The sequence below is a fragment of the Euleptes europaea genome, chromosome 18, assembly GCF_029931775.1.
Source record: "Euleptes europaea isolate rEulEur1 chromosome 18, rEulEur1.hap1, whole genome shotgun sequence".
Classification (NCBI taxonomy): Eukaryota; Metazoa; Chordata; class Lepidosauria; order Squamata; family Sphaerodactylidae; genus Euleptes; species Euleptes europaea.
The window spans coordinates 9,208,392-9,277,327 of NC_079329.1; the positions used below are offsets into that span (position 1 = coordinate 9,208,392).

Consider the following 68,936-nt stretch of genomic DNA (forward strand, 5'->3'; position numbering starts at 1 on the left):
GGTTGCGAGCTCCGGGTTGGGAAATACTTGGAGATTTTGGAGCGGAGCCTAAGGAGGGAGGGGTTTGGGGGTGGGAGTTCAATGCCACAGAGTCCAATTGCCAAAGCGGCCATTTTCTCTATCAGCTGGAGATCAGTTGTAATAGTGGGAGATCTACAGCTACTACCTGGAGGTTGGCCACCCTACACCCCATGGCCTGCCAAATGAGGTGTGTAGAGCAATCTGTCCAGCAAGGTTTAGAAAGCTGCTGTTCTCCAAAGAGCTTTCGGGATCTTATTGAGGCTTGGCTGATTTTGTTGGTGGTTACGTGCTTATGCAGTGACTGGACTTTGAAGGTTTGTGATGTTTGTTCTTGGCCAGTTTTTTAGTTTTATTTTATTTAAACGTTTTGTTATAGCTGGTTTCAATCTATGTAATATTGCATTGGATTACGTTTGGAAGCTGTGTCGTCAAAAGCAGAATGAAGTACGGTAGATTTCTTCTGCCCCCTTCTTTCTAGCACCCGTGCCTCTAACTACTTGGCAGGCGACAGTTCAACAGGTAAAGAGCATATGCCAGTTAAAGGCACAAAAGCCCTGCCAGGAAAAAAAGGAGGGTACCTTCACTGAAAGAAGCAAGATTTCCACAGTGAAATAAACATAACTTATCGCCCTGTTTTGTTCTCCTCACAGCTGTTTTGTTCTCCTTGCATCTCGATTCCCCTGCTGTAAGCAATGCCCAAGGAACAAGGGAAAGATCTCAAGCCGGAAGGACGCCCGGAGCTGGGTGAAGTGGACGGGATTCTCCTGCCAAAAACTACCTGCAGCGAATGGAGCAAGATCCAGAGCTTCCAAGCGAGGCCAGATGATTTGCTCATTTGCACCTATCCCAAAGCAGGTAAGAGGAGTGAAGCTACATCTGATTTGGAGGCATTTTGCTGGCTAGTGTTTGCAAAGCAGATCTCTGTAGGCTGGATTCTGCTGATTACTCTATGCAGTCCTTTTTAATGTTATGTTTCTTTGGGTGGCAATTAGGGCATGTAACAGTGTTCATTCTTTTGTACACGAAATATGAGGCTGAGAATCTTGTTTTGCTTAAATCAAGTTTCTTGTCCCTCCGAGTTGCAAAGATAAGCATGAAGCCTAAGAGATCTCAGAAAGCAGCAAGAGGCTAAGTAGGATTTGCAGGGCTACGTGTGTAGCACTCTCAGAGGGATGTTTGACCCTATTTGCCTTTTATGGCTAGTGGAAGCATCTTAAATTATACAAAATAAGAACCTCTTTGTTCAATGTGCATAACCTATTCAGGTTGCAGAATTTAGCTCTTTTTGGGAAGCTCTTTTGGAGCTCTCAACAGCACTCAACGTATAAGACTTATTTCCCCCCCCTTCTCTTCCCTGATAAAAGGTACTACATGGATACAAGAGATAGTGGACATGATCCAACAGGAAGGTGACCTGGAGAAATGTCAGCGGGCCCCCGTGCACCACCGACACCCGTTCATCGAGTGGGCCCGGCCACCCCAGCCCTCAGGTGAGATTGTTGGCATTCCTGGCCCTAACCTGCCCTGGCTTTCCTCAAGGAAACCTGGCCTTTGGGGCAAAGCTAGGGAACGATCGCTGCAGCACTTCAAAACTAACATTCCCAAGCTTTCCTGGGGGATAAGTCATGTCAGTTAATCCTGATTAAAAATTGACTCCTTTTCACAGTCCCTTGCCCTCGGAAATGGGGCGGACTGCTCTCCCATCCCGCAGTAATTGTTTTACCACAGTGCCTTCTTTCTTGGGGCAGGGGTGGAGCAGGCGGATGCAATGCCTTCTCCCCGGACTCTGAAAACCCATCTCCCTGTGCAGCTCCTCCCACGATCCTTTTGGGAACAGAAGTGCAAGGTAAGGATGTGGAAAGGGGCCTAGGCGGCTCTGAGGCAACCGTTTGCCACACGGGGAGCTCCTCGTCTGGAGATTTGGCCGTGTGGTAGAACGATAAGTCCAGTTTTCTGATTGTTTGTGGGAATGTTGTGGTGAATATGGTGGTTAATTGTGGCTAATTTTGTAGAAACCCCAAATGAGTGGGTTTTTGCGTTAAGCGCACAAACCCTGTAAACCACCAGTTCTTGATGGAGATGGATCTCTGTATCAAGGACTGGCCAAAGGCTGTTTCTCACAGCTTTTCTATGGGTGCACAGTCCTGGTACATGGCTAACGCTACACCAGTCTTTCAGGGCCATCTTAGGCAGAGTCACACTCTTCCAAGTACACTGACGTCAAGGGGATTAGAAAAGTGTAACTCTGTTTAGGATTGCACTGTCTATCTGGTTATGGTCTGGATGTGAGGCTGTCTCCAAACAAGCGCTCTGCATTTCCTGGAGAAAAAGCTGGACATAAATTAGTCAGATAAATACACACTTTGACTGACTGGCTGGGGGTAAAGGGAAGATGACTGGGGAAGGCACCGGCAAACCACCCCATAAACAAAGTCTGCCTCGTAAATGTCACGATGTGATGTCACCCCATGGGTCAGGAATGACCCGGTGCTTGCACAGGGGACCTTCACCTTTTACTTTTTTTGACTGACTGGGTGTCAGAATAGGATATGGCAGACTCAAGTTCGAGCCCCCTCTCTGCCATGGAAGCTTGCTAGGTGACCTTGGGCTAGTCACACTCTCTCAGCCCGGCCTACCTCGCAGGGTGGCGTGGCAAGAATAAAAAAAGAGGAGGGGTCAATGATGGTGTAAACCGCTTTGAGTCCCCATTGGGGAGGAAAGCAGAGTATAGGTACCTAAATAAATAAAATGCTTGTTCTGTTTCTCGGACCGCATCAGTTCCTGTATGTGGCAAGGAATGCCAAGGACTGCATGGTGTCCTACTTCCACTTCCAAAGGATGAGCAAGGTGATCCCTCACCCTGGAACCTGGCCGGAATATTTTGAGACTTTCATGGCAGGCAAAGGTAATAGAACCAACCCCCAGCATTTTTTGAAATGTTATGATGCTCATAATGGTTTAACCGCATACAGTAAAGGAAATCTGTAAAGCAGGACCTCCAGGAAGACTCCTTTCAATAATTGTGCTCCCTTTTAAAGTGGTGCTGATGTGTAATTTAGCTTTTAGTTCGGAGTGTCTGATATTCTTTCAAAAAAGGAATGACAGTCCTCGTGGTTGTAGAAAACAGGTTGAAATGTGGGGAGAGTTAGGGTTGCCAATCTCCAGGTACTAGCTGGAGATCTCCTGCTATTACAACTGCTCTCCAGCCGATCTCCCTCCCCAAACCCCACCCTTCTCAGGCTCCACCCCAAAAAAACCACCGCGGGTTGCGAAGAGGGACCTGGCAACCCTAGGGAGGGTATATGTGGGGCTAAAAGGTTCAGTAAGAAAAGAGTGAGGGGGAGATCACTGTGGATAAAGACTTCTTGTAATCAGGAAGTGGGGCTGCTATCCTATGCTGAGTTACTCCTTTCTCCATTAAGTCCGTGGGTTTAGCCCGGTTTAACTCTGCATAGGATTGCATTGTAAATACGTTCCCCTGGGCAGACAGTCAGTCCCTTTTGCACTCTGCATTTGCAACAAAAGAAAAGAAAAGAGGGCCAGGCCTAACCCGGGTCTTGTGTACCTTTGTCTACTTGAGAAGAACCCTCCTTTTCAGGGAAGCGTGCAGATTGCACAAGTATATAATTTGCCGTTTATTCTTATCGCAAATGTCTAAGACTAAAGCTAGTGATGCCTAAATCTCATTGACAATAAGGGGAGGTGTCATTAGTTGCGACTTGATTTCTTCCACTGGTTTCAACAGGTCACAAATACTTGTGGCTGGATAGGTGTGGTTCTCTCCCTGACGACGTTGGGATTTTTCAAAAGGTTTTTGAGAGTGCCCCCTGCTGGGGAACTGGGCTTTATGCACCTCCCCAGCCGCTTGACCCATTCTGTATCTTCCAGTGGGCTGGGGGCCGTGGTACGATCACGTGAAAGGTTGGTGGAAGGCAAAGGACAGTCACCGCATGCTCTTCCTCTTCTATGAAGACATCAAGGAGGTGAGCAGTCCCGGAAGGAGCTTGCAGGATGCAACGGGGCTCTGGAATACCAAATCTTGCATTCACCTGCATTCAGTTTTCAAAGGTTGGGGACATGAGGCAAAGACTCACTTTTAATCTTAAGAGGAGGTGAATACAAGGTCCTCCTGGATTTCCCAGAACCCTCTTCCCTTTCCCATTAGCTTCTGCTTCCCTGCAATGCAAAGGCCTGGAACGCGTTGCTGAAATGACAGACTGCCTTGGTGTTTTGGGCCAAATGTCCTGAACTCCTGCTCTGACAAAGCACAGCAAAAAGGATTTCCTGTCATGTGTGTTCCCTACAGTGGGGCACTCCACTTCACACCTGGATGATAAGAGAGGGAGGGAAGTGAGAGCAATCGCGGTCACTCTCACTCCTCTGTTTGATCTGTTACGCCCAGAATAAATTGCAGCCGAGAACCGACAGCTGCCAAGCACCCCAACCTCTGGAAACCCTTGCTAAAGGAAGAGGCTAGTGGTCAACAGGTCGAGGGCGCCACTCTGTCTGTCTCCATGCAGACATGTCCCTGCCTCCAATCCCTGCTCCTGTTTCCTGCCTTGATGCTCTCAGACCGGCTCCTGCTTTGCTTCCTGCCTGGACTTAACCCTACAAATGCACTTTTACATTAGGGGGCCTCAGATGGAAGGGAGCACACAGCCCATGAGACCAGATCCTATGGAGGAAAGAATGCGAGAACAGAAGGCGGTGTAAATTGATTTATGTCGCTTCATAGAATCATAGAGTTGGAAGGGACTACCAGGGTCATCTAGTCCCAACCCCCTGCACAATGCAGGACATTCACAGCTACCTCCCCCCACATCCCCAGTGACCCCTACTCCATGCCCAGAAGATGCCCCCCCCCCCGAAAAAAACACCTTCAGGATCCCTGGCCTGGAGGAAAATTGCTTCTTGGCCCCAAAGTGGCTATCAGCACTACCCTGGCCATGCAAGAAAGGGTATGAGAGCCAAACACTGATGCAAACCTTCCTGCCCTCCCTCTTATGATTCAGATGCTCCTATGTGCAAGTTCTCCATTCAGGGTAGGTTTATAAGTTTTTAAAATCTAGGTAGCTATCTATACCAGGGTGCCTAACCTCTCTGAGCCTCCATGTCAGGACACTGTGCCCAGCCAGGTGAGGTCTTCTGGTACAGAGCTCTCTGCCCGGTGCCTTTTTAAACATTCTTGTTGATGCTGCTTCATTCTCTCTAGAACCCGAAGCGTGAAATCCAGAAAGTGATGCAATTTGTTGGGAAGCAGCTAGATGAGGCGACCATAGACAAGATTGTCCACCATACCTCATTTGACGTCATGAAGGACAACCCAATGGCCAACCGGGCCGGCGTACCCCTCTCGGTCATGGACCAGTCTATCTCCCCCTTCATGCGGAAAGGTAAAAATGCCACTTATTTCAGGTAAAGCCAGCCATACCCAGACTGGCAGCCGGCTGTTCATTTAAACTCATATGTTATGTCCTCTTCACGTCCCACGCATTCCACGAAATCTGAATCATGGATGGTGAGTTGGCCTTTTCTCCATATTTGGATTATATAGGACCATCCCAGAATATATACCTGCATAATCTCCCATTTGTGAATTCCCCAAACCACCCCTTGCAGCATTCAGTTTTGAAAATGAAAAAGAAACTCATTAGCTTTGCCCCAACTACCTGCAGCAGCTGTTTCTGAGGCTAAACAGAGAACATCACCTAAAACTCTTTCCTACTCCGTTTTTTAAAGGCTTTCTCTGTATGTCTTATAGGGACAGTTGGTGACTGGAAGAACCACTTCACTGTGGCTCAGAACGAGCAATTTGATGAAGACTACCGGAGGAAGATGGCTGACACCACTCTGACTTTCTCTGTGGAGTTCTGAGGGTCCAAATGACCACTGCTGGAAATCTTTACGAGGATCTCCTTTGTAGACAGGGATTCATCTCATCCAGCATCCTCAGTTGCTTTGCCCATTCCAGATGTCGCCATGAATCTGTGCACCCCTATCATGACCAATCAGATGCTTTTATCATGCCAAATAAAAATAATAATTGATCGTCTTGGAAGTCCTGTGCTTTGCATACTTATGTCGCCATAGACAGTGTGCCTCCGATGTAATTGCGCTTGTTTCTGCAAACAGTTTGGTTTCTGATGCAAAAAGTAGCCTAAACTCTTGGCCTCTTGAATATTCTAGTTGTGGCTGGGGACAGGAAAATAATCTAGACTCTCCTCCACCGGAGCTGCAGAAAAGATCTTAAAATGATGAGAAGGGCTCATCTTTGCTGATTGAGCTTAGACTTTGTGCCCAGGTACGCATGATCTGGGAGCTCGATGAACAGAGCTTCCAGTAGTTTTTAAAAATTCATTTATTAGGCATGCATCTTGACCTTTTGACTAAAATCAAGTGTAGTGTGTGTATGCATACAGGAGCTTAACTCAGACTGGGACTTCTGTGTGTATGTGTGTGTGTGTGGGGGGGGGGGTAAGCTTCCCCTCTGGACCATTTTTCTGGTTAGCCAGGAAAGTGAGCCCCAGTAAGTCAGATGTAGAGATAGTCGGGGTGACAGGAGGAGAGTAGGCAGGACTTCCATTGACCAGTGAAGAATGTTTTAGCAGTTCACTGTTCCACCCTATGTGTCCGACTCGTCCCCAACCGGGTGCCAGCCAACATCTCCTGAATCCACCATTCCTTGGCTATTGAAATTGGAGGAGCAAGGAGCTATGCGGAAACCAAGCCTCATATCTTTGGGCTGCCCCCAAATCCTGCTTAGCCCCATTTGGGATTCTGAGTTGTCACCAGGCCTGTTTTTAGTTTCAGAGCTGTACCTTTGAAGGCCAGGAGCTCGGTCAAAATAAAGGAGACCTGGTGAAGCCTGAGCTTCTCTAGCCTGTTACCAAATCCTGTGCTTCTTTGGCAGGACTGCAGGGGGCAGGAGAGACCCGTTTCCAGACAAGGTTGAGCACTTAAGACTGCTGGCCCAGGCTAGCCCAATCTCCTGAGATTTTGCAAGGTAAGCAGGGTCAGCTCTGGTTACCACTTTGATGGGAGACCACCAAGGAAGCGCAGGGTTGCTACGCAGAGGCAGGCAATAGCAAACCACCTCTGAACATCTCTTGCCTTGGAAACCCTACAGGATTGACATGTCAGCTGCAGCATGATGGCAAAACAAACAAAAATAGAACAAGCTAAAGGAGCAGCAAGGAAGAGCAGGTGGGAATACTTTATTACATTCTCAGCACACATGGGGCATAGTTCCATGTTTACTTATCATCTGAGCATCTTTGTGGAGATACCCTTTCGCCAGCGTCCCAGGAACCTGCTTTCCTTTGCTCCCGCCTGCCACACGCTAAGGGCTGGATCTGGGTCAATTGGAGTCACTTTTGCCGGCTGCTGCATCTTGGACGAGAGCCCAGCATATCCTCCCTCTTCCGGTTCTTTTTCTCCCTCGCCCACTTATGCAGCACTGCTTGCAACCAGTTGACGTGGTTAGCTACGGTCGACTTCAGGTCGGCGCTGCCTTTTGTGTCGAACGTGTTGGCCGTTGCCTTGTTCCCAGACCGCCGGAGAAGATGGTTGCTCTTCTCCCGCTCCCCCTCACTGGCAGTCTTTAAGAAGAGGCTGGACAAGCACTTGTCAGGGATGCTCTAGGCTGATCGATCCTGCATGAAGCAGGGGATTGGACTAGATGGCCTGTATGGCTCCTTCCAACTCTATGATTCTGATATCCTGGCTCTTTCCCCAGCCTCTTTGCAAGGCTCTGGGTGGAATCTCTCGGAGGCATCCGAGCCCTTGTGTCTGCGGATGGCTTCAGAGCAGAAGGATGTGGTGGTAGCTTCGACTGCAAAGAGAAGGGCTTTTTAAGACACTGGTAACATGTCAGTGAAGAGCCTCGTGGCGCAGAGTGGTAAAGCTGCAGTACTGCAGTCCAAACTCTGCTCACGACCTGAGTTCGATCCCGACAGAAGTCGGTTTCAGGTAGCCGGCTCAAGGTTGACTCAGCCTTCCATCCTTCCAAGGTCGGTCAAATGAGTACCCAGCTTGCTGGGGGTAAAAGGAAGATGACTGGGGAAGGCCCTGGCAAACCATTCAGTAAACAAAGTCTGCCTAGAAAACATAGGGATGTGACATCACCCCATGGGTCAGGAATGACCCGGTACTTGCACAGGGGACCTTTACCTTTATAGCATGTCAGTGACCAATGTCTTTAAAAGCCCTTCCCTGCTGCTGCTTGGGGTGGGAGGGAGATGACAGCTGCAACGGATGGAAGGAAGGTAAAGCGGCACACCTTCCCATCCACATCCCGCACAAAGGCACTTTGACTGCCATCTTTCCCAAAAGATTGTACCAAACCCAATAAGGGAAACATGGCAGCGAAGCAGGGGAAAACCCAGAAAGTGGAGGACGTCCCCTTGGATGCTCCAACCCCCCCCCCCCTCCGGCTCTAGTTTACACGTGAAACCGGGGCGAAACCTTTGTGCGGAAGCAGCCTTGATCTCTCTGCGTGGTTGCAACTGCTAAAGGCAGGGAGCCTCTACATTTTAAAAAAGTGGCAACCTTTATATTTACTGATTGGAAGGATCGAGGTCTGGCAGTTCGCCTGCTTTGATTACTAACGGAAAGCGTGATCCTGTTTGGCTGGCTCGTGGATTTTTTTGCAAAGAGTGAATCGACCTTTTTGTCTGGGCCGCTGGCCTATTTTCTAGGGTTGCCATGCCAACGCGCGCCCCCCCCTCCCCATTCACAACTGCCAGGAAGGGCCTCAGAACTGGACTGAGCTGGTTTGGAGGACAGGGAAGCCCTGTTCAGCGGAATAAACCATTCCACAAATGTAGAAAAGGGGGGGTGAAATCGGGGCTTAGTTTGTTAATCTTTTGCAAACGCTACGGCTGCTGTTATTAATAATAACCAACATAAATCGTTATTTTTGGTCTGAGAGTTTGGTGTGTTTCCATAACGATGATTTCAGCATGATATCTGTTTAGAGAGGTGGAGGTGGAAAGTGAAATTTTCCCGTCTTTTTATTTTTGGCCTGTGTGAATTCTTTCCCTCTTGGTTCAGAAATTAAATCGGATGCCTTTTGTAGGAAGGGATTTTGCACGAACACCTTAAAAGATTGTTTCACCTCTATCGTTTTTTGCAATACTGGGGGCCAGGAGAGAGAAAGGCCATCTCCATGCCCGTCCAAAGAACTATACACCCTTGTTAGGTGTTTTCCTTGTGTAATCAGTGCAGTTCACCTGGAGAAAATGGCCGCTTTGGCAATTGGACTCTATGGCATTGAAGTCCCTCCCCTCCTCAAACCCCACCCTCCTCAGGCTCCACCCCCAAAATCTCCAGGTATTTCCCAACCCGGAAGTGGCAACCCTACTCCATTTACAGCACATTCCTGGAATGCGCCGGCAGCCTGACCCAAAGGCCTTAGGAGGCCGACGAAGGCCTCCGCCGGCGCAAGGGCCCACACCACCAGCGACCAGAAGGCGCACGCCGGCAGCTGCTTAGCATGCAGAAGGTCCCAGGTTCAATCCCTGGCATCTCCAGTTAAAGGGACTAGGCAAGTAGGTGGTGTGAAAGACCTCTGCCTGAAACCCTGGAGAGCTGCTGCCGGTCTGGGGAGACAGTACTGACTTTGATGGACCAAGGGTCTGATTCAGTATAAGGCAGCTTCATGTGTTCATGTGTTAATGGCCCTAGCGCTGGCATGCAGGCCCAGCCGCCGGTCCCCGGCCGCTGCCACAGCAGTGCTGTGCCCGGCCGCTGCCGCAGCCTCCCACCAGCATCCAGCCGCCGGCACAGGCTGCGGTGGCGCCCCGGGAGGCGTTCCCGGAGTGTTCCGGCGCCGGCTGGGGGACGGGGCCGACATTAGTTGGCCTCCTGAGCCGTTTCGGCTCAGAAATGCCCGCACGGGTTTTCGGCGCCGGACGGAGGTTTCAGCACTGCCGAAACCACCTTAGGAGGCAACACCGCTGGGTTGCCTCCTAAGCCTGGTGCAGGCATTCCTTCCAGGAATGCTCTGTTAGTCATTTTAGCTTCTAGAGCAGGGGTGTCAAACTCATTTGTTACATAAATATCACTTTGTTGGTCTGGGACATGTGTACCATAAAATTTAATACCAGGTCCCGGAGATACAAACTTTATAGAAGACACAGGCAGAGCCAATTAAATATATTATTTTTACTTTATTTTTCACTTAAAATACAAACATGCTTAACACAAAAACACTCATACAGTATTTTCTTTTATTGAACAGTCTTTGATCGTTGACACCTCAGGACGGGGTAGGTGGCATAGGGTTGCCAACCTCCAGGTATTAGCTGGAGATCTCCTGCTATTACAACTGATCTCCAGCCGATAAAGATCAGTTCCCCTGGAGAAAATGGCTGCTTTGGCAATTGGATTCTATGGCATTGAAGTTCCTTCCCGCCCTCCACAGACTCTGCCCCCAAAACCTCCCACCAGCGGCAAAGAGGGACCTGGCAACCCTAGGGTGGCTGCCTTGGCTGGCAAGACCGCAGCGGTTACACGAGCCCAGATTGGGAGTAAGGGCTGGCTGGCTGGCTCACGGGCTGGATAAGAGCTCTCAAGGGGCCAAATCCGCCCCCCGGACCTAATGTTTAACGCCCCTGTTCTAGAGAGAGTTCAAGCTTGATTTGATTGAGAATCCACTGATTAGTCTTTTTGACAGTTCACAGGTTCCGTAAAACTCTCCTCCAACACCACATTTCATAAAAACATAAGAAAAGCCCCACTGGATCAGACCAAGGCCCATCAAGTCCGGCAGTCTGTTCACATAGTGGTCAACCAGGTGCCTCTAGGAAGCCCCCAAACAACACGACTGCAGCAACACTGTCCTGCCTGTGTTCCACAGCACATAATATAATGGGCCTGCTCCTCTGATACTGGAGAGAATCATGCATCATGACTAGTATCCATTTTAACTAGTAGCCATGAATTTCAAATGAATCAACTTTCTTCTCGTCAGCTTTCTTCATTGTCCAGCTTTCACACCCATACAGGGTAAAGGGGAATACTATGGCATGAACTAGGATTTAAAAAACGAAATCAAGATTTATAGCATGTTTTGAAGATAAGATGTAATGTATATACCAGTAGTGCACCAGGTTGGTTTATTAAAATGTATCCTATACAGATATAAGCCCTGCCCTGGATGGCCCAGGCTAGCCAGATCTCAGACGCTAAGCAGGGTCAGCCCTGGTTAGTACTTGGATGGGACACCACCAAGGAAGTCCAGGGTTGCTATACAGAGGAAGGCACTGCCAAACCACTTCTGTTAGTCTCTTGCCTTGAAAACCCCATAAGGGGTTGCCATAAGTCAACTACGACTTGATGGCACTTCACACGCACATACACACACCCTTATAGATATAAAATAAATAAACTGGAATGATTTTGTAAGACTTCATAGTGCCTCTGGACTTCTGTTCAATATCGCTGCAACGACAATGCAGTCCTGTGTGGTGTTAGCCCAATCTAAAACCCTTGAAACTACTGGGTTTACACTGGGTTAATTCTGCAGAGTCACTGGAAAAGACAGTCATGCTAGGAAAAGTTGAGGGCAGCAGGAAAAGAGGAAGACCCAACAAGAGATGGGTTGACTCAATAAAGGAAGCCACAGCCTGCAATTTGCAAGATCTGAACAAGGCTGTCAAAGACATTTTGGAGGACTTTCATTCATAGGGTTGCCATGAGTCAGAAGCGACTTGACAGCACTTAACACACACACACACAATTCTGCATAGGACTGTACTATAAATACGGCCACAGCAGTTGCTCTGGTATCTTCCAGAGCAGGGGAAAAGCTCCGAATCTCCTGGCGTCTAAAGCGTCTTCAAGCTGGAGACAGCCGCATCCCCCACATTACGCCGGTTTTTTTCAAGGCCCACCCCCCATGTGACGCTTTGGTTGCTTCCAATCTCCCCCCGTCATTCCACCCACCCCTGCCTCTTGGGCTGTACCATTTCCGTGCAGTAGGGGAGAACAAAGGGCGCCTGCAACCCCCGCAGCGCGTTTCCCCCCGGAGGCGAATCCCGTGGGCTTGAGCATCTCACAAACCCGTGCAGGGGCCACGTTTTAGATTATTTTAAAAAATGTCCTAAAAGCGAAGGGAGCTCCACTCCGTTGGGTTTCCTCCCTTTCTCCTCCCCCTCCCGCTGTCTCACGTGGTCTCGCCCCACGCGAAAGGGAGGGGGCGGTATAATTGGGGCGAAGGGTGGGGGCAGGAACGAGATTCGAGCCCAGGAAGCGGTCGGGGAGGTTGCTGGTTCGCACGTGGAGAGCAAAGTCGGGGCTGCTGCTATGGCATCCAATGGTGAGAAGAAGGGCCGTGCAAAGTGGAAGAGTCGGCGGGGCGGAGGGGGGGGTTGCAAAGAGGGGAGATCTATAAATGTGCGCGGGGGGGGGGCTTGTCTTCAATGGCTTGGGTTCCCCACCCACCCACCCACCGACCGAGGAAGAGCCGCTAAAGGCGAACAAAATGGAGGGATGCAGGCATGGCTTGGGCTGCAGCCCGGCTCGCTTAAATCGGCTTTAAGAGGCGACTGGGGGGGGGGGTGGAGAACAAGGCGCTGCTAAAACGCCCGCTGTCGCCTCTATATGATGTCGGGTGGTCCGGGGGGGGGGGGCTTTGAGCCGGCCGGTTTTCGAGAAGGAAGGGCAAAATCACTGCAGGCAAGGGGGAAAGGAGGCTTTGCCACGAGGCATTTTTTTAAAGGTTTTTTTTTTAAGTACCTCGATCGGTATTTTTCTCCCATAATTGGGGAAGAGGGGCGTGGGTGGCACGGTTAGCTCCTCCTTGCTGAGCGTTTTGGGGGGGAAGGGGCTGCAGGGTCGCACCTCCTTTTTGCAAGGAGGTGGAATCCTGCCCGTGAAGCCCCTTCCCCTAATGCTGGGCTGTTACTACAATGGGTATGTATATATATATATATATATATATATCCATATGGATATATATATGGATGTATATATGGATATGGGGGGGCAGCCTAGAAAGTGTCGTGTGTGTCTGTGTGAGACTTTCTCCCCCTCTGTAGTGTAGATGGGGGGGGGCAAATCGGAGCCCCTTTCGGGATCGTCCCGACTGCGCAATGAGCGGCCGCCATCTTGGGCGGGGGGGGGAAGAGCGAGCGGCTGCGGCGTCGATGCCTCTAGAAAGGCGCGGGCGGGAGCGAGGCACGGGGGTTCCCAGGACCGTTCCAGGGGCAGAGGGACGTGGGCGGCTCGAGAGCCGCGCCTGCGCAGCGCGCGCTGCCAGGGCGGGGGAAGCGAGTTCCGCTCCTTCCGTCGACGGGCAAAGCTGACGTCTTCGCTAGAGGGGAGTTGCCGGGTTTTTTTTTTAAAAGCGCTGGTCCTCGCGCATGCGTGTTAAAAGGCGGCGGTGGCGGCCGGCTTGCATCCGGGTCTTTCTAATAAACGCCTCCCTTCCCTGTGTTTCGTCTTCGCTGGGAAGCGTTGCCTGGCCCCGCCTCCGCCAACCGCCCGAGCCCAACCGTCGTTTGCCCGCTTCGGCCCTTCCTCCCCCCCTCCATTATTTTTGACGCCTTAAAGGGCCAGCCACCCTTCCGCCCCCCCCTCTTTTTCATCCAGGGGGATTGAAGCTCTTCTCTAATGCCTTGACTGCTTTTTCCCCCCATGGGTGGGTGCTTAACGTCTCCCCCCCTCCCCATTCCCCCGTCTTGTCGATACCCTCTAGTTTGTTGCTCTGGACTGAAGGTGGTGCTACCTCCACGTCTTAACGCAGGCCTAAATTGTGGTTTTAAAAATGTGGTTTTGTGTCTTTTCAAGCATCCTGTTATATTGTGGGGGAACTCCAGGCTTTATGAGTTGGGAGGGACCGTGGCTCAGTGGTAGAGCCTCTGCTTGGCATGCAAAAGGTCCCAGGTTCAGTCCCCGGCATCTCCAGTTAAAGGGATTAGGCAAGTAGGTGATGTGAAAGACCCCTGCCTGAGAGCCATGGAGAGTGGCTGTGGCTTAGTGGTAGAGCCTCTGCTTGGCATGCGGAAGGTCCCAGGTTCAATCCCTGGCATCTCCAGTTAAAGGGTCCAGACAAGTAGGTGATGGGAAAGACCTTCGCCTGAGACTCCAGAGAGCCATGGAGAAGGGCCGTGGCTCAGTGGCAGAGCATCTGCTTGGCATGCAGAAGGTCCCATGTTCAATCCCCGGCATCTCCAGTTAAAGGGTCCAGACAAGTAGGTGATGGGAAAGACCTCTGCCTGAGACCCTGGAGAGCTGCTGCTGGGCTGAGTAGGCAATACTGACTTTGATGGACCGAGGGTCTGATTCCATACAAGGCAGCTTCATGTGTTTACCTGGGGAGGGGCTGTGGCTCAGTGGCAGAGCCTCTGCTTGGCATGCAGAAGGTCCCAGGTTCAATCCCTGGCATCTCCAGTTAAAGGGTCTATACAAGTAGGTGGTGGGAAAGACCTCTGCCTGAGAAGACAATACTGACTTTGCTGGACCAAGGGTCTGATTCAGTAGAAGGCAGCTTCATGTGTTTACTTGGGGAGGGGCTGTGGCTCAGTGACAGAGCCTCTGCTTGGCATGCAGAAGGCCCCAGGTTTAATCCCCAGCATTTCCAGTTAAAGGGACTAGGCAGGTAGGTGATGCGAAAGACCTCTGCCTGAGAACCTGGAGAGCTGCTGCTGGTCTGAGCAATGGAGCAAGGATCTGATTCAGTAGAAGGCAGTGTTGCGCCTAGAAAAACGCTCTCTAAATGACTCTGATAAAAGATAGCGACTGGAGATCAGGAATTAGTTTAACAGCTTTTCTATTTAATAGTACAAAGTTAAACAGTTACAAAAGCTGGGATTTAAAATCTCTCCAACCCCACACAGAGTCAGACTGCAAAAATAAATCAAACTTTCCGTTCTACAGGCAGTAAGCTTTATACAATTCTGTTCAGAGCATCTTCATTTCGATACATGAGGACAGTTCTCATGGCGTGATCCTAGCAAACAAAAGACAAGCAATTTTAGATTGAACCAGCTCTGCAGCTGAGAGGAGCGAATGTCCCTTGCTTTGCAACATTTGAAGGCGGATAGTGTGTGTATATGCTTATGCTGACATCGCTTGAATAACAAGCAGAGAAAATGAAAGAAAGCAAAGCTTTCTGGGGTATCTGCCCTCTGTTCATATACACAGGGGCATACACAGTGCCATAGGTAAAATACCTTTTTAGGCTGGCACATCAGCAGCTTCGTGTGTTCCACATTCAATTCCAATTAAAGGGACTAGGCAGGTAGGTGATGCGAAAGACCCCTGCCTGAGACCCTGGAGATCCGCTGCTGGTCTGAGTAGACAGTACTAACATTGGGCAAAAACGCATGGTTGCTTTAGCCTCCTTTATTCCCTGTTTCAGCCAGGATCGAACGCATTCGTTTCGCCAAATGTGTGTTCGATCCTGGCTGAAACAGAATAAAGGGGGCTAAAGCGACCCTGCGTTTTCGCCCTTTGATGGACCAAGGGTCTAATTCAGTATAAGGCAGCTTCATGTGTTCCAGGTTCAATCCCCGGCATCTCCAGTTAAAAGGGACTAGGAAAGTAGGTGATGGTGAAAGACCTCTGCCTGAGACCCTGGAGAGCCGCTGCCGGCCTGAGTAGACAATACTGACTTGGATGGACCGAGGGTCTGGATCAGTATAAGGCAGCTTCATGTGTTCATCTATAGTTAAAGGGACTAGGCAGGACCTCCGCCTGAGACCCTGGAGAGCCGCTGCTGGTCTTAGTAGACAATACTGACTTTGATGGACCAAGGGTCTGGTTCAGTGTAAAGCAGCTTCATGCGTTCATGGATTTTAATAAATAAGATACTTTGGAATTTAAGGTATGTACATGTAATTTCCTGGCATGAAGGCCGGACAGCTCTCATGGCTTTGGAGGAGGAGGAATCTGGACCTCCCAAGAGCTTGTCCCTGTATCCTGCCGTTATCCTGTCTCGTGCAACCTTCCTTTTTCTATGGTTTGCCTTTTTGGTACGCAGATTGCATGTGCCTGTTCTATTATAGCCGACGTGAGTGTGAATAATTATTACTTACTTAGTTTCATTTATTCAAGGATTCATGCCCTGCATTTACCTATAGCTCTGGGTGGCATAAGTAAAAGGAGCATAGAGAAGTGTCAAACGCAGACAGCCACTTAACGCCTGCTTCCTCAAATGCTCCTAAGCACTTCCCTCCTTGAATCATTGGTTACTTTCTTTGTTAGTTAGTCAAAACAGATGACATGGAAACCTTTGTTTTAAAATGGCTCTGTTTTTTCCCCCTTGCAGATTACAGCCAGTCGGCAACACAGAGGTAAATAGTTCTCGAAGTACTCATCTTGCATGAGTGACATGTTTGCAGATTTTTTGTGTGTGTGCTGCGTACATAACTATGACATTAGCCAGATGTGAGTAGCACTTGTTTCTTGTGACCTCAACGGGGAGGCCATACTAATCATCTGGAGAAACGTCCTTTTGCAAGAATGCCATGAGGCGTCTCAGCTAATTGGATCTTGCACATCACATTGATGGCTTGACTAGTCTCAATTTTCTATTACTAGATAAGTCTTAACTTCCAAGTAGGAGAACTGGATGCTCCCCGGAGAATTTCTATTCTGTTTTGTCAGGAAACAAATATGAAGTTCTGCTTGGCAACCTGGATTATAAAGACTAACTGCAATATGTCCAGGAGTGCAAAAGGATTATTTAGGTCTTTAAAGAAGTGATGACACCCTTAAAAGATTTTGACCCCATTCCCTTTTTGCTTGCTCTGTAGTGCTTAAAGTTCTCAAGCACAGATAAAGCATAGATTAATTTTTTCTCATCTAGATTCCTGTTATAGGGCTTGTGCAAAGAGAATGTTATTTTTTAGCTGTCAGAGATAGGGTTGCCAGGTCCCCTATCCACTGGCAGGGTACAGGGTTGCCAGGTCCAGGTTGGGAAAACTGCTGGAGATTTGGGGGAGGAGCCTGGGGAGGACAGGGGCCTCACGGTAAAGTTGATCATGGTGTTTGAAATTGATTGCATTTTGCCTGACTTTTGTTTCAGTTATGGGGCATACCCAACTCCACCCGCGCAGGGCTATTCTCAGCAAACTAGCCAGCCCTATGGGCAGCAGAGCTACAGCGGTTACGGACAGTCAGCAGATACCTCTGGATATGGCCAGGGTAGTTACAGCTCGTACGGCCAGACTCAAAGCTGTGAGTATTATAGCGAATCTTATTACATCCTCCTGGCTGCTAGGGAAAACAGCAGTGTATCCTCCCCAGGAGATAAGTTAGACTAGGAAAGATCCATCTTTCTAGTATGAAGAAAATAATAAGCATTTCATGTTCTTTCAAAGATGAAGTAAATTATGCCAAAAGTGAAGTCAGGCTGCAAAAGGTTAATTTGTGTCTTGGCTTTTGTCCAGCCTAGAACTCAAAGTGCAGTGCTTAAAGTTCCTTGCAGGCCTCCCATCTGAACATTAGTTTCAAGGAAGTCCCCACATTGTAGGCACCGTCCAGCTGTATTCTGGGATGCTGATATGCCGAGGAGGTCTTAGGACCTGCTTTTCCCCACGTCCCCATCCCCTTTGGTGGATCAAAATAGCTTCTAGGTTTGTATTCCTAGGTGGGTCAAAGTTGTGAGGATTGCCAGTGTGTATGGTCGCTGGAAATTAAAAAAAAAGCTACTGAAGGCCAGAAGTCTTTCGTCTCATCCCTCGTCACCCGAGAAAAGCTGTCAGTCTTAATTCTATTGAGTCGTATATCATGGGATGACTTATTAGGTACTGTTATTGGTGGTGAAGGAGTTGCATCCTATTAAGAACGAATTGCCTCCTGAACAGCTGGCTATGGCACGCAGTCGACGCCACAGACTTACAGCTCCTCAACCGGGTATGGCAGCAATCAGACTTCTCAGACATCCTACGGGCAGCAGTCCACCTACCCCAGCTACTCTCAGCAACCAGCCAGCTCCACCACTGGAAGGTAAGGCCTGGGAAGCCTCTCGATCTTTCACGGCAGGGGGGAACTCGGCGGAGGAAAATGCCAATGCCTTCTTCATAGAGTTGGAAGGGACCACCGGGGTCATCTAGCCCAATCCCCTTGCACAATGCAGGAAATTCACAACTAACCCCCCCCCACAACCCCCAAGGGACCCCTACCCCCATGCCCAGAAGATGGCCATGGTGCCCTCCCTCTCATGATCTGCCTTAAGGTCATAGAATCAGCATTGCCGACAGATGGCCATCTAGCTTCTGCTTAAAAACCTCCAGGGAAGGAGAGCTCACCACCTCCCGAGGAACCCTGTTCCACTGAGGAACTGCTAGAAAGTTTTTACTAATGTCTAGACAGAAACTCTTTTGATTTAATTTCAACCCGTTGATTCTGGTCTGACCTGGGGAAACAGAAAACAACTCGGCACCATCCTCTATGTAACAGCCCTTCAAGTACTTGAAGATGGTTATCATATCACCTCTCAGTCTTCTCTTGAGCCAGACGTGTCTTGTGTTAAAGCTGTCCCCGACTTAATTGTGGGTTTTTTAGGCTGTACTTTTTTTTACATTAAATGCTGGTTTTTTCCTCGTGACCTAGCTGGAGGGCAGTGTCCAGAGAACAGATTCCAGGCATGCTCCGTTTTAGAGCCCTTTCTTTTGCTGCACTCTTCAGTGCATCCAAGAACCCCATCTTAATGGGCTGGTTTGGGTGGAGCCTGAAGAGTACAGGGGGCTGCATTGTGCACGGAAGTCTTGCATACACATGCCTGTGTGTCTCCTTTTGAAACCTACAGTTACGGTAGCAGTTCTCAGACTTCCAGCTATGGGCAGCCCCAGAGCGGGGGCTACGGCCAGCAGTCCAGCTACGGCAGCCAGCAGCAGAGCTCCTACGGGCAGCAACCTTCCTACAATCCACCACAAAGCTACAGTCAACAGAGTCAGTACAGCAGCAGCAGTAGCAGCGGAGGAGGCGGCAGCAGCGGATGTGAGTGTCTTTTCTTTCTCTCCAGTCTGCCAGCTATGAATGGCACAGCGTCGCTGAACGCAGGGTGTTCTCCAGTCGCCAGGGGTTTGCCACCTGGTTGGGAGCGAGAGCAGCTACGCCACTCTGGATGCCCCCTCCTCCTTTAAATGTGGCGGTTTAAATAAGCATAATACAGCATTTCTATTAAATCCCTATAATGTATAAAATCAAAACCATTCCAACATCCTTAGTGAAGCATCTTTTAGACACTTTTCACTGGGCTGTGAATGAGACATGACCTTGAGGTTAAAAAAGACATCATTTCGAGGTTGAATATATCACAGCTGGATGCTCTCTAGAGACAGCATTCCTGAATGTGAACATAACACTTGGGATGTACTCAAGGTCTCTTCACTGACACCATGTTAAATATTAAAGCAGCCAAAAGGCGCTTTAACAATGAATGGAAGAGAAGCAGTCCTTGTCTTCCCCACTTTGTTTTATAGGGAAAGATACTCTTGCCTGACCAGCCATTAGATAGATCAAGGCGCTCCGTGCCTCTAGTCTTTACTAGGGAAAGACAGACCTCTAAATGGATTTCAGTGGGAGCTCAATGATTCAAAAATAGGGAAATTCTGTTTGTGTGCAACACTAATATAAAATACATATGGTCCCATATGTCAAAGCCTGGAACACCATCATGCCAGGTGTCTTCCTCCCCAGTGAACCTTATCAAGGAGTTTATCGGGGGACTGATCTGTTCACAGACACCCTTCTTCACCAGTGCAAGCACTGCGTTCCCCAAGAAATCCTGGCTTCCAGCCTGCCGTTGGTAACCCTAGTCCTTATTGACACTTCTCTCCAGCCGGTGGCTATGGCCAGGATCAGTCCTCCATGAGCGGAGGTGGCAGCGGCGGCGGCTACGGCAGCCAGGACCAAGGGGGATACGGCGGCCAGCAGGACCGCAACCGTGGCCGAGGCAGTGGCGGTGGTGGCGGTGGTGGAGGATACGGGAGAGGTGGCTTTGATCGGAGCGGCGGCGGCCGAGGCGGCAACAGAGGGAGCAGTCGTGGAGGCATGGGGTAGGTGTCCGGCCACTTGTTGTGGGAGAGGGAGTGGGTTTCTTTTCATTCGCTTTTTTAGTGTTTGCAGTGGAACAAATTCTAACCTCTTTTGGGAGGGTACAAGGTGCGAGTGACAGAAATGTGTAGCGTCCTCTGTACATGGGTGGGAAGCCACCGTATGTGCCCTGGAGGTCACAGGTGCCAATTTCTATACGGGATGAATTTTAACTGGTGTCGAACGTTGGTGGTTTTTCCTGTTTGCATGTAAACAAGTTAAGCTCTTTTCCGACAATCATTTGTTGCAGTAACAAGTCTATGCATGGGGGCAAAACACTGTATTTGTGTCTTTCAATGCTACTTGGATCTGTTTGCAACCTCAAAAGTGCACTTGATACAAAAATAATTGTTCCTCAAAGGTGAACTATGGTTTGCTCTCTTGAGCCATGTACTTTCTCTGCATCATCAATCTATATATAAGGATTTCAGTACTTCCGTTTTATGGGGGAAATTACCTAGCCAATAGTGTACTGTCCTTCAATTTCACCCTATGAAGTGTACTGAGGGGGCTTGGTTTCTAAGCTGATGATAAATCGAGTTCACAAAAATCTTTTCAGAAAGAGATGATGTGCACATAAGGGCTTTGATACAGATTGTAAACCAGCTTTCCTTGGGGTTATAACTCTGTGGTCTAGCCACATCATGGCTACAAATACAGGTAAAAAGGATGTGTGTGGTTTTCCCACATCGTGGTTGGACTTTTACTTGTGGTTTAATGTGTAGCAAAGCACTATCTTTACACCTGTTCTTCTTGGGTGTGTGATTCGCCTCCCTTTTTGCGGAGGAGTCTTTCATGATGGTATTGTCAAGAGGCAATGATTGCTAAGCAACATTGGCTGTATGTTTCCACCGAACAGTAGGAGAAATGAGACAATAGGTGAGTATAGGTGGGGACAGCCGGAGGGTTGTTTGCTTATGAAAAGTAATTGATCTGTTAACAATACCTGCTCTGTTAACAAATTCTGCATTTTGTGTGCCACAGGTGTGAAAGTCAATGAACTTTTATCAAATCTCCACCTTCCACTGTTAGTAAAGGGTTTGAGGAAGGGAGAGAGATCTTAATGGCAGGCAGATAATGCAGTCGTTAGAGCTGATATCACTTACTATCTGAGTACGCTATGATGAGAGAACTTGGTTTTTTTTAACACGCTTTCAAAGCACATACTTGCATTTAGGGTTGTAAAAGCTTTGCGAAAGCACAAGGCAAAACTTGAGAAGGGTGACCTGGAAATAAAAGCGTGTGTGGTATACAATATTTTAAAAACAAGCTTGGTTCACTGATCATGCCAAGAAATAAGACGGCAACGAGGGAAGCAACGTTATCTCGAAAGCTGCATCACGACGCCTCGCATAACAGTTCAAGATCGGAAGCAAGAATGGCTAAAACGTGCTAGAGCTGATTTTGCTTGCATACCTTCTCAAGGGTGTATTGATATATATTTTTTTAAAAAAACATGCTGAGGGTCAGGAAAAGGTGGAGCAGGTTGTCTGTAGATCTTCAAGAAGAACCAAATCAAAAAGTGTTGGCCAGCATCTTAGTGAAACCGGTGTAGTTTCTAGCAACAAACCTATTTAGCCATGGAAAAAAAAGCATCATTATCTTCTAACTTATCTCCTCAGCGGTGGTGAGCGAGGTGGTGGCTTCAATAAATTTGGTGGTAAGTCCAAAGAGTTCAAAAACTTGAACTGCAAAAGTGTATTTCTATATATTATTTTTCGGAGACTCTGATATTATATGCCAGAAACGTTTTGAGAAGCCACCATTTATCAGATCAAAACCTATGGGAGCACCCCCCCGTTGCGGCACATGTGCCAGAATGGTTGGTTGTGTCTGTGGTGTTGACTTCCACGTCATGGGGCTTTCTGCTCAGGCAAGTTCTTGATACAAGTACAGTCCATCTTGGTTGTATGTTTTGCAACAAGACCAGGGGAAAAAACGAACCCCCCCCCCCGACTTGTGTACTTTGGAGAATGTGAGAGAGAAAAATGCCACTTCGTAAGTGTTGGGTTTCCGTGTTGTCCCTTCTTAAAACACACACAAGAGTGTTGGGTTAAAGCGTGTTAACGGAAATGCATGCAGTCCTGAGAAAATGTAGTAAAACAAAGGTTTTATGGTACCTTAAAAAAAATAAGTTACTTGTACAGGTAACAATACGGGAGGGACAACTCCCTTCAAACTTGGAAGTGCAATTTTGGTCTGAATGAAACTCATTTAAGAACGCTTTTGATGACAAGTGGTTTCATGGGGGTTCTGTTTTAAGCAAGTTGGTTTTGAATAGTTTGAAGTTTCACAAAAAAGGTATTTTTGAGCTTGACTACCAAACCTAAAGAATTGGTTTTAAGGAGAGTTCCCATATGGTTTGCTGAAAAAGGCTTGGCATGAACATTTGAAAACTCATTTATGCAGGGTTGATTTAAAGCGTTGAGACCAGTGTTGGGCATATGCTTTCAAAATTTTAATTTTAAGATTGGGTGCAATAAAAGGTATCAAAATGGTTTTAAAAACCCCACAAATGTTAACAGCAGAATGGTTGGTGTAAGTAACCGGATGGTTTATATTAAAAAACAACAACACACAGAACACTTTGTAAAAGGGCTGGTTTTTTTGAATATGCGTGCTGTGATGTAAGGTTGCCGTTTCCTATGCATAAGTTTACTTGTCTTCTTTGTATCGTGGAATGAGTCGAGGATAGATTGCAGCGTGCTGCTACAGACCTCGTGGTGCTGGAAACGTGAACTGATCAAAGGTCCATAAGAGACTCTGGGTAGCAGTGGTTAATGTATATGCTATAAGATCTGTTCATATAGACGCATCTGTCTTGTGGTCTTAACAGTGTTTCAAGTATGTGTGTCAGGAGGCCTTGGCACCTCCCCTGAAAGCTGGAAATTAGGTCCAGTACGGACCGGGGAAAGAGTGGTAAACTGGTTTTTCAGTAAGCCCGTCTTGTCATTAAGACATGGACCACTTCTGACTGGAGGTGTGATTTGTCTTGTACTGATAGAAACCCAAGGGCTGCACATGTTCCAACACTGGCCTGTTTCTAATGTGGTCATGACCGTAGTGCTGATGTGAGAAAACAGCAGGTAGGTAGTGAGAACTTCTAACGGAATCTCTCTCTGCTTATTTTCATGTGCAAAAGGACCCCGGGACCAAGGATCACGCCATGATTCTGGTATGCACCGAGGATGTGGACTTTGAAGCGAGGGGAAAGAATGGGGGGTCTTCATACTGTAACCATTATGGCCTGCCTTGGGGGATGAGGGGGCACATGCCAGAGTAATAACTTGTGGCGTGCTCAGGCTTGCTGCAGTTACGTCGTGGCTTTTTTCAGAATGGAATGGAAAAGGGTATCCTAAAAAGTATGGTTCAAGTTGAGTGAAATGGCAGGAGTGGAAGAGTAGACACATGAACACATGAAGCTGCCTTATACTGAATCGGACCCTTGGTCCATCAAAGTCAGTATTGTCTACTCAGACCGGTGGCAGCTGTCCAGGGCCTCAGGCAGAGGTCTTTCACATCGCCTACTTGCCTAGTCCCTTTAACTGGAGGTGCCGGGGATTGAACCTGGGACTTTCTGCATGCCACACAGAGGCTCTACCTATGAACCACAGCCGCTCCCCTAAAATAGGCGCCTGAAGGATATGAGCTGTCTTGAAGCCAGTGTTCTGATCAGTGGCAGGATCATGTTCGCTCAAACTTGGCCTTAAAAGCAATGTGGAATCCAGCAGCCGCCCCACGTAGCATTTGCAGAAATAATAGTTTGGGCACATGGTGTAGAAGCTGCCCAAGGGCTTAAGTGGGAAGTAAAAGTGGTGGTCTGCCCTAGATGCCAAGGATGACGGTGACGGTGTGTCTCGCTCTCTTGTTTTTGCAGCTGGCGAGCAGGATAACTCTGACAATAACACAATCTTTGTCCAGGGCCTCGGTGAAAATGTAACCATTGAGTCAGTAGCTGAATTCTTCAAGCAGATTGGCATCATCAAGGTAAGCGTGGTGTAGTGGTTAAGAGCGGTGGTTTGGAGCCTGGAGAGCCTGGTTTGATTCCCCCACTCCTCCACAGGAGCGGCTGAGGCTAATCTGGTGAACTGGGTTGGTTTCCCCGCTCCTACACAGGAAGCCAGCTGGGTGGCCTTGGGGTAGTCACAGCTCTCTTGGAACTCTCTCAGCCCCACCTACCTCACAGGGTGTCTGTTGTGGGGAGGGGAAGGGAAGGCGATTGTAAGCCGGGTTGAGTCTCCCTTAAGTGGTAGAGAAAGTTGGCATATAAAAACCAACGCTTCTAGGTGGGTGCATTTGTGTTTGCAAGAGGGGCTGCATTTTTAGTAGGTTGCTGCGTGATTCTGTGGTAGGTGGCAGCTCAGAGGACAAAACGGGGCTTCTGATGGGGCAGGCTTCAGAGTCTGAACAAGTAGGCTTCTAGACTGAAGAAAATTTCTGGAGGATTAGACCAAGAACAACTGGGTGGTATTGCGGGTTCCTATGCGCAGGTGCATTTCAGCCACCGAACGTTTAAAGCTGCTTGCAAAACAGTGCCAAGCAGTTGTATTTTATTTTTTATTGGCTTTATATCACACCCTTCCCCAGCCAAGGCCAGGCTCAGGGTGTTGGTCACATTTGAGCAAACTTGCATTAAGAAAAGGGATGTATTTCACACATTGCGGTTTGTGGTGCTTGTACTTGCAGACAAACAAGAAAACTGGACAACCCATGATAAATCTATATACAGACCGTGAGACAGGAAAGCTTAAGGGAGAGGCCACAGTCTCCTTTGATGATCCCCCATCTGCAAAGGCAGCTATCGACTGGTTTGATGGTAAGTTGCTAGCTTTGAAGGGTAATATCTCAACCGTATTTGTAAGGGAGGTATGAATGCAGAGGATGGCAGACGTTAATGGTGGGAAAAGTTCGCCTCTGGGTTGAACTGGGCAGATGTAATTTCTCTTCTCTCCTTCACCCAGGAAAGGAATTCTCAGGCAACCCCATCAAAGTTTCCTTTGCCACCCGGAGGGCAGACTTCACCCGAGGAGGCGGGAATGGACGCGGAGGAAGAGGCCGGGGCGGCCGAGGAGGTACATGTCACGGATAAGAACTGGGGGAGTGTTTTGCTTGTGGTAGAACAGGGTCCTAATACAGTTTGCAGGGGTTGGGGGCAATTGTCCTTTGGGCAGCTCTGGGACATCCTGCCATGGGAGCAGTTCTAGAGAAGACGAGGAGTAAAGCAGATTGTTGTTTTTTCCACTAAAGAGCATTAGCTGTGCATGCACACAAGAGACCAATCTGAACATCAGGGAGTCCCATGGCGCAGAGTGGTAAGCTGCAGTACTGCAGTCCAAGCTCTGCTCATGACCTGAGTTCGATCCTGACTGAAGTCGGTTTCAGGTAGCCGGCTCAAGGTTGACTCGCCTTCCATCCTTCCGAGGTTGGTTAAATGAGTACCCAGCTTGTTGGGGGTAATGGGAAGATGACTGGGGAAGGCACTGGCAACCAGCCCGTAAACAAAGTCTGCCTAGTAAATGTCGTGATGTGATGTCACCAGGAATGACCTGGTGCTTACAAGGGACTACCTTTACGTTTAAGGAATTGCGTTTGCACAGAAACCTTCTCAGTTGGCATGATTCCCCCCCCTTTCTTCCCAGGACCTATGGGCCGTGGTGGATTTGGCGGTGGTGGAGGCGGTAGCAACAGTGGCTCCAGTGGGGGCAACCGGGGCGGCTTTCCCAGCGGAGGAGGGGGCCAGCAGCGTGCCGGAGACTGGAAATGTCCCAACCCGTAAGCAGCATACTTCAATTATTTTGAGCGGCAGCCAGTAAAATCTTGGCAGTGTTCATGCATGCTGTTGAAACAAGTTATGTGTGGGCGGGGGGAAGAGAGAGAACTGGTCCCATCCTCTTTCTTCTCACTGTAACCCCCCTCTCCATTTGCTTTAGGACATGTGAGAATATGAATTTCTCATGGCGTAATGAATGCAATCAGTGCAAAGCACCAAAACCAGATGGGCCTGGAGGGGGGCCACACATGGGTGAGTAGTTATGCACATGCTTATGAAGCATCTTGAAGCGTTGCCTCTCAGTGCACTGTGAGGCACAAACATGCCCCAGCCAGTGTGCCTTTTGGTGCACATCTCTTGATAAATCTGCTTGCTTTATTGTGTGAGGAGAAGACTACTCTTTTTTACCAGCTATCGCTTTGTCGAGTTCAGTCAGTCCTCCCCACCTTTGGTGTTGTGTGACAGAGGGCACACCTCTTGTGTTCAGTATAGTAGCATAATCTCACCCTCCTGCGTTTTCTTCTTCCTTGCCAGGAGGTGGATTTGGTGAAGAGCGTCGTGGGGGCCGTGGGGGCTTTGACCGAGGTGGTTTCCGGGGAGGCAGAGGTGGAGACCGGGGAGGATTCAGAGGTGGAAGAGGTGGAGACAGAGGCAACTTTGGGCCAGGAAAAATGGATTCCAGGTAAGGATTACTTTGGCAAGACTGAGGCTGTTGGGAACAAGCAGTTGGGTTCTGGGCAAAGAATCGTGGGCCGGATCACAGACTATCTGGATCCATGTCCTGCGTCTTACACTTACGTATCACCTGTAGGTCTTCATTATCCCATTTTGGTTGTATGTTTTTCACTGTATAACGAGCAAGTGACATAAAGCTACAAGCCTGGAATTTAAATTTTCCCTTCTCTCTTCTGCAGAGGAGACCACAGACAAGACCGCCGGGAGAGGCCCTATTGAGCCTGTACAGGATCCCAGACGATGTGAATTTATAAACTTTTTTTTATTTTGTATGATGTCAGGTTGCAAGTTTGTGTACGCCCTGTTCTGTTTGTGTATAAACTTTGTATTCCCTTCTTTGTTTTTTGTTGTTGTTGTTGTTGCCTGTATTTGAAACCCCATACATTTACAAATAAAAATGTTTTAGTATGTGCATAACTTCTCAGTAGGGTGGGGAGGGGTAGGCAACTCCAATAATAAAAGACGTTTTCATTCAATACTGAAAATAACACGAGCGTTCTGTTGATTTTAAGGCACTTGGAAAGCACTGCTTCTGTTTATTGAAAACAAGACAAAATTTTATTTTGCACACAGTTCAGTTTACATTTCAGTGACATTCTGTTTGAAAACATACTTCTGAAAATGTGGCCTACAATAATACAAGTATCTTAGTTACAGAATTAAAATGTTTTCTTATGCTGATAAAATAATAAATATTAGAAAAGGCACAGAAAATGGCCAGAATGTTAAACAGCAGCATAGACTTAAATATGTTACTTGACATAACTACAAAACATTCTGATTTTTCAACTATGAAACAATGTCAAATAAAGTAACAATTTGCCATAAAAACTGAGAAATTAACAGTGTGAACGCTTGTTCAAAATACAGTCAAGATGGGGTGCACCTTTAATTGGACCTAGAAACAATTCAGTACCCCTGTTGAAGTAGACACTCCTCCTCCTCAGTAGTTCCCTTGCTGCTGTATTTTATACCCCTTGGAAGTTTCTGATCAGTTTTCAAAGGCAGAATGTGTTCTAATAGTTCAATCTGAATGTTACCTGCTGTGACTAGATCTACTCCAGAAATGGCCAGTTTGTAAGGCTACCAAAAGGGACCACTTGACGCCACACCTTCCAACTCTCCCACCCAAGGAATTTACTTTTATCGTAAGAATAGTGGTGCAAAGCAAATTTGTGTGCTTCACAAGGGGAAAATGGGAACCTATGAAGTAATTAAAATCCATTTTTTCACTATGAGCATCCCAGACCCTAAACTAGGGGTGTCAAACTCATTTGTTACGAGGGCCAGATATGACATAAATGTCACTTGGCTGGGCCATGCCCAGAGCAGGTGTGGCTGGCTCGCGGGCCAGATACGAGCTGTCAAGGGGCTGGATCCGGACCCTAAGCTGTATGTTTGACGCCCCCGCCCTAAACTTCCTGCGAGCAAGCTTTTCCTTAGTAATTTTACGACATTCTTTTTGTACAAGGTGGTGGGGCGGGCAAGAATGTTGTCTTGGAAAGATGGTTCAGCATAAGAACATCCCATGAAGCTGCCTTATTAGAAAAGACTTAGAATCAGACCCTTGGTCCATCTGCTCAGACCGACAGCTGCTCTCCAGGGTCTCAGGCAGAGGTCTTTCACATCACCTATTTGCCTAGCTCCTTTAACTGGAGATGCTGGGGATTGAACCTGGGACCTGCCTGCCAAGCAGATGCTCTACCACTGAGTCACAGCCTCTCCCAACACACAAAATCTCCCTCTAAATGATAAAAGGCTGGCATAAGGAGGAAATTTGCCCTAAAGGAACTTATTGAGACAGTAACTCAAATGGGGCTTATGCCTGTACCTGATCTGCATTTTGTTCAGTAGTGCATACTATTTTTGGGTGGGCATTTGACTTTGGCTTTCAGACATTTTCTCTGTAAGTAAATGGTTTCCTGACCTGGATAGCCTGGTGTCAGATTTCAGAAGCTAAGCAGGGTCGACCCTGGCAAGTATTTGGATGGGAGATCTCCAAGGAATACCAGGGTCATGACAGAGGCAGGCAATGGCAAACCACCTCTGAACTTGTTTTGCCTTGAAAACCCTACTGGGTCGCCATAAGTCGAATGTGACTTGATGGCAAAAGGGGGAGGAATCAGATATGGGGAGGTCATGTAATAAAACCACACAAAGTTGAGGGCTGATTTGTCATTCATTGAATCTAATTACCACTTTTTCTAAACCATAACATGATGCCATGCTGCACTGTTATGTAACATGAGTGATACGGGGCTTAGTATTTTTGCAAACTGGTTTCCTTTCTTAGGCCCAAGTCACCTTAAGCTCTTCCTCCTTTAGGGTACTGTGACATCCCCTAGCCTTGAAGCAGTAATGGTAATGCAGTTCTGTAAATTGCCAAAATTAAGTTGTATACCCTTTAAGTCTTGGGTCAAATGCCAAAGTCTGTACAGTGTGTGTGTTTTTATATTACCTGGACAATAAGGTAATTTTGTCCTGTTAAGAACTCAAGAAATAAGGAGTGAGACTTGATGCTTAAATACCAGCCAGAGGATACGTATTTACAGAAAGTTAAAGCTGTCCTAAAGGTGCTTTCATCCAGGAGATTAGGCCTGGGTGTTGAGTAAACTGGCGCTAACGCAAGCTATTATACCCAGGGGTTAGAAACTTGCACTCAAATTCTGGCTCAGTTGTGAAGCCTTAAGCAAGTCATGTCTCATGTGGTCTACTCTGCCAGGTTGTTGTGAAGCTACAACGTAGCTCAAGTATACATCCTTTCAAATAGCAGACCTGGTGATTACCAGATTTGGAATGACCAAACCAGGCCTTCCTAGTGGGTTCTGTGTCCTTACAGCATTGTTAGCCCAGTTGAACAGCTGTGTATTACAGTTGTCCTGTGTGTGTCTACCGTCTGGGTTTGCTTCTCCCCAGAAGCAGCTGCAGCCATAGCCTTCAGCCAAGGATCCGGCTTCTGTTAAACCACTTGGCCTTACCATAGAGACCTAGCCACACCTGAGAATGGATCCTTGTATAAATACTAATTTCCGCCCTTGGAGAGGTTAATAACGTTGCAAAATAATTTGTCCTATTAACTGTTCAATTACTGGAGGCCACGATGTTTGTAATAGCCGGTTTCCGGTTGTCGGGGAATCCACACTCAAGTCGGCCAAGCAAGTGTGTTATGTAATGGATGCTGCTGATATCATCTGTTCACGTTTAACCCTGTGCATTCCACCACCTCCCTTGGTGACTAAGGGCTGAGTAAGGGAGATCGCGACAAAGCCCCGTGCGGGTAGGGTGTGTGTTTTTTGGGGTGTTGCACAAATGTCAGGTGAAGGATTAAAAAAAAAAAAAACCCAGCGTGACAGATGATTTAGAACACCAAAATCTTGAGTTCAGATCCCTGCTTTCGGACTAATGGACCTCTTGGACTTCTGGCGTAGGCACAATAAACGGAAATGACAAGTTAGTATTCCTCAAAAGTCACTTGATTTGGAATATCTATAAAAGTAACAACCCTACAGTTATGTGGGCGATAAAAGAAGAAAACGAATTCCTGGCTGATAAAAATCTACAGTATGTGATTTATTCCCATGTTTCTTGCAAAGAGCTAAAACGCTGAATTTCCAGCTTTTGGGGGTTTACTTTCGGTAGGTTTATACATGACTGTAGGAAAAGCCTACCAGAAGCAAACATCATTTTAATCATTACCCAGAGGAGTTCTTCTAGGAGGTATGTTCTTCGGTCAATAATCCATGTGACATGAGAGGTTTGTGCATTGAGGCTTGGAAAACTGGTTTTGGTGACCACTGGGAAAATGTTATTCTTGGCAGAGATCAAGAAGTGATCAGGCAGCGGTGGCAGCCTTTACTGCCAGGTCCCTTGGGAGGGGGGGGGGGAGGTTGGTTTAGGGAATTGGATTTGTCACTGTCTTCTTCCTTTAGGATGCTTGCTTTGATGTAGGAAAGGGCTCTCCGTGGCGAAGAATGGCTAGAGGCAGAGGGTAACCTTTCCGAAAGCTGAAAGTTGTAAACTATGATTTGGAAATTCAGTTCCTTAATCCCAAATGATATGCTATGAGGGGTGGGAATTATACTCTTTGCACATGATCAGAAATACTCTCCCTATAATTACCTATGCTCCAAGTCTGCAGCTCAGTGAATTGCAGCTCAAATTAAGTCAGGAGCAGGGATATTTTTTCTCCCCAGGGGATATATTATGCATAATATGGGAGAAAGACTTTTTAGGAATAACTTTGGCTTCTCAAAAGATATAGTTGGAACTATGGCCAAACCAGGTTCAACCTTGTTCCTCAGTCCTAGTATATGCAAGGAACTAATGCAAAAAAAAAAAAAAAAGACTTTTGCATACATAAATAGCACATTTCCCATTCTGATGAATGGGAAATGTCTCTGTCTCTCCCCCTCTCCCTCCCTCCCCTATTGGGAAGAGGCCCAAACAGAAGATGACGTGAAGGAGCCACCAAAGATATCCAACAAAAGGGGTGGGCACCTGAAAAGAACACCCATCTTTTCACCCTCTCCACCCCCAATGAACCAGGGTATTGGGAAGGAAGCAGAAGAAAGCAAAAAGTACATAAGCCAGAGAGTTATTTCCCCCTGATAGAGGACCCTGTCCAAATAATGTCATTTTACAGCAGCAGGACAGGTAGAAATTCCAAGTGCCATTTTTTCCTCCAGCCAGAAGAAGCACTGCTGGGGAAAGCTACCCTTGTTGAATTCCTCCCTCTCAGGCCACTATTAAAGACAGGCAAAAATGGATCTGAATTAACTTTCCCACAAGCGATTCTTCCCTTGTGTTACCCTAGATCGTAATAACCAACTTTGGTAGCTTCACTCTGAACAGCAGTTCTACTTGCAGCATTTATCAGGTAATAACGTTTCGCTCTGTCATGTCAGGTAAGTTTCCCTGAGCTGGTATTTGCATATCACTCCTCTGTTAAAGAGACATTCAGCAACCCGAAGCATCTGCTTCCCATCATTATCTTGGTATCATTATCGCATGCATATGCATCACCTTGTGTTTCTTCCCAGGAGTTCAAATAGTGTACGTGGAGCTGTTTTTTTTTTTTTTTTTTTACACCCTCACAACATCCCTGCAGGCTGGGTTCGTCTGAGAGATTATAGCTAGCCTAAGGCCTGCATGCGAGGCTTATTTCTTTAGATCTTTATACCCTGTTTTTCTCCTCAGTGGGGACCCAAAGCGGCTTCCAATGCTATTCTCCCATTCTCCATTTTATCCTCGCGACAACCACCACCTTGCGAGGTAGATTAGGCTGAGAGAGCGTGTGACTGGCTCAATTACAGAAGCACAGAGTTGGAAGGGACCACCAGGGTCAATGTTAGCCAGCAGGCATCCATGGCATAGTGGGAATTTGACCTGGGTCTCCTAGAACCTAGTTTGACACATACCCAGGGCTCCCCAGTGTGGCACTCATGGGCGCCATGGTGCCTGAGGAATGTTTTTAGAAAGTAGGCCTGGCCAGGTAGGGTTTTTGCCCAGCAAGCCTTCTGACAGGCTCTCGGAGATTTGATTGGATGTGCAGATTTTTAAAAATGTTGCTCTGGCAGCAGCCGGCACCACAGCACAAGGATCTTCACCGCGTGACTGAAGCGAAGCTGCGACAATCGTCAGCTGGCTCTGCCTCCAGTGGCAGCCGTTTTGTGGCTTGGCCCACCATGCTGTGTCAGGCTCAGAAACGTTGGGGTGGGGGACGGGACCTGTGCTTTAGCCCCTTTAAAAAGGTTTGTGGCTGAGCAGAAAGTTCTGGTTGTGTTTTCCCTATTCAGCCAGCCCAGCACTGTACCCACTGTGCCACACTGCTCTTCAATAAACACAAGCTGCCTTCCTCCACCCCAAACCACCACATGAAGAAGAAAAAGAGTTGGTTTATATATGCCGACTTTCGTTACCACTGAAGGAAGAATCAAACCAGCTTACAATCCCCTCCCCCTCCCCACAACAGACACCCTGTGAGGTAGGTGGGGCTGAGAGAGCTCTAAGAGAGCTGTGATTAGCCCAAGGCCACCCAGCTGGCTTCGTGTGTAGGAGTGGGGAAACAAATCCAGTTCACCAGATTAGCCTCATGTGGAAGAGTAGGGAATCAATCCCGGTTCTCCAGATCAGAGCCCACCACGCCAAACCACCGCTCTTAACCACCACACCATGCTGGCTCTCAGGAGTGAACTTCGTGCATGTTTGGAGATACTTTTATTCCCCTGCACTACACCATGCCGGCTCCACGCATGCTAATGCAGAAAGCTACAGCCGCTTTCAGCTGGGTTTCCTGACCCCGGGACGGCAACCTCTAAGCAAGCCAGGGAAGGCCCCTCTCGGTTTTGGCCCTGGGTTCTGCCCTCTTCCTTTCCATTCCCCGAGGCCTGTCTCAGAGGATCACCTGCTCGCCAACGGCCCCAGCTCATGTGCAGCCGGACAGGAAGCCTTTAATTTCCCTCTCGCTTCCTGCCGGCGGCTGAGTCACTCCTTCGCACGGGTGTCACTTGACAGGCAATGCGAAGCTCCGGAACTCCTGGAATGTCCACGGCAGAAGGCCAGCCCCTGCCGTGGGAACGTGGGCCCGGAGAAATGCCAACCGAAGAGGATAGCGTGATGAATTATCATCGTCGGGACCTCCTGCTGCCAAAACACTGCAGTGCAACCCAATCAATGGGCTACATAATGCCGCCACCCCTCCACCTCTGTGGCCTCCTCTGAGGAGGGGCTTTGGCTCAGTGGTAGAGCCTCTGCTTGGCATGCAGAAGGTCCCAGGTGGACCTCTACCTGAGACCCTGGAGAGCCATGGAGTGGGGATGGGGCTCAGTGGTAGAGCCTCTGCTTGGCATGCAGAAGGTCCCAGGTAGACCTCTACCTGAGACCCTGGAGAGCCATGGAGTGGGGATGGGGCTCAGTGGTAGAGCCTCTGCTTGGCATGCAGAAGGTCCCAGGTGGACCTCTACCTGAGACCCTGGAGAGCCATGGAGTGGGGATGTGGCTCAGTGGTAGAGCCTCTGCTTGGCACGCAGAAGGTCCCAGGTTCAATCCCCAGCATCTCCAATTAAAGGGACTAGGCAGGTAAGTCATGTGAAAGACCCTGGAGAGCCGCTGCCGGTCTGAGTAGACCAGACCGACTTTGATGGGCCAAGGGTCTTATTCATAGGGTTGCCAGGTCCCGCTTCGCCACCGGCGGGAGATTTTGGGCTCAGAGCCTGAGGAAGGCGGGGTTTGGAGAGAGGAGGGACTCCAATGCCATAGAGATCAATTGCCAAAGTGGCCATTTTTCTCCAGGTGATCTGGTCTCTATCGGCTGGAGATCAGTTGAATTAGCAGGTGATCTCCTGCTACTACCTGGCAGTTGGCAACCCTACTTATTCAGTATAAGGCAGCTTCATGTGTTCATGTGTGACTCCAGTCTCTCCACCTCTGGTACCTTTTCCTGACCATTCCCCATCTTGTTCCAAGGCTCACTTACCCCCCAGCCTCTCCTTTCCACGTGACCTTATCCACTTCTCTTGCCCCCAGGAACACTCTGACCTTAGGACCTTCCAACTTGCTTCTCAGCCAGCTTGCTTGATGCATATTCTCTCTCCTTTCCTCCGCTCCTTTCTCTCTGTGCCCCCAAACCACTGACCTCGTTGGCATTCACTTTCTAAATCGCATCCTGTGTATTCACAGCCTATATTACGTTTTTCTTCGTCATTAAATGAAACGTGCACTTTTTAGTCAGCATGGTACTGCTGGAAACTTCCCCCTGAACAACCAGAATGTTTAGAAACATTCCATAATATCAGAGCGTGGTCCAAGAGCGGGCAGAGCATTCACCCAACGATAAACCTATGGTACTTCTAATATGCCAAGAAGAGAGCCAGTGTGGTATAGTGGTTAGAATATTAGATTATCCCTACTCTGGAAGATTAATGGGTGATCTCGGGTCATTCTGTCAGCCTCATCTACCACGCAGGTTTGTTGCTGTGAGAATAAAATGGAGGTTGGGGGAATTGAGTCCCCATCGGGGAGAAAAGCAGGGTATGAATATCCAAATAAATTTCTCTGGTCTCTCCTCTCACATTGGCCCTGTGAGGCTGAACACTATTGAACATGCATGCAGCTATGAATAGTACTCAAGGATACACAATTACAGGCAATTAAATGGGGAGCCTGACAGTAATATCGCGCCCAGTATAATGAGACCTTACAAAGCCCTGCATACTGTAACCCTACAGTAATATATCATCGCAAATGGTGGAATGATAGATGTAAAACAAGATACCGTTGCAGACAATGTAATGAATAGGGACTCGGTACAATCACACACAGGAATGGGAAGTTGAATAGAAACCCAGACAATCTAGCAGCATGGTGGACTGGTTAGAGTGCCAGACGAGGATCTGGAAGACCCAGGTTCGAATCCCTACTCCGCCACAGAAGCTCGCTGAGTGACCCTGGGCCAGTCACCCTCGATTTCTCTACCTCACAGGGATGTTTTTGTGAGGATAAAACAAAGGAGGGGAGAGTGATAACATTATTATGCATGGCTTGGAGAGAGTGGACAGGGAGACGTTTTTCTCCCTCTCCCATAATACTAGAACGCGAGGTCATCTGTTGAAGCTGGAGGGTGAGAGATTCAAAACAAATAAAAGGAAGTATTTTTTCACACAACGCATAGTTAAATTGTGGAACTCCCTGCCCCAGGATGTGGTGATGGCTGCCAACTTGGAAGGCTTTAAGAGGGGAGTGGACATATTCATGGAGGAAAGGGGTATTCATGGCTATTAGTTAAAATGGATACTAGTTATGCTGCATACCTGTTCTCTCCAGGATCAGAGGAGTATGCATGTTATTTTAGATGCTGTGGAACACAGGCAGGATGGTGCTGCTGCAGTCGTCTTGTTTGTGGGCTTCCTAGAGGCACCTGGTTGGCTGCTGTGTGAACAGACTGCTGGACTTGATGTGCCTTGTTCTGATCCAGCAGGGCCTTTCTTATGTTCTTAATGATGTTGTAAGCTGTTCTGGGTCCGTGCTGGTGAAACAAGTGGGAGATATATCTATATATCTAAATAAATAGTCAACACAGCAAGAATGACGTTACAGTAATATATGGGAATCAGGAAGCAAAACATCAGCTTTGCAAGGAAGAAGAAGAAGAACCATCATAGAGTTGGAAGGGGCCATAGAGGCCATCTAGTCCAACCCCCTGCTCTATGCAGGATCAGCCTAGAGCATCCCTGACAAGTGTTTGTCCAACCTCTGCTTAAAGACTGCCAGAGAGGGGGAGCTCGCCACCCCCGTAGGAAGCTGATTCCATTGTTGAACTACTCTTACTGTAAAAAAACTTTCCCCCTAATATCCACTTGGTACCTGTGTGCATGATTTTTTTCCTCATGTGACAGAGGTTGACATCCTCCACAGACTTCTTGTCTGATTTCCTAACATTTTCAGACGGAAGCACAGAAACGTCATGTCATAATAACCTGTTAAGAGTCAAGGTGACCTGGGCTCAGATCCAAATGTTCCAGTCAAATCCCTTCTGAGATAAGGGCTTCTGCAAGCCAGTGACTTCCGCCTCAGATCCTCCGCTGTAAAAATGAGTTTGATTTCATTGGGCTGTTGTGAATTGCTTATGGTTCTTCTCTTTCATCTATTCTCACATCTTGCACATGCAAATTCAGAAGACTGCAACGGCTCACTTGGGAAGACACAGAGTGAGAAAACTGCTATGTCGTGTTCAACCAACACATGTTGGCACGGGAGTATGCACACTTCTGAGCGTCACAGAACTCTTCGGCTTCTGCCTGATGAAGAGTTCTCTGAAAGTCAGACAGTCTGATCCTGCACACCAGTAGGTCTTGGTAAAAAGGTAAAGGTCCCCTATGTAAGCACCGGGTCATTCCTGTCCCATGGGGTGATGTCACATCCCGACGCTCTTTTGACTGCAGTACTGCAGCTTACCACTCTGAGCCAAGGGGGTCCTTGTAGGTCTTGGTAGTAGCACTAAGATTAAATGACTAGTTGGTAGCATTAAAATCAAATGAGCACGACATAGTGCATTGGTCCAACTGGTGGGTAAGGATTCATTATTGGGGTGCATGGATTTTCAGGCACTGCAACAATTTTCTTTTTGGGGTTTTAGCACATATGTACACACGCAGGATAGAAAAGGAAATACGAGATGTTAAGCAGCAGCTCTTGAGCCTTGAAAAGTTGTGGCAAACCAAGTAGATTTATTTATTTTATTTGCTTCACTAATACCCTGCCCTTCTCCTTAATAATGACCCAAAGTGGCTTACAACGTTCTCCTCCCCACCATTTTATACTTACAACAACCCTGTGAGGTGGGTTAGTCTGAGAATATGTGACTGGCCCAAGGTCACCCAGCAAGCTTCCATGGCAGAGTGGGGATTCAAACCAGAGTTTTCCAGATCCTAGTCCAACGTTTTTAACCACTACACCACACTGGCTCTCCAATGGAGGTGCGGACGGGGCCTCATAAATCTGCTGTTGCAGCCCAAATGTAGAATTTTGTGACATTTTAAAGCAGCCCATTTAAATAATAATAATCGGGCTCCCTGCAAGCTTTGGCCACAATAAATGGCTTTCTTTTTGAGAGGCCACAAGAAGACTCTTATTTTTTTAAACAATCAGTAGAAGGAAACTCTCCTAACCCTGCCAATCCCTCCCACTCTCCTTTATTAGCAGTAGAAAAGAGCAAGAGTCCAGTAGCATCTTCAAGACCAACAGCATTTCTAATGATAAATATTTACCTGTGTCAGACATTTCTGCTAGGGGTATGATACAGAGATATGTCATTTACTGTTATTTAGTATTAGAAAATGATAGTTTTTGTTAATTGTTAGAATTAAGGTTATCAACTTACATTGAGGTATTAAAGAGTATCTGATTAATTATTACCTACCAAGTGTTTTTAAATATTTTGTAAAATTTTGCACTCTACAAGAGAATAGTAAACCTTTTAAAGGGCATTATAAAGAATTAGTTCCAGATTTTAAGGGGTGAGATTGAAGTTGATATATGAATGTACTAATTTGTTAAAGCTTGGACATAGGCACATGTTTATTTCCCCTCTTTTCCCCCTTTTTGTTTTCGTATCCTATTACATATAAAATAAAATATATTTTTTTAAAAAAAGACTAACACCATTTCTGGCAGAGCTTTTGTGAGCCACAGCTCACTTCTTCAGCTACAGTTTGAAAAAAAAGAGAGACCCTTCTGCGGAATAAATTGCTATCATCTCACAACACACATTCCAGCTGTAGCCGAAGAAGCGACCTGTGGCTCACGAAAGCTCACCCCCTTGCCAGAAATGTTGTCAGCCTTGAAGGTGCTACTGGACTCTGGCTCTTTTCTACTGCTAGTGACAGACAGTGGCGGACTGGCCAGGGTGTCGGCTTGCCCGATGGCAAGTGGGCCCTGTGGGGATAAACATTGGACAAGATGTAAAAATGTTAATGACCTTTTAGTCGCTTGAAAATATAATAGGTTTATTTAAAATTGTTTATTTAAAAAAAACAATTTAAAAATTCAATTATAACCATCTGTATTTGCATGTCATCGTATTCCCTATTACTGTGTACGGGTGTGAAAGCTGGACAGTGAAGAAAGCTGATAGGAAGAAAATAGATTCCTTTGAAATGTGGTGTTGGAGGAGAGGGTTACGGATACTGTGGACTGCCAAAAAATCAAATTAGTGGGTTATAGATCAAATCAAGCCTGAACTGACCCTAGAAACGAAAATGACTAAACCGAGGCTATCATATTTTGGTCACGTCATGAGAGACAAGAGTCACTGGAAAAGACAGTCATGCTAGGAAAAGTTGGCAGCAGGAAAAGAGGCAGACCCAACAAGAGATGGATTGACTCAATAAAGGAAGCCACAGCCCTCAATTTGCAAGATCTGAGCAAGGCTGTCAAAGACAGGACATTTTGGAGGACTTTGATTCATAGGGTCGCCATGAGTTGGAAGCGACTTGACAGCACTTAACACACACACACACATTTACATTTAGTATCTACGGTATACTGCCAGTAATATGTACAACATATGTATTTAGTATCTACTGTATACTGCCAGTAATATGTACAATGTATGTATATGTATGTATGTATGTATATTAATGAAATATACTTTTATTTCACAATCTTTTTAATTGTACGTTTCCCCCACTTATGTGGTTTTTTTTTTGAACATTTTATTTATTTCTTATAAAAATTAAATAATAGCCTTATAGTTGTGGGTGGCCCCCTCTGACTCCTGGCCACCAAGTCCGCTGCTGGTGACCGATTAACCCGGCTACCCGTCGTGGTCTATCTTTATCAGCCAAACCACCTCCCTTTTTTAAAAAAATAAATTTTTATTGTTTTGTATTATAATAATAATAAAAAAAGAAAAAAATTATAATATACATAAATCAAAACACACACAAAAGAAAACATAAAGTACAAAAGTACAAAAACAAAACGAAAAGAGCACTTATTAAACCATCACAGTTACATTGTATAATATAAATTGCAAAATACACAGTGCTCTGATACCCACCCCCCCCCCCTAAACAGTGTTCCCACCACCACTGGACCACCTCCTCCAAAGGGCCGGCGGGCCTCCCTCCACTTGACCCCAGCCCGCCACGCCTGGAACTCGCGCCCCCCCCCCCGCGTGGGAGGCATGCGCACAGAGGAGGCGCCGCCGCCGCCGCCGCCGCCACCTGCGCCAGGTGAGGCAGGCGGAGAGACATGCAAATGGGCCCCGGGAGAGTGACTGGCGCTGGCCCAGCCCGGCCCAGCCCGGCCCCAACAGGTTGGACGGCTTGTCCGTCAAAGCCCGGGGAGGCGAGGCCGGGCAGGTGGCTCCCCGCCCCAGTCCACCTGCCCGAGGGACTACCTGGCGCAGCTCCGGCGGGGCTCTTGCACTTGGACGCGCCGGCAGGAGGACATGGCGGGGCCGCTGCCACCTCGCGGGATGCTCCTCGGCCTCTTGCTGGCCTGCGGTGAGTAGGCTTGGGGGTGGGGGGCCCCTTACCGGGCAGGTGAGGGGGGTGCCACCTGTGCCCCCCCCATTCCCAGGTGCTGGGTTTCTCTCCTTCCCTCTCTACCTCAGGCCCTTTTTCGCCTCCTGCGCCTGTTTAAAGCTGAGTCAGGTTTAGTTATCACTCCTTTTTTCCCCTGACCTTTTTTTTATATTTCCCCCCCAAGTTAATTCAACTTCAGTTACAAATATCCATAAACATATTATGTAATCTAATAAGTTTTATCTTATCGTTTAACAAATATATATATGTATATTTGACTTCCCTTCTCCCCTCCTCTGTCCATATGTTATCCTTGTTACTCTTTTTGTATTTATTATCTAATGCTTTGTAACAAATCACCTGTGTCTTTATCATATATATCTAGTTAACCCTTGTCACCTCTTAATTATCTCAACAAATCTGAATTAGATCAAAACATATCCCTTGATATCACAATCAAATTCATTCATACAGTATATTGTCCATGCCTCCCATTCTGCCACAAATTCAAAATCTTCTTTTTGATTTATTAATGCTGTTAGTTTTGCCATTTCAGCTAATTCCATCATTTTATCTATCCATGCGGTTTTGTCAGGTATCTCTGACATTTTCCATTTCTTAGCATAGACCAATCTAGCAGCGGTAGTGGCATATATCAAAAAGGGTTTAGTTATCACTCCTAGGGGCTTTCTCCCCCCCCCCAATTATTTACTTATTTATTTATTCATTCCTGATATTGATAGCCTGCCCTCATTCCCGGCGAGCCCAGCTCAGAGCGGGTTGCAACAATAAGATCATGAAACATCAATTTAAACATACTTTAGAAACCTAATTAAAAGGCTGTACTCCGTATGTTTGTTTATTATTTCCATTTGTTACCCCGCTCTCCCAGGCCAAAGCCGGGCTCCGAGCGGCTTACAGAATAGAAAAACTCCTATTAATCAATGAAAGTGTTAAAACGTTTTAAAATAGTCCTGTAAAATCGTATAATTGTTATACTGAAGGACCTAGGCGCCTCTAAACATATGAATCGCAATGCAACAGGCTTCAGGGAGGTGAGCAGATGGAAGGCACCAGATGGAATAAAAGGTGTTACCTTTTATAATAATAAAACAGGATGGCATTCAATAATCCTAAATAGTGGCCATTAGAAAAACCTGGCCTTTAGCTTTTGGAAGTCAGGGGTGGGAAGCGGGTAGGTTTTAAGATTCAGGGGCTGGTGGGGATACCTTTGTGAGGCCGGGGGCTGTGTCCAGGGGCAAGGTGGAAGCGCCTGTTTGGGCCAAGAAGCAACCCAGGTGATTTGAACCGGAGCCCCAGGTGATTTGAACCGGAGCCCAGGCGGGCGTCTACCTGTGGGTCCCTGCGGTACGTGGCGTTCCGAAGGATCAATGCCGTGATTCACCAAAGTTCGCCAGTACCTGCCCAGAAGGGCTGGAACTCACGACTGCCTGAATATCTGGTTTCTCGCCTCGGAAATCCCATCGCTGAAGACGTGTGGAGGCTGGTTGAGGGTGATTCGCCTGCGAGGAAGAAGAGGAGCTCTGCGCCCGCTCAGAGGCACACTTGTCCTTTCCCCCCAAAAAAGAAGGTTTTTTTTGGCTTCACGGCGTTCCCAGCTTGAACCTTGAGAGTGGAAACAGGCTCTAGGGCTGGATTTTTAAACCTTGAATCTGCCACGCCAATTAAAAACAAAACACGAAGCTCAATTATGTCTGATGGACGCCTGCTTCATTGGCCGCTGGTATTCAGCACTGACAGCGCCTCTGAAAGAAATTCTGTTAACACAAGGAATGGTTTTCGCACAGTTGACATTTTTGGGGAGATTCTTGGACTGAAGTGTATTTTTAAAAAATTGGTGATAGCGGTGGGTGCCTTTTAATTTTAGCAGATATCGTTCAGTCTTCCATTCTTGTTTCTGAAGTTAGTGCTGAGTGCATAGTTAGGAGGAGGTGGGATGGGGTGGGTGCTACATTCCTTGAGGACAAAGGTCCTCTTGAGTGTTGGGAAAACACTGACAGAAAGCCAGGGGGGAGGGGGGCTGGGATCTCTCTCTTTCTCTCTGTGAACCTGACTCAGGCTTGGAAAGAAGTAGGACAGCCAACTCTTCTTTCTGTAGGAGTTCCTGTGCTTTTAATACAGTACAGGCCGGTGTTCAACGGATGAAGCGATCACCAATGTCGAAAGGCTGCCCTCCTTAAGCATGAACCTGCCATGCACCTGTTAAATGCTGGGGAACCCTGCCAGGAAAGAAAGCGTCACCACCTTAGAAGGAAGAGATGACTTTTTCAAAGGAAAAAGGGCTTGCCTCCTATCTGCTTACGAATCACCATTGTCTCTCCCCACCCACCCCCCAGCATACCTGGCAGCCCTGCCCTTTAACTTCAGATACATGGATTGTTTTGGTGATGGAGGGAATACAGACAGTACTTGTTGAGAGGTATTTATCTCTAGTAGCAGGAGAGAGAGTCAAACTAGCAAGATCCGTGATCCGAATCTCCCTCTGTTTTCTGAAATTCAGATTTGGACTGGAACCGCAGATGGGGGGGATTTTTTAAAAAGACTTTTCCCCATCACGCATATGCATCATTTCCCCAGCACCATTTTCCCACCAGAGCTGCTGTTTGCCTTGTGGGGGGAAAACATGCATAGCCCGCACCCCCCAAGGCAAATAGCACAGCAGGAGAGCAGTTTGCATAGTGAAGAAAGGGTTTTTTTGGGGGGTGGGGGACGACACTCCACTGCTATTGTGGCCCTGAATCAGCCACCATGATTGCCTTTCAAAATAAATCACCACCCAAACAATTGTGGGACATCACCTGAATCACCGAAAACAGGCAATTGGGTCTTACAAAGGGGGGGGGGACACCTTGCTTTTCTTCCTGGGCTCCCTGGATATCCACCTAGGGCTGCTGCTTCTCTCCCCGCCCCCTTTTTCTTTTTTAACAAACTAGGAAACCAGCTTGTGAAACTCCCATTATCTTTTTTTCCTGACAACCTGAAACTCCTTGTTATAACTGGACAGTCTTGAAAGAGGGAGAGAGCGTGAAGCAGGCGGTGGCGACCTTCAGACTTTGGCACTTTTTGGTGTGTGTGAATATGTCATGTGCAAATCCTTCACTAGCATGTGTGCATTTAAGCCTGAAGTCTCCATCAAAGGAGATGGTATCCAGACCAGGGCTGACAATATTTGGTTGAGTAGTCAGTTAATTGAATATAATAAGACACCTCTATTAAGCACTTCCAAAACATTCAAAGCACTTTACATATATTATCTTCTCGCGGTCCTTGCAACACTCCTGTAAGGTAGGCTAAAAATATCCCCCCTGTTGCAGCTAGAGGGAGGGAGCTGGGGTTGAGCAGATTGAGGCACGGTCAGAATTTGAATCTGGATCCTCCAGGATTACAGCCTCTATGCTACAGCAGTTAAGGATGTTTTGATTATACAGGCGCTCCTGATTAAATGTTTCCAACATTATCTTTAATGCAGGTGCTTATAAAAAGCCTGATGGCATGTTCGTGGTTAGAGAAGCATTCCCTCCTGTGTGAGAAAGGATGGGGATTCCTGTTCTCAGGCAGTGCCTGCTGTTAAAACAAAGGATGCTTCTTTCTTTTAGAACAGCTCCATGCAAATTGAACCAATTTATTAGATCAGTTAAAAATCACACAATTGATTATGATTTCTTAAATTGGGTGACCTCCCTAATCGAAATACCGGAAAGGAATAAACTAATCTTTCCCCAGAGTTTAATTTGAACTTTTAAGTTCATTGGGGCGTAACTTCTGAAGCTTTTTTTTAATGGCAGGGCTCAGCCATGGCGTTTGATTACAAAGTGAAAGGTACTTCTGAGCATGTGCAGAGTGTATGTCTCATTTCAAAGAGTTTAATTTGAACCTTAAGTTCATTGGGATGTAACTTCTGAAGCTTTTTTTTAATGGCAGGGCTCAGCCTTGGAGCTTGATTACAAAGCGAAAGGTACTTCTGAGCATGGGCAGAGTGTATTTCTCATTTCAAAGAGGAATTGCAGCCGTTTTGCAAACGATTTGTGTGTTTCCGCAGCAATCTGGAGCCCTAGCTTTTTTTAATAAAATAAATTAGATTCATAGCATTCTATGAACAATGGTGGAGAACAATTTGTAAGACATATATCTTAAGACAGTCAAATCAGTTTGGGTGTGAATCTTAATGGAGCCTCTGTATTCCTGATGGACCTTTTACCAGTAGGGTGTGATACAAACAATCAGGTAGTTTTTCCCCATGAGCCTGCACCCGGTGGAGCGGTGGACTCTGATCTGGAGAACCGGTTTTGATTCCCCCACTCCTCCACATGAGCGGCGGAGGCTAATCTGGTGAACCGGGTTGGTTTCCCCACTCCTCCACATGAAGCTAGCAGGGTGACCTTGGGCTAGTCACACTCGCTCAGCCCCACCTACCTCACAGGGTGTCTGTTGTGGGGAGCAGAAGGGAAAGTGATTGTAAGCCGGTTTGAGTCTCCCTTAAGTGGTAGAGGAAGTCGGCATATAAAAACCAACTCTTCTTCCCCGTGCTGTACAGAGCTGCATCAGTTTAAATTCCACCTGCCATTGCAGCTTTGAAAGCATAGCGCTTCTGTCAAGAAAGAGATGACAGGGCCTACGTATCTAAAGAGGCTGGTTTTTTCACAGACTCTTTTAGTTTGTCTGGAAACAGTGGGGTCAGACTGGAGTTAGCCAGGTTAAAATTTGATGTCTTGCAAAGGTATTGCTGGGGGGGACAGGATTGCCCTTAGCACTCAAGCGGGACGAGGACGTGGCCCAGATCTGCCCTCGGGATGAATCGAGAAGCACGTCTCCTACGTTCTTTGGGCTCAGCTTTGCGGCCGTCAGGCCCCTGCTGTTAGGGTTGCCATCTCCAGGCTGGGGAATTTCTGGAGGTTTGGGGGTGGAGCCTGAGGAGGGGGGGTTGGGGAGGGGACTTCGGCAGGGTATAACGCCATAGAGTCCGCCCTCCAAAGCAGCAATTTTCTCCAGGGGAGCTGATACCTGTCTGGAGATCAGTTGTAATTTTGGGAGATTTCCAGACCCCGCAGGAAGATTGGCAGCCCTTCTGCTCTTCCAACACAGGGGCTCTAGCTGAGGTGTGAGAGGGCAGGCATAGGTCACGCACCTTTCCTTTTGTGACATTTTGCCTCTGAGGGTGGGGCAGTCTTGGACGTCCGAACCAGCTCACCCAACCAGTTGGCCCTGGCTCTATTTTTAAACATCCTATTTGCTTTGCTCACCATGACGGCTTCCTAATGGCTGGGCCAATGTAGCAACCAGTGTGGTTGCAGACTAGGATTAGAGGCCAGCTTTGTGTTGTGAGTCTTTTTGAGTGTCTGTTTGTGGTGGAGGGTCCCCCCCTTTCGGAATAGAGTTGAGTAGCCTACACAACTCAGGTCTGCTTGGTTTGAGGGCAGGCGGGAAGTAGCATCCAGCTGAAGTAGCATCCAGCTGAAGTAGCATCCTACCCCATGGAGGGATGCTCCCTCAAGCGTTTGTTTGTACGTTCTTTTCTGAATCAGTCAGGGTCCCCCAAAGTGGAGCAGATGGTATCCTCTAGTCTGGGGCATGGTGGTCTGCATTCAGATGACATGATAGACCCATAAGTGGACGAAACTCCAGTCGGTTGAAATACCTGAATGCAGGCAGTCAGACAAAGTCGGGGTTGTTGGTTGGTACCAAACCAGGATTTGCAGCTGGTGTGTTAACTGTGGCTTGTACTAACTGAGGTTTGCCTGAATTAATGAACCTTGGTTTGTTGAACAGCTGTGGCTGCCTGGTGCCAGAGAGAACGATTATAGGGTGTTTTCCCTGCTTGCTGGGAGGCAGAGAGGAGAAAAGAGACAGTCAAACTGGGGTTCAGGTACTAACTGGGATATGTTACTTATGTCCAGTAGACTAACCAGAGTATAGTGCAGTAACTATGGTTTATTGTGATTTCTGAATGCAGCCAGTGGGGTGTGTGTGGGGGAAGGGAATCTGGAGAACTGGACAGGGTGGATGTATATATCACCTTGCTGCCAAATGCTTGGGACCAAATGAGTTGGGTGCAACAAACTTCCCTGCAGGGATAAACATGAAGGGAGCACAGGTCATAAAGTGAATTTAAGTTGAAGATGGGCTTACTTTGAGTCCATTGACTGGTCTTCAACCCCAGAATCGATATTTAGCATCAGGGGTCAGCTCTGGAACATGTAGGGGAATAAAAGTATCTCCAAACATGCACAAAGTTCACTCCTGAGAGCCAGCATGGTGTAGTGGTTTGGAGCAGTGGACTCTGATCTGGAGAACCGGGATTGAATCCCTACTCTTCCACATGAGCGGCAGAGGCTAATCTGGTGAATGGATTTGTTTCCCCACTCCTCCACATGAAGCCAGCTGGGTGGCCTTGGGGTAGTCACAGCTCTCTTAGAGCTCTCTCAGCCCCATCTACCTCACAGGGTGTCTGTCGTGGGGAGGGGAAGGGAAGGTGATTGTAAACCGGTTTGATTCTTCCTTCAGTGGTAGAGAAAGTCGGCATATAAAAACCAACTCTTCTTCCTCTTTACTTTGTCAGAACAAGGTCTGTTTGCTGTGTATACAGGAAGGAACAGAGGGGGAACAAAGTTTGGTTTGGGCATGCAGTTTTGTGTTTGCAAAAGATCATGGGCCAGTTGCTTTCTCTGTAATAGATTCCCTCCCTTGAAACTTGAACCGTTTCCCCCCCCCCCTTTGAAGAAGAGTCAAGCTCAGCCTCTTAGAGGGTCTAAGCCTTGCCTGGCCTTCCCCTTGAGTCATTGGCTGCCTTTGGGCATGAAACTCTGGGGAACCCCTCCTCCTCCTTGGTTGGTAATTCAGGTTTTCACGCACTGTTCCCTGGTGAATCTGTGCCTGGATGCGACCCAAGTCAGCAGCGGCTCATCTCCCAGGAATCTCTGGCATGACAGGATTGCTCTTCTCAGAAAGTTGCTCCAGACTCACAGGGTGAGACACCCAAGTTCCTGGGAAGCTGCTCCACGGAAGGGAAACTGGAGCTGGAGGAGCGCTCCTGGGTCAGAAAGTGCAGCCGGAGGAAGAGACGGGGAAAGGCCCCTGTCACTCTCATGATGTCATTTCCAAAACGAAAAGTGTCGGGACACAGTCCTTCCTCACAACAATGACTTTTGCTCTGGACAGGGTTGCCGCGTTTTTGCTTTCTTACAAGGTCCTGTGCTTTTAGCAGCTGTGCGATTTCATGGTGTGATTTCATGGTGGTGTAACGGTGAGGGGTTGAGTTTCTGCCTGCTTTCATCAGCTGATAAAGGCATCCAGGTGCCTGAGAGGCTCCTTCTCTTTGTCCTGTGTCTTTCCAGGCAGACCCTTGGCATTTCAAAGGGCCTTGAAATGCCAGTGCAGGTATATCTGGCACGCAAGGGACATTTCACATGATTCTTGAGTGGTAAACAGTCCTCAAGATGGATTAAATCAATTGAGGATAAATTGCAACGTTTAAGTTTATCAAGCACAACTCTACTAAATCTTGGCTATCAAGGAGCAAAAAGCAAAAACTATAGCTAAACAGAGGCTTTGGGACGCTGCCCTTCAAGCTGACGGATCAAGGGCTCACTCGGTTCCAGTAGCGGAGAACCGTATTAATTTTTTGGCTCCTGCAAATTATCTCTATGCCTTAGATTACCCTAAATATCGGAGAGCCTTTACTTTGGCCCACTTTAATGCCCTCCCATCGGCTCTTCTTGAAGGGAGATATGCCCGTCTCCCTTATGAATTCCGCCTCTGTCAATGTCAATCTGGAATGGTGGAAACAGTTGAACATGTTCTTTTACACTGCCCATTTTATCAAGACATACGTAAAATGTTCATCGATCCAATTTTGTCTAGCTTCCCAGATAGAGTTAGCCACACTATTTTGTTATTAGGTGATTCTGTTAAAGATATTACCTATCAGGTTGCAAGATTCTGTGCCAGGGCATGTGTAATAAGGCAGAAGAAGCTGTCATAATGTCTTTTATGTTAAACAGACCATTTTACCAAGAGTTGTTGTAACTAAATTTTTGTTTTACTTGATCAAATACTAGTCTTTTTAAATTATTTATGATATTTCTTTTTGTGTAAGCTGGTCTTTGACCGTAATAAATAAATTGATGATGAAGAGTGGTAAACAGGCTAATTCCCCCCCCCCCCCCGACTGCATCACTTCAGGCTGCAGGGGGAGGTTTCGTGTTCGAATGTTGTTCCTCTGTCCCAAGTAGCCTGTTGCAGTAGTGTTCAGCCCCGTCGTTTCCTTAGCATGCCAGTTTTCTATCTGGAGGGAAATGTTTTTCTGCAGGAGTGAGGGAGCATTTAAATATGCGGTTCCTTGCCTGTGGCCTGAATTGACACAGTAATAGCAGCATACAATCCAGCACAGTTATTTGTTAACGTTGCCCTACTGACCACTCAAAACCCACGCCATAACTAAAACCAACTTGGTCACTAAAGGTGTGATGCGGTGGGTGGGGAGCTGAGAAAGCACCTGGCCGTCCCATGGTGGTCTCTCGAGGACCTGATAGAATAAGTGCCTTGTCTTGGGCTTCTCTCCCTGAGAATATTCCAGCTCTGGAAGAGGAAAGGAGCTTGCTGGACTGAGGCACAGTATGGGCACCTAGTAGTGGCAAAGGATGCCACGGGTTGCCCTGTGGTATTATCTTGACTTTGAGATAGAGTGAGGCCGGGTGCCTTTACAGTGCACAGAAATGCATCTGGTTTTTGCATGAACTGAACGGTTTTAGGTGCTGTTCATTTTGTTTCATTGGAATGTTTGATACAAGTTTTTAATTCAGTCCTTTTCCTCTCTCTTCTTGTTTCCTTCTCTTTCCTGCTGGCTCCATCCCCTGCAGTCGTAAAAGAGACCAGCGCTCAAAATGGTAAGAAACCTTTGAATGTTACACGAAAACATCTACTGAAAGTTCTTCCGGTTCTCTTGGGGGTAAATCTTATCCTCCCCACCGCCATCAGGGAGGGGCAGTGGCTCAGCGGTAGAGCATCTGCGTGGCATGCAGAAGGTCCCGGGTTCAATCCCTGGCATCTCCAGTTAAAGGGACTAGGCTGGTGGGTGATGTGAAAGACCTCTGCCTGAGACCCCGGAGAGCCGCTGCCGGTCTGAGTAGACAATACTGACTTTGATGGACCGAGGGTCTGATCCAGTATAAGGCAGCTTCATGTGTTCATCGTTATTCAGTCGCTCCATAGCCTTTCTTTTGCCATCAATGTTTCCTGTTACCAAAGGAAACCTTGGATCTGTGGCTGGCAACCTTTTCAACCTCAGTGGCAAAAAGCCTGAAACGTCAACCTCCGAAGAAGCTGGTGCGCTAGTAAGCAAGGGGTGGTGGGAATTGGAGGTTGCATTTTGGCAGTCACCCTGGAAGGCAGGCAGGTTGGCTCTCAGTGGTCCTTCCAGTACCTCAGGGGCAGAGAACTGGCCCTCTGGGTTGAGCAAAATAGACTGTTTGGCACACATGCTGGGGTGGGGGGTTGCCTCCCCCTGTCCTAGAGAGGGCTCCTTCTGTGCCAGTGCAGTTGTCATATGTGCAGTGAGCAGAAGTCTTGCCGGCCGAATGCCGCACATGTAATTATTTGTTTATTAATGGATTTGTTCATTTGTTTATCATTGGTCTTTCTTGTTGAGACTCAAGGCAGATTTTATGTACGAGACAAGTGAGAAGCAGAGGTGGTTTGCCATTATCTTCCTCTGCAGAGCCTTCCTTGGTAGTCCCCTGTCTAAGTACTGACCCTACTTAGCTTCCAGCATGGTGTGATGGTTAAGAGCGGTGGTTTGGAGCGGTGGACTCTGATCTGGAGAATCGGTTTTGATTCCCCACTCCTCCACATGAGCGGTGGAGGCTAATCTGGTGAACTGGGTTCGTTTCCCCACTCCTACACATGAAGCCAGCTGGGTGACCTTGGGCTAGTCACACTCTTTCAGCCCCACCTGCCTCACAGGGTGTCTGTTGTGGGGAGGGGAAGAGAAGGTGATTGTAAGCTGGTTTGATTTTTCCTTAAGTGGTAGAGAAAGTCAGCATATAAAAACCAACTCTTCTTCTTCTTCTGAGATCTGACGAGATCAGGCTATATCATACCGTTGCACGTCCCCAAGGCAGGTTACAGAATTATAAAAAACAAAGCAATGAAGATCAGTTTAAGAGCCCACGGCGATCTATGGCTGGCATGCATGTACACACACGTTCCAATCGCTTATTATCGTCACGTAAGAAACATTTTTTCCACTCTGCAGAACTCTTTACAGAACTTGTCTCTCTTATCTGCAGTGTTATGTGGGGTGCCCGCCCTGGGGCGGATCGTGGGCGGCACAGATGCCCAGAGCGGACAGTGGCCCTGGCAGGTTAGCCTTAATATCCACGGAACGCATCATGTCTGTGGAGGCACCCTCATCACCCCTGAGTGGGTGATCACGGCAGCCCACTGCTTTCCCAGGTGAGTGTCCCCCTCCCATAAGGTCTCCCTGGTTTTGAGTATTCGAGAGTAGCAACAGGAAGGGAAGGGTACCTTTTGGAAGCATCAACTAGCTTCAGAGCTAGTTTTCAGTCTGATGAGAAATGAGGACAGTGTAGGATACAGAGAAATGTTTCACTCTCTTCTGTGACCCTAGAACTCAGGGTCACAATGTTCATACTTAGCTTTTGCCTAACACTTTTGAGTGCTCAAATCCCTTCATGTACGTAATCTGCTAAAGCCTGTCTCATGAGTTGGGGGTGGTGGAGGAGATTCAACCAAGAGGTTCCTTGATTGGTGGTAAAGTCTGTTTCTTAGCCACCATGATATAACAGACCTCAGTGAAACTGAGTGCCTGAAGAATGGAGTTCTTTGAATAACACATAGTTAACTTGCAGAATTTACCACGCCAAGGTGTGCTGAGGGTCGCCGACCTTGAAAATACTAAGGAAAAATTAATGGAGGATAGGGTCTATCCTTGGCTAGGATAAATTAGGAAAATTTTTCTAACAGAGTGGTTCCTCAGTGGAACAGGCTTCCTCGGGAGGTGGTAAGCTCTCTTTCCCTGGAGGTTTTTAAGCAGAGGCTAGATGGCCATCTGTCAGCAATGCTGATTGTATGACCTTAGGGAGATCATGAGAGGGAGGGCATCTTGGCCATCTTCTGGGCATGGAGTAGGGGTCACTGGGGGTGTCGGGGGGGTAGTTGTGAATGTCCTGCATTGTGCAGGGGATTGGACTAGATGACCCTGGTGGTCCCTTCCAACTCTATGATTCAGTGAAATAAACGTGATCTCCGTGTTCAGAGGTAGCATGCCTCAAATATTTGTCTCTGGGGGCGGAATGTGAGTGAAGGCTAATGCCTTCAGTGGCCCATTTGTGTGCTTCCAAGAGAGGGATAGCTGCTTCTCGAGATAAGATGCTAGACAGGACGGTTTGATCCATCAGGATGTTTCTTGGGGATGTATCCCTTTTCCCCGTTAGAAATGTTGATTTCTCTTCTCTCTACAGCGTGAACCCGAAGGAGATTTACGACGTGACCCTGGGGGCCTTCCAGCTCAAAAACCCCACGCAGGAGATGGTAGTGAGGCAGGTGGAGAGGGTCATCAAACATCCCGACTATGTGGAAAACGAAGGGTCTAAAGGGGACATCGCCCTGGTGAAGCTCAAGCAGCCGGTCGCGTACAGCCGCACCGTCCGGCCCATCTGCCTTCCCGCCTCTTCTGTCAGCTTCCCCGTCGGCATGAAGTGCACCGTCACTGGCTGGGGCAATGTGCTCACATCTAGTAAGGAGGAATATTTCACACTGGGGAACCGTAATCCTGGCTTATTCCACGATTCTTGTCTTAGCTCTGTCACACGAACCCACGCCAGTTCTGGGTTTTGGGAGGCCCTGGGCAGACAGTGCCCAGGGGCCCACTTCAGCCCACCCCAGGCCCCCCTCATGCCTCACTTTTAAACCATCCACTTATGTGTATTCCCAGCTGACTGTGAATCCTTCCCTTGCTCACAATCCCTACTACTGCCTGTGCTCACGGCCGCCTGCACCACGTGCATGCCCTTTCCATGTGAACACATGAAGCTGCCATATACTGAGTCCATCAAAGTCCATCCTTTGGTCAAAGTCAGTGCTGTCTACTCAGACTGGCAGTGGCTCTCCTGGGTCTCAGGTAGAGGTCTTTCACATAACCTGCTTGCCTAGTCCCTTTAACTGGAGATGCCGGGATTGAACTTGGGACCTTCTGAATGCCAAGCAGATGCTCTGCCACTGAGTCACAGTCCCTCCCCTCCCCAGCACTGGCTGGCCCCCGCAGCTGCTGTGGCCGCCGGAAATGCTGCTGCTGTGCACAGTCTGTATGACCTTCCCCATCAAAGCTGGGAGCGTAGGTGGTGGAGTGTTTGCAAGCAAATGGGCAGGGAAAGGCACGTGGACATTTGGCAGGGGTCTGAGTCAGTGGGCCCCACCAGAAGCCTTGGGCCCAGGCAGCTGCCCCGCCTCAGGGTATGCCGACGCCGGCCCTGACACAAACCGCATTCGGGATGGGAGTGTTTGCCTGCTGACAGAGGGGCCTCACGCTGCCACACGTTTCCCCAAGGCAAGCTGTACTCTTCGGGGCTCAGTCTCAGAAACCTTTCAATTTCCGCACATTAGAAATAATAACAGTGGGGTTCCTTTGGCTATGTGCAGAGCACTTTCTGTCTGGCAATTGCGCAGAAAGCTCCTGCCACCAACCACCGCCCAGTCCCGCTTCTGATAAATCTGTGGCGTGGCCTGTATTTGGAACGAGGTCTGCCATTCGGGTGGAGCACGGCACCCCTCCATCCAGGGCAGCCTCTCGACACCCCCAGCCGCTAATCCCGAATTCTCTTCCATTCAGCCAGCCTCCCTTCACCCAAGACCCTGCAGCAGCTAGACGTGCCCATTCTTGGGACCGACACCTGCCGCTGCCTGTACAGTTTGAACCCTGATCCTGAGGACCCCCACATCATCCACAATGACATGATGTGCGCTGGCCATGCTGAGGGCAGGAAGGATGCCTGTCAGGTAAGAAGAAGAAGAGTTGGTTTTTATATGCCAACTTACTCTACCATTTAAGGGAGACTCAAACCGGCTGACAATCACCTTCCCCTCCCCACAACAGACACCCTGTGAGGTAGGTGGGGCTGAGAGAGCTCTGAGAGCTGTGACTAGCCCAAGGTCACCCAGCTGGCTTTGTGTGTAGAAGCGGGGGAAACAAATCCAGCTCACCAGATTAGCCTCCAGCGCCCATGTGGAGGAGTGAGGAATCAAACCCGGTTCCACCACTCCAAACCACTGCTCTTAACCACTACACCATGCTGGCTCTCCCGTAAGGTCCCGTGAAGGGGAGAAGAGGGCCCAGTCGTTAGGGGAAGGAGGGAGAGGGAGGGTGAGTGAATTAAAAGAGCTGCGTGTTTTGTGTAACTTGGGGCACTGGTCCATTTCAATTTCATTTGAACTTCCTGATAGATTGGTGCCCCATGCTAATTAAGGTTCATTAGGACAATTTTTGCCGTGACCTGGATGTCCCAGGCTAGCCCGATCTCTTTATATCTCCGAAGCTAGGCAGGATAGGCCCTGGTTAGTCCTTGGATGGGAGACCACCGAGGAAGTCCAGGGTTGCGATGCAGAGGCAGGCAATGGCCAACCACCTCTGTTCGTCTCTTGCCTTGAAAACCCTACAGGGTTGCCATGAGTCAGTTGTGACTTGACGGCACTTTCCAGCACTACCACCACCAGACAATTTGGGTGTATTTCCCCCCCCCCCCACCAAAACATCTTAGCTAAGCATCCATTTATGCAAACGGAAGTGGGGGAAAGAAAGTGTTCTGGTTGACTTGTGGATTTGAATCTCCCTTTTCACTTACAAATATATGTCCTGAAAAATCCCTTTGTTGCTCAGATTGTGTTGTCTTATCATGAGTCATAGCTGTGGCAAAGGAGCCATTTTCTTGTGGTTCATCTCATAGTGCTGCTGAAATGCTCAGACAACTCCAGCTGTGTAGGCTGGGCCTGTCACACATGTCCTGATGGCAAAAATCCTCACCTCTGATCCTGGCTCAGCAAAGGTTTTGTGATGAGGTTACGGGCTTTTAAGTTTTCAAGTGGCTCTGTGGTCACAGCCTACAGAAAAGCAGTTCCCCTACTGGACCGAGCAGTACGAGAACATTAAAGGTAAAGGGAGACCCCTGTGCAAGCACCGGGTCATTCCTGACCCATGGGGTGACGTCACATCCCAACATTTCCCAGGCAGACTTTGTTTACGGGGTGGTTTGCCGGTGCCTTCCCCAGTCGTCTTCCCTTTACCCCCAGCAAGCTGAGAACATTAACCTGCACATAATGATCTTGTGATGACTGACTACCTCAAGATGCTGGCCCCCTTATTTGATATTCGTGATCTTTCTAGAGTTATGTTTCGCTCCCCGACCCCTCCAGCTTCCTCCTCCCCATCTTCCCAAGTTGCCTCACCGCGTGCACCTTTCCTTCCTAATTCCTGCCGTTTTTCTAGGGTGACTCCGGAGGACCCCTGTCCTGCCGCGTAGGCAACGCCTGGCTCCTGGCCGGGGTTGTAAGCTGGGGAGATGCATGCGGGGCCCCCAACAGGCCTGGTGTCTATATTCGCACCTCGAACTATGCTGCCTGGATTAAGAAGAACATCCCAGAGATGGAGTTCAGCCAAGCGACTGTCGATATGGCGCCCGTGTCCGAGGAGGGCATGTGCCCCAATGTTACAGCTGGCCGGCCAGGCCGTTACGATGAGATGCAGCCTCAGCCAGGCTGGGCCCGTCCAATCACCCCTAGACCACCTTCCTCGGAAAACACCGCCTCCTGGGCCCGCCCGGCCAACCTGCCCGTCCTTTTCCTCCTTCTCCTGAGCCTCTGTTACCTCCTATAAATTGCACTTCATATCTGGTTGGTAAACCCAGGTGCCAAACGATTGTATAGGGAAGAGGGCCTCTTCTTTACCACCACTTCCACCCCGTACGCAATAGGATGGTCGCGCTGTTTCAATCGGTCACATCTCAGAATTTTGCTTTGTCTTCTGAAAGCATGTAACCGTGTTGAATAGACTCTGATCTTACGGTTACAAGATGGCGGCCCTGCACGTAAGCAGATGCTCCCTCCAGGCTGTGAGATTCAGACCAGCGTCTGCCTTGGGCCAGTCCCATTAGCCACGGTCTAGCGTAGGCTGAGGTCAACTTGGTTCACGCCTCACTTCAGTTGCTTCTAGCCAGTTAATTCGTACCAGCCTACTGCTTTGAAAAACCACTGTATCGTGGCTGGAGGCAACCGGCGTAGGCCCAAAATGACCTTCGCTTTGCAGCCTTGCAGTGGAGAAGACTCCCGCCAAACTAGGAAATTCAGTCCAATCTCTTCCTCATGCCAGTTCCCGTCCCTTCCCTTAACTCTGAATTTGCTGCTTGGCATCCCATGCCAGTCTCCTGCCAGCTCATTTCTCACATAAATCTTTCTACCTTGATCTGCCGTGTGATTTACGTTTCTGCCGGTGCCCTCGGTACTTTCCCCAATCTTCCCTGGCCTGCGAATTCAGGCCTTCTCCTGTAGCTGCTGGCTACAGGCTTTTTGTGGAAATTATTTCATCTACCTCCTAAACCTCCCCAGAGGCTCTCGCCGCTTCCTTCCACTTCAGGCTAACACTTTCCATGAGGTTTCTACCATGGCACCGCAGTTTATCGGACCTCACCCCACGGAATGAGCTGGGCCTTCCTGACCAAACTGTGTCCTCCTTCGGTTCAGTTCTCCACCGACTGCACCCCAACATCTCATGGGCCAGCCGAACGTTGATCTAAATCACCCCCTCCCTGTGCCCCCTTTTCTAGGGTGACTCCGGGGGACCCTTGTCTTGCCGTGTTAGCGATACCTGGCTGCTGGCTGGGATAGTGATCTGGGGGGATTTGTGTGGGGAGCCCAACCGTCCTGGTGTCTACACTCAAGTGTCGTCCTATGTAGACTGGATTGAGAGAAATGTCCCTGAAGTGGCCTTCGCTACGGTGACTGCGGAAGAAGAGCCAGTCTCTGAGGAAGGAATGTGTTCCACGGCGCCCCCATTGCTCTCGCCCACTTGGATTTTGCTAGTTTGCGTGGCCTTATTGTACATCTTTGGAGCTGGTTAAGAGGCCGCCGTTTTACCCATGCCTCTGGCCAGCCCAGGGACTGAAAGCAGAGAAGGAGAAGCAGGCGGTTACATTTTGTTCCTGGACAAGGCCCTCCTTTGTGTGGCACTAATAGCCTTGTTTTTCTACTGACTGATGTGGATGTTTGAAGCTGGACGTTGTGACTTCGTTTTATGCTTCAGCGCTGACCAACAAATCCCGCCATTGGTGGGTAGCCTTTTTGGGGCCCCGTGTATGGATGTGGCAGAACTCCGGCGTTCCTTCAGAATGAACTGTTCCAAATCGGCAACATCAGCAGGCCTTATTTATGATGCAATATGACTTAAATGTGAAATGGGCTGGCTCAGGATCTCTTGGCAAATGCAGGCTGGCGAGATGTACACGGACACTGCCTCTACCCGTACGGACCGAAGGATTAAAAGTGGGGCAGCGGCACTCTGTTTTGTGAAAATCTACAACTTGCCTTCCCGGGGAACTTGAATTTTTAAACCACCTTGTATTTGCACATTTTTATCACTTAAACATAATCCAGGTATTTGAGCATCTCTTTCTTGATCAAATGGGAAAGAGAGCTTCTGATGCTAATCTCATGATGAAGGGTTTTTAATAAAGTCAATGGTAGCTGTGTGGCATTAAGAGAGCTGTGTTACTAAAGGACAACCCTGCTGACTTCCTCAAGTTGTGTCTGCAAAAAAACGAAAGAGTTCAGCAGTAGGGAAACGTAAGTGGGAGGATCCTGCATCTGAGCCCTGCAAATGCAAAGGGACCTCCCATCAGGTGGGTTGAAACAGACTGTCTGAGGAAGCATGAAGTGTAGTAGCAGAAAAAAGCAGTTAAGCAGAACAAGGAAAGGGCGTTCTGGGTTAACCTGTTTGGGCTAGAACCCCACACTTATTAGTCTTGCTTGGTTTAAACTGAGCGGTCACTGATCTCTTTAGAAGCTGTATATGAGCTTGACTTTCACCCGGTGCTGCCATTCCTATGCTCTATGAACCCCACCGAATTAGACTGGTGGTCCATCTAGCCCAGCATCCGGACTTACACAATGGCCAACTACATGGCACAGAGCCTAGTAGGCCTTCCCTTGGTAATTGATATGGAGGTTCCCTTTAGTCACCCTGGCTAGTAGCCAATGATAGACTGCTCCTCTATGAATCTGTTTAAGAGGTTGCCCAGTAGGAGTTACCTTTCCTCCCCTACATCATGTTCAATGAAGTGAGTCTGCTTCCCAAGTCTGTTTTTGCTTTATGGAATAAGAACATAAGAAAGGCGCTGCTGGATCAGACCAAGGCCCATCAAGTCCAGCAGTCTGTTCACACAGTGGCCAACCAGGTGCCTCTAGGAAGCCACATACAAGACAACTGCAGCAGCACCATACTGGGTGAAAGGCAGAGGTGAAAGGCAGTACCAGCTTGGGAGGGAGGGTAGTAGAAGTACACTCTCCTCAATGAACAGAAACCTAAGTTTACTTCCTCCTGACAGGCAGGGAAGAGTTATGCTATAGCAGACTTTCAGTACGTGTGCTCATGCTGATAAAAAAATCTAAGCCCTGTATGCACAAACTCAAGTACCATATTTCTGTCTTTTTTTTTAATTAAAATACTTCTCAAGATAACAGAAAACACACTGTGTACATGGAGCATGAGCCTAATAGCTATAGCCAAACTACCATGTGGATATTTCTTCCTATCATATATGGCGCAGCCCTCAGCCCTGCCAGCAGGTACCAGGTGTACAAGAAGGTGGCCACCGGAAGATGAGAGGCAGCCTCTCCATCTTCACTTGACAGGGCCAAGGGACTTGCTGGACACACCCCTCTCACTGAGCACCAGCAAAGCCAGATTCCCCCAATGGAAGGGTGGGGGGGGGCAGAGAGAAAGAGAAAACCATGACATATCACTAGACAGCATCTTCCTCTACCTGGCTATTGTACGATGCTCTTAACCAAGGCTGCTGTTCAAAAGAAAAAACTTAGCTTGAGGCTCCTGCCTTCCAAGTCTCCCTCCCTCCCCCAAACTTCCCTTCCTTGATATAATGTCTCTTCAAAGGCTGGGGCAGCTCGCAACTTGCTTGGAAACCAGCTATTCCTGCCTCGAAGGCAGTTTTGGCAGCTGCTGCAGGGGAGGGGAGCTGCAGTTCTTCCTGAGTTCGCCCCCCCCCCTCTGGCTTTACCCTCACCTTAAACGCAAGAGCAAGGAACTGTCAATTGCAACTGCCCCCCCTCCTTTTCCAAACAGCCCAGAGGCAGATGGCACAGGGAGGGGCTCAAGAACCCTCCCTGACAGAACAAACAGCAGGCAGGGCCGGAACTTGAACAGCTCCAGTCCTTCAGCATCCCATCCGCTAGAGAGAGGGTGGGCGATACGATGACAGCATGACATGAACAGAGCAGGAAAAGCCACCGGTCTTTTCAACTCTCTGAAAGTGACAGGCTGGGGAAAACTGTTCTGCCCTCAGAGTCTTACAGGCCCCATAAAAGCTGTTGCTGCCACCCACCCATCTGCTGATGGCTTCCTGGCATCCTTTCTGCCCTTTAGTTTGCTGCTTAAGCCTTGCACTGCTGAGAAGCTTTCACCCTGTATAACCTGGCTGCCGTGGTGTGTAGAGGAAGCCCAAAGGCTTGGTGCCAGGCAGCTCAGAAACTGGCGGTGCTTTCAGGCCTAGAAGGAGCAGGAGATTAAAAGAAGGACCGCATCCTTTTTTCCTGCTTCTTCGGGGGGGGGGGGATCCCGACTGTAACATTCTGTGGGATGCGGAGAACTTGAGCAGACAAGCTCAAGTGTGGGGGGCAGGAGTGAATTTGCTACACAAGGTGAAGAGGGGCAGGAAGGCAGCCCCTTCCCCTGAAAGAACCAATAAACCACAGTCCTCGAGCGGAGATGCTGCAGCAGTGGGTAACTCCCCCCACCCCAACCTTTCCTCCAACCCATCTGCTCAAAGCACATCCAATCAATGCACGTCCGACACACATGCTTAGCCTTCGACCATCTCTTAAAAAATGAAGGGTGGATGTGAAGTGAGGTGGAGCCTCTTCTGTTCCTCTTGTCCGTTGCTCTCTCACTTCTTGGAAATCTTGGCTTGCTTGTGTTTTGGAGGTGCCCATCTCAGGCAGAGGGAATCCACTGGAGGAGGAGGAGGAGAAGAAGAGTTGGCTTTTATATGCCGACTTTCTCTACCACTTCAGGAAGAATTAAACCGGCTGACAATCACCTTCCCTTCCCCTCCCCACAACCGACACCCTGTGAGGTAGGTGGGGCTGAGAGAGCTGTGACTAGCCCAGGGTCACCCAGCTGGCTTCGTGTGCAGGAGTGGGGAAACTAATCCAGTTCACCAGATTAGCCTCCGCCGCTCATGTGGAGGAGTGGGGAATCGAACCAGGTTCTCTAGATCAGAGTCCACCGCTCCAAACCACTGCTCTTAACCACTACACAATGTCAAAAGGGACACGGGGGGGTGGGGACAGGCATCGTTGTCCCCAGCCCCAACTACAGGGCAGTGCAGGCTGCCCTATCTCAGGAGAGAGAAGCACCTCTGAAAGTCTCCTGATGGGGGAATGTTCTGAGGGCAGGAAACTCAAGGTCCATTTCAGTGGGACTATCAGAGCAGCGCTTCAAAGGTGGAGCTAAAACTATACACTATAACAAAAGAATCATATTTATTGTAAGGTATACTCATTAAAATTGTTAAAAACACAGGGCCTGTAATACAGGCAACATCTAAAAATCAGTTATAAAATTCTCATTTGACCTCAGTGGTCATATTTTTTTAAATACCGTAGTTTTATTTTTATTATTTTTTATAATTGTATGTATTTATGACTACTGAGGAAGGCCCGCTCAGGCCAAAACGCATCTGGTCAAGCACTGGTCATTTACATCGTGTATCAACTGTAGATAAGAATTTTATAACTGATTTTTAGATGTAGCCTGTATTAAAGGCCCTGTGTTTTAACAATTTTACTGTGTACACCTTACAATACATGTAATTGTTTTGTTATATTGTATAGTTTTAGCTCAACCTTTGAAGCTCTGTCTACGTATTTGGTTGAGTTTCCTCCCCCCCCCTTTGTTGTTGTTCTGTTGGACTCTCAGAGCAGCCACAAGCAAGGCGCACTAAACTGTCCAGGCAAGTTCAAAAGAGCAAATGATCCTCCTGCACGTTTCTGCCACACCTCCCCCTTCAAGTGGTTTCATTTGAGTTCCTGCCAGAAAAGCTTCTTTAAGGAGATGGTGGGGGGGGGGGGCAACAGGCAAACACTCTGTGCCTTCTGTTATATAAGTGGTGCAGACAGACATTTCATGGGGGGGGGGGGGAGGGGACAGAATGGGACACAATGCCTCTTTCAGCACAGACCGAAACCTGAAACCGCCCCACAGGGATTTTGGTTCCCTGGCCTCTCACAAAGCAGTTCCGTGTTTGCGCTGAGCGGTGCCCTGGGCACAGTCCGTGACCGTTAAAACAAATCAAAAGAAGGTAATGGAACTGAACCATGGGAACAGGTTTGTGTGCAGGGAAGGACGAATGTTGTGCCCAGAATTAATAATGCAAACTAAGGCTTGCCTTCCTGTGCACTGTTGATTTTGCTTCCACGATTCCGGTTTACAAAAGATACAAGGGGAAGACGGGGGTGCGTGCGAATCCCACCCCCACCATGCTCTAGCTCCATTTCTCGGACCACATCCTCTTCCCATTCCCCTGCTGCCTGTTCACTTGCGCCTCCACTGGGTCAGGAGGAGCAGGCCGGCTGGAGTAACTTCCCCTCCCCTCCCTTTTCTGCTCCACGTGGCCCTTGCTGCCCCCTCACTTTCACACCGCCTGACCTCCACGGGGCTTTCTTGCAATGTCTATACACGTGCAGAAATTACTCTTACAGTTACCCTACCCTACTTTTTTCCTGTGTTTAAAAAAAAAATTAGATATTTCTGCACAAAGCCTTACACTGTAGATGGGTCTGGCTTTCCCTTTTTATCTGTATGTTGATCAGCTCTTAGTTATTAGATATAAAGGTGGATAACACTTTTAGCAGTAAAGGCTACAGTGGCAGAAAAGTATAGAAGAATTGGGATGAAATGTATGCAACTGAGGTTGGAAACAGTAACAGAAAACACATATGATATTAGCTGAAAGGGAAACGGCAGGGAGTCTGGTCTGGCACTTGCATACATGCAGTGACCGTCCACATTCTCCTGTTTCTCAGCCTTCACAAGTGACGCCCACACACTTCTAAGATTTTTCCTGTTATCCTGAAGTCTTAAACAAACTTGCTTGTTCAGGACTCGCATTAAGTTCCACAGGTGAAATCCCATCCCACAGCACTTCCTTATCTCTACACTATTGCACTTGAGGCCATGAGTCGTCTGACACCTGACCGGCTGGGCAGGTGTCGTGGCTTGTAATATTCAGTAGCTCAGATAAATTAAACAACATGTAGCCTAATTTCTCTGAGGGAAGAGAACGTTGTCAGATTGGCTGGGATTAAAAGGTCACGCTGGGGCAGGAGGAGGGCTGAAAAGGACCCGAGACAAAGAGCCTGAAGGAAGGTGCAAAGCAAGGAACCTTAAGTAAAGACAGGTTAAGAATTAAGCGTGAGATAAAGGGGAGCAAAGTAGAGACAGAAAAACATCGCAGCACCAAAGTATGCTATTGGGGCAGAGAAAGAAGTTTTAGGGAGACTGGTAAAGACACAGGGAGGCTAAATGAAGCAGGACAAAAGTACGCAGTTGCTTGAAAAGCAAAAACATGAGGAAACAATGGGTGGTAGAACTGAACAAAGGCAGAACCAGAGTGAATGCAGGATGGGGGTTAACCAGGCAAGAAGGAAACAGGCAAACAATGACTGGAGATTGTTGGCCAGGGGATGAAGAGGCCACAGAATTGCTGGGCCTTGAATCCAGACGACAGGGGAATTCTATCAATTGCAGATTCTCCTCTCACTGTAGCCTCGTGACCTGGGAACCCAAAGGGAGCAGCAAGGAATTGAATTTCATACATCCATGTCAAATAGCCAGTCAATTCTTTGACTGCTGACTTTTTGTCAAAGTAATTTGTCACCAAAGTCCAGCTATGCTTACTGCTTCCTACAGATCACAACACTCCCCCAAGAACCCTTGACATGCTTCCCTTTCCCCCGGTACCTGTGATGGGAGGCTTCTTATACTGGGCACTTTTGAGGTGCTCTTCAACCAGCTTGGGGGTGACACAGATAACATGCTGTCCCTTCCAGTACTTGACCATATTCAGCGACTGCAGCGTACTGATGATGTCATTTTGTGTGATGCTCGTCATCTGGCTGCGCCGGGGGGAAAGCACGCAATATACCATCAGCATGAGCGAGACCAGGGGACCCTCTTATGGCTGTTCATCCTATTTTTGCATCAACATTAGTGTGGAACTAGAAGGCATGGTCCCTGACCTGGATAGCCCAGGCTAGCCTGATCTTATCAGATCTTGGAAGCTAAGGAGAGTTGGCCCTGGCTAGTTCTTGGATGGGAGACCATCCAGGAATACCAGGGTTGTGATGTGGGGGCAGGCAATGGCAAAACACCTGTTTGTCTCTTGCCTTGAAAACTGATAAAAGGAAGTATTTCTTCACATAACACATAGTTAATTTGTGGAACTCCCTGCCCCAGAATGTGGTGATGGCTGCCAACTTGGAGGGCTTTAAGAGAGGAGTGGACATGTTCACGGAGAAGAGGGCTATTCATGGCTACTAGTAAAAATGGATACTAGTCATGATGCATACCTATTCTCAGAGGAACATGCCTATTATATTAGGTGCTGTGGAGCACAGGCAGGATAATGCTGCTGCAGTCATCTTGTTTGTGGGCTTCCTAGAGGCACCTGGTTGGCCACTGTGTGAAGAGACTGCTGGACGATGGGCCTGGGTCTGCTCCAGCATGGCTTTTCTTATGTTCCCTATGAGGGGTCACCATAATTTTGCTGCGATTTGATGGCCCTTTCCACCACCATCGAGGACGTTGTACTTTGGGGAGCTTTACAGGAACTCCGCTGCTTTCCTCACCTGAGATCTTTGATGGAAAGAGTGCCCCGGAAATCCCGGAGGATCTCCAGCAGCACCCATGACCAGTAGCTCCGATAGCTCAGCTTGCCTAGGTCTGAGAGAGGCTTCTCTGGGGAACCCACGGTGCTTTCCAGCTTGGAGAGCTCATAGCCTATGGAGCAAGAGGTTTACAGTCAAGTCCAACGAAGTGGCCATAGTTCAGAACACAGACATCTTCATGGGCATGAGACTGTGCAGCTGCTCCAGGACCAGGGTCAGAGGGCACAGCCTTCACCAAGGTCTTGGTGCACATACTCAAGACCACAATTCAGTAACACAGTGTAGATCATTGTGCTGTGGTGGAAACTGCTGCCAAATCAACATTTTTTAAAAATATGCACAGCCAAATACATTTCCAATAGTTAATCAGAAGCCTTGCTGGGCAAAAGCGCTACCTGACCCCACCCAGTTCCTACAAACATTCGGCAGAAAAAGTGTTGATGGGCACCATGGTGCCCATGGGTTCCAAATTGGGGACCCTTGCTCTAAAGCCTTTTGTCTGTCAAAAAGTGCTAAAAAGGATAGACTTCCAGTCGATTTATTTAGTGTACACTGATGGGTAAGTTACAGATTGCAAGTAATATTAATGAATATAAAACAGAACCAAAGACTGAAATTTTATCAGGTTAAAGTGAAGTGGAATAGAAGGGCGGATGCACCATAAGTTACTTTCTTTTTTCTTTTGGCTGGGAGATGGGGAGAAGGAGAAGACCAGCTTCCATTCAACCACTAGAAAGAAGTTAAAAGGCTGCCAACCTGCTTTGCAGATTGTAGGCAGTGGCTGCCACATGTGACAGAGACGGTCACAAACTTACTGAAAGCGATGAGAAACTTTCCATAACCTCTCCTCTGGTATGGGGGCAAAGTGAGGATGCAGGCCACATTGTTACCATCTGGAGACTCTTTCTCCTAGAAAAGAACATCAAAAGTCAAAGGGTATCAAATGAGGCAGCTAGGAATCTGGGGTTGGGCTAAGTATTCAGTACTTGGAGGGCCAGTTTTCTTTCTTTTTTTCAAATAAAGAGGCAAATTTCTAGTCTTTGCTTCAGAGATACGCTTCAAAAGCATGCAGATAATATACAGTTAAATCTCAGAAGCTGAGAAGGATTTGCCCCAGGTAGTGCTTGGGGATGAGGGGTTCTGCATAGTTCTTTGTACCTCCCTTCCATGGCAAAGCAAAGCAAGTTGTGGGAAAAGATTTACATTTTCTTACTTCGCGTAAACCACAGAAATCAAGGCGTTTTTCATGGTGTAGAATCCAAGAATTTCTAAAAAGTATACCGTACACGTAGCCAGGATCCTGCCCGCCAACCCACCCACCACCACATTCAAAGCCAGGCCAGCACCTTGGAAAAATAGCCAACGATATGGGCCCCTTGCCGGTCGACCTCAGTAAGAATGTAGAAAACAAAGGGCTCCACATCAAAATAGAGGGTCTTGTGGTCCAGGAAGAGCTTGGCCAAGAGACAGAGATTCTGGCAGTAAATCTGTGGAAGAGACAGGAATGCCAGTAAGAGCATGGACCATTGGGCAAAACAGGATGGAACACCCAGCAAAAAGAGGGGACCCCATGCTCAGACCCCCACCTTGTGATCTTTGCCATCCACCTCGTACACAGAGATGTTGTTCTTGCGGTAGATCTCCTTGCCTGGTGGTTGCCTCCACTGGCACTGGCCCTTTGAGAGAAGAGAGAATTATGACTAGGAGCATCCACATTTTTCTGAGTACAGTTAAATCTGCTGAGCTCTTCGTTTCTTAATTGAATGGCATTTGGAAAGGATATACATGAACGCACATGAAGCTGCCTTCTACTGAATCAGTCAATCCATCAGTCCATCAAAGTCAGTATTGTCTGCTCAGACCAGCAGCGGCTCTCCAAGGTCTCAGGCAGAGGTCTTTCACATCACCTACTTGCCTAGTCCCTTTAACTGGAGATGCCAGGGACTGAACCTGGGACCTTCTGCATGCCAAGCAGATACTCTACCACTGAGCCACGGCCCCTCCCCATAGAATTGGCCCGTACGGGGATCGAACCCGCGACCTTGGCGTTATTAGCACCACGCTCTAACCAACTGAGCTAACCGGCCAGTTATACCCCCACACCTCTCTCACTGCTGTTCATTTAATATTATCTAGTGGCCCATACAGAAAATAGATACTATAATTATGCACACTGAAGACACAAAGCTCTTGATTTCTTCTGACTACCCCACCAAAAGAGAAACCAGACAGATCTGCTGATAAGTATCAACCTCAGACAGTCCTTTTGTCCAAAGCTTTTCTGACATCCTTCCATCCCGCCTGCTGTCCGACTCAACCCCCTGGTGCCCCTGATAACTGCTCTTCCCCCTTGCGTACAAGGTGATAGCGGTAGGTCTTCTCAAACTTCATGTACTTGAGGCAGTACTCGCAGATCCACAGCTTTGGTTGCTTCCCATAATCCTCTGGGAAAGGCGAGAAATACCAAGCGTCGATCTCATAGTTCCCAATATGGATCTTGTCCACGTATTTCACTTTGGTAATCTGGAGAGGGAAAATGACAGATAGAGCCAGGGATCCAAGAACACAGTCATGCCTTCCCCAACCCCATTCAGGCAACAAACCAGACCAAGGGTTCATTAATACTCACTGCTTCGTGCTCCTTCTCCAAAGCGGCTGTGGTAGGATCCATCTCAGCATAAGTCTGCAGTAAAACAAAAAACATGGTGGATGGCAACAAAAGCAGTTTTCTTCTGGGTACCCCATTCCTGAAGGACAGCATCGCTAGGGCTATGCTAAGGTTCGCAATCTTATATTGTAATAAGAAAGTGTGGGGCCATTTGCGGATACTTATATCTGTAAATTGGGCCCACGCTGACAGAACAGAGATTTTTCTTCAAACTTGAGGGATCCCCCCAGGTTGGCAGAAAAATCTTAAACCTGCAAAAAAAAGGAGGTGTGTGTGTGTGTGTTAAACCTCACACACCACTGCTACAGTGGAGGAGGGACAGGGAGCAGCAGCAGCGCTGGAGATTGGCGGATGGATGAGAACAATCATTCTCTCCCCACACCTTCAGCTCTGCCCTCTGGTTTCCCAGATTAGAAGGTGATGGGAAAGTTTAGGGACGGCAGCTCAGGCGGTGAGAGAGCACAAAGAAGCCTCCTCACCCACCTCCACAGCCACCGCTGGAGCCGCCCTCTATAAACTTTCCCGTCAGCTTCTAACTGGCAAGATAGCAAAGAGCAGCACTTGGGGCCTTGGGGGTACTGGGACTAGGAGGTTCATTCTCACCCAATCCTCCAGCGCCGTTGCCTCATTCTTGCTGGTTAGAAGACAATGGGAAAGTTTAGCGAGCGAAGTTCAGATGGCGGGTGGGCGAGGAGTCTCCTCGCCCATCCGCCCGCCTCCACAGCTGCTGCCTGAGCCACCCTCCTTAAACTTCTCCTAACCAGCAAGACAGTGGGAAGCGGTGCTAGAGATGTGGCAGGAGGCTCACAGCGTAATCTGCAACGTTTTGTTCCGGGTCCCACTTGTAGCTCCAGAAGTGGCTGTCTGGCACACATGATTTCCCCCAGTCCCGGAACTGACACCCTATGAACACAGCACAAGCCAGCCTCCCCAGAGATGCTTCGCTGCCATTACCTTCTGTACGTGGTTGATCTCGTCATGTTTCCGCTTCTGGTTGCGGGTGATCTTGCGCTCTGGCTGTTCGGACAGCTCGTTCATGTACTGGTCAGTGTTCTTCTGCACAGCATCTTTGACAGTTTTTGTGAGGGCCAAACGGTTCTTGTCCACCCACTCATCCAGACGCCGGTTGACTGCAGTGACCAGAGAAGGGATTAGCAGGTGAGCCCTCCATCCTTACTACCAGCAGAAGTAATTCCATGCTACAGCTCTAAAAGCATTCAACTAGAATTTAAAGTGTGGGGATACTGCTCCCATCTTGGCCTCCCTTGCTAACCCACTGAAGACCACTTCGTCTCCTCTTGATGACAAGACTCAATAGGCCACCATCTCCAGCAGCCCTCAAGCATTTGTCCAGTCCTAGAGACCATCTTCAGGAACTGTAACCACTAATACATTACAGTCAGGTGAGGGCAGCAGCAGAGTTCAGCTTAAGAGAATTGCATCCCAGTTGCTCTCCCAACAGATTTCACTGCCCACTTGGGGCTTCTGGAGGAACTCAGGAGTCCTGAATCCCCCACTAATAGTTACTCATTCTCCTGGGAGTCTTACAGTGCAACACTAAAGAGATTTACTCTAGTCTAAGCCCATTCATTTCAAAGGGCTTAGACTGAAGTAACTCTCTGTAGGATTGCACTGTCAACCTCACTACGCTAGACAACACTATTAGGTTTGCCCCTTATTTAACTGTCCCCTTCCTTCTTTGGTTGGGGCAGAATTCAGGTATTCTTAAATTAGGAAACACACAAAGATAAAGAATCTGTTTCTCCAGACCTTCTGAAGTCTTGCTGCACAAATAACTTTGTTTTGCAGCAAAACTTGTTAAAGATATCAGGAACAAAAGCACAGCGTTCTGTATAACTGTTAAGAAGTAACCAGGGTTCAATTAAGAAAGAATTACCCCACTCTCACTAGATGGACACCTCATGCCTCTTCCGCAGCTACAAAAAAACCTCAAAAAGCACTCACAGCCAACATAGTGCACGTAAAATTCCTCCCTGGCTTCTTGTTCATTGATCCGAGACTGGATCACTTCAGCAGAGTCTGTAAACAAGAGTTCATGTTAGGGAAAGTGTGGTTGAAGGATACTCAAGCACCATCTGATTGAAAGCACAAGTAAATAATCACAGTGATCATCTTAAAGCATCATGGTCAAATCATTCACTGCCAAGCTGCAGAAATGGAAAGGACTTATGGGTAAGGGAGCATTTGGGGAAATTTTGTAAGTTGGAGCAGTATACCGGCTATGAGGACAAGCCACAATCCAGAAAGACACTGAATCTCATCTTGGCATAAAGCTCACCAGGAGCCTTCAGTAAGCTGTGGGCTCTCTCAGCCTCCATCTCCAATACAAGGATAATAACACTGGCCTACTTTATGGGTTATTGTACTGACTACCTGCAAACAGTGTATGGAAAGTGCTCTGAAAACTGCATGAGCTGTATAAATGCTAATTACTGATGTGCTGTCACAATAAAAGCTAGTGTGTTAAAACTAACACAGCAATCTGATGTTCTGTTATAAAAGTTGCTCAGAAATATTTCAGAGTAATTTAAAAGGTATGACTCCTGTACTGCCAATGAAATCCTGTCCAGGATTTTTAACATTTATTTTGATGCTTCTTATGAGACATATATTTAAGGCATTTGTACTCTGCTTTTCTCCCTGAAGCAGTTTACATCCTTCGCCTCGCCTCCATTTTCCCCTCACAAAAACCTTGTGAGGTAGGTAAGGCTGAGAGTGTGTGACTGGCCCGGGTCACCCAGCAAGCTTCCCTGGCAGAGTGGGGATTTGAACCTCAGTCTCCCAGATCCTAGTCCAACACTCTAACCACTACACCATGCTGGCTCTTCTTACAGTGCATATTTTAGGCACAACACAGAAAGGGAAGAAGGTGCCAAAGGTCTGGTGCTACACAGCAGGTAAGGGGTCTGGGATAGGGTTGGGAAGTACCTGGAGATTTTGAGGGTGGAGTCTGAGGACAGTGGGGTATGGGGAGGGACTTCAATAGGATATAATGCCATGGAGTCCACCTTCCAAAGCAGCCATTTTCTCCAGGTGAACTGATCTCTGTCGCCTGGAGATCAGCTGTAATAGTAAGAGATCTCCAGCCACCACTTGGAGGCCAGCAACCCTAGTCTGGGACCATAAGACAGCCGGGGCAGAGGGAATGTATGGATGCAACCCTGAGAAGGCTCCATACACATCTGCTGGGAGCGCAACAGCATCCTTGGGTCGCCTTCAAGGGTCACATTCGGATAGAAACTAAAAACAGATTGGCCATCTATGCATGGGAAGTTTTGCCTTGGATTTGCCACTCTTTAAATGCACATTGTCCCCATCTGGATTCTCAAAACTCTGCACTGAAGGCTTATTGCTGAGTTCTGAGAATTCGGATGGGGAAAACGTGCATCTAGAGAGCAGCAAATCCAAGGCACAGCCTCCCATGCGTAAATGGGTATTACTATCTGGC

The 68,936-nt window shown here is 48.1% G+C and overlaps 4 protein-coding genes and 1 non-coding gene across 5 annotated transcripts in view; 3 read left to right on the top strand and 2 right to left on the bottom strand.

Annotated features, from left to right (window-relative positions):
• Nucleotides 1-700: 700 nt before the first annotated feature.
• Nucleotides 701-6,028, top strand: LOC130490997 (sulfotransferase 1C2-like). Its single transcript, XM_056864821.1, has 7 exons — nt 701-876; nt 1,386-1,511; nt 1,770-1,867; nt 2,800-2,926; nt 3,910-4,004; nt 5,234-5,414; nt 5,783-6,028. Exons 1-7 carry the CDS (start codon nt 714-716, stop codon nt 5,893-5,895), a joined length of 903 nt encoding a protein of 300 aa, XP_056720799.1. The 5' UTR covers nt 701-713; the 3' UTR covers nt 5,896-6,028.
• Nucleotides 6,029-7,887: 1,859 nt separating this feature from the next.
• Nucleotides 7,888-26,864, top strand: FUS (FUS RNA binding protein). The gene is made up of 15 exons (XM_056864213.1): nt 7,888-7,918; nt 16,295-16,319; nt 17,054-17,205; nt 17,835-17,976; nt 18,779-18,969; nt 19,814-20,030; nt 21,690-21,727; nt 23,210-23,242; nt 23,945-24,054; nt 24,754-24,883; nt 25,029-25,139; nt 25,707-25,839; nt 25,998-26,089; nt 26,372-26,519; nt 26,752-26,864. The coding sequence occupies exons 1-15, from the start codon at nt 7,888-7,890 to the stop codon at nt 26,789-26,791; spliced, it is 1,593 nt and encodes a 530-aa protein (XP_056720191.1). The 3' UTR covers nt 26,792-26,864.
• A 12,390-nt stretch (nt 26,865-39,254) lies between these two features.
• Nucleotides 39,255-55,499, top strand: PRSS8 (serine protease 8). The gene is made up of 8 exons (XM_056864214.1): nt 39,255-39,303; nt 39,433-39,576; nt 48,474-48,500; nt 49,902-50,067; nt 51,096-51,370; nt 52,463-52,629; nt 54,113-54,516; nt 55,446-55,499. The coding sequence occupies exons 1-7, from the start codon at nt 39,255-39,257 to the stop codon at nt 54,497-54,499; spliced, it is 1,215 nt and encodes a 404-aa protein (XP_056720192.1). The 3' UTR covers nt 54,500-54,516; nt 55,446-55,499.
• Nucleotides 55,500-58,709: 3,210 nt separating this feature from the next.
• Nucleotides 58,710-68,936, bottom strand: part of KAT8 (lysine acetyltransferase 8) — a 13,113-nt gene continuing 2,886 nt past the window's right edge. The window contains exons 2-11 of the mRNA XM_056864819.1: nt 67,433-67,507; nt 66,422-66,597; nt 65,429-65,482; nt 65,158-65,322; nt 64,386-64,475; nt 64,146-64,286; nt 63,615-63,708; nt 62,761-62,911; nt 61,874-62,028; nt 58,710-58,861 (exon numbers count right to left, since the gene is read on the bottom strand). Of these exons, the coding sequence (XP_056720797.1) occupies nt 58,797-58,861; nt 61,874-62,028; nt 62,761-62,911; nt 63,615-63,708; nt 64,146-64,286; nt 64,386-64,475; nt 65,158-65,322; nt 65,429-65,482; nt 66,422-66,597; nt 67,433-67,507 (1,166 nt within the window). The 3' untranslated portion in view covers nt 58,710-58,796. The remainder of the gene's footprint in view (nt 58,862-61,873; nt 62,029-62,760; nt 62,912-63,614; nt 63,709-64,145; nt 64,287-64,385; nt 64,476-65,157; nt 65,323-65,428; nt 65,483-66,421; nt 66,598-67,432; nt 67,508-68,936) is intronic.
• On the bottom strand, nt 64,813-64,886 carry TRNAI-AAU (transfer RNA isoleucine (anticodon AAU)). The gene has a single exon. It is a non-coding gene; the product is annotated as a tRNA-Ile (tRNA).

What these genes read in the sequence shown, in the direction of transcription:
- LOC130490997 (XM_056864821.1), top strand. Translation starts at nt 714, where the DNA reads ATGCCCAAGGAACAAGGGAAAGATCTCAAGCCGGAAGGACGCCCGGAG. An exon ending in GACTTTCATGGCAGGCAAAG is followed by an intron (nt 2,927 to 3,909) that starts GTAATAGAACCA and finishes TGTATCTTCCAG; the next exon opens with TGGGCTGGGGGCCGTGGTAC. An exon ending in CTCCCCCTTCATGCGGAAAG is followed by an intron (nt 5,415 to 5,782) that starts GTAAAAATGCCA and finishes TATGTCTTATAG; the next exon opens with GGACAGTTGGTGACTGGAAG.
- PRSS8 (XM_056864214.1), top strand. Translation starts at nt 39,255, where the DNA reads ATGCGCACAGAGGAGGCGCCGCCGCCGCCGCCGCCGCCACCTGCGCCA. An exon ending in AGAGACCAGCGCTCAAAATG is followed by an intron (nt 48,501 to 49,901) that starts GTAAGAAACCTT and finishes TCTTATCTGCAG; the next exon opens with TGTTATGTGGGGTGCCCGCC. An exon ending in GGGCAATGTGCTCACATCTA is followed by an intron (nt 51,371 to 52,462) that starts GTAAGGAGGAAT and finishes TCTTCCATTCAG; the next exon opens with CCAGCCTCCCTTCACCCAAG.
- FUS (XM_056864213.1), top strand. Translation starts at nt 7,888, where the DNA reads ATGTCAGTGAAGAGCCTCGTGGCGCAGAGTG. An exon ending in GTACGGCCAGACTCAAAGCT is followed by an intron (nt 17,206 to 17,834) that starts GTGAGTATTATA and finishes CCTCCTGAACAG; the next exon opens with CTGGCTATGGCACGCAGTCG. An exon ending in TGGCTTCAATAAATTTGGTG is followed by an intron (nt 21,728 to 23,209) that starts GTAAGTCCAAAG and finishes CATGTGCAAAAG; the next exon opens with GACCCCGGGACCAAGGATCA.